The following is a 72,089-nucleotide window of genomic DNA, read 5'->3' on the forward strand; positions in this document are numbered from 1 at the left end:
CCACCAGAGCTCGAGTACTTAGTGAAGTGGAGGAACCTGCCAGATGCCGAAGCCAGTTGGGAACGCGCCAGCTCCTTGTTAGACCATGCCGACAAGATCGTGGAGTACTTGGCAGCGAAGTCGTCGAGGACGGCGACATAACAAGTGGGGGAGTCTGTCACGGCCATCTTGTCAAGCCATGTTGGTATTGCCGATGGCCCGTGTCTTTTTGCTATTTTGATGCATTGTAATATGTCTAGCATATGCCTTAGGCTATCTTGGCATATGTCTCATGCATTTAGGAAGGTGCCTCTTGTATATAGTAGCTTCCTTAGAGAATACCCTTGGCACGGGGACATAGATGTCATTTAGGCCAAACAAAGGAGTATGCCTGGTGAAAATATTGATGTTTCCTTGTAAAATTAGGCTAAACGGTTATTTGACACTATGTAGGGGAGTGGATGGTAAGCTTTGAGTGGAAGACCCCTACCTTCCAAATAGTGGGCAACCAAAGAGCCGGAAGCTTCCCTAGCCTTTAGGAAGCTTACATAGTCATATGCTTGTTGTAATTTGTAGCTTTCAACTTACCATCAATAAAATCTTGTTGCTTTCAATTGTAGCTACCCAATATACTTGTACCCATCTCTTGTAATATTACTTTTGTTAGGCTGACTTGTACCTAGAGTGCGCACAAGTGCCGCACGACACCTTCCGAAGAAGTAGGGTCGTGACACTAGGCCGTCCCGTGCTATACCCGAGCCGGTAGCTGCTGTTCCGAGCTTGTCCGAGCTGCAGCCGCGTCCGTGAGTGAAGTCCGAGTTGCAGCCCGAGCTCGCGATTTGCAGCTGCTTCCTTGCTGTCCGCGCGTGCTGCTGCTGCTGGAAGCTTCCTCCCGAGCTCGGGAAGCTTCCCGAGCAGCAGCTCTGTCCCGTGTAGCAGCTCCCGTGCTACTCTTGTTCCGGCCAAGCTTAGGCCGGCCTAGGTGATGGCCGGCCAAGCTTGGCCGGCTCCCTCTTCTTCTCTCTTTAACCAAACTCTTGCACTTGAAGAACACCAAACCCTAGCCTCTTGCCTCTTCCTCTCTCTCTCTTACTTGGTATGTGAATGATGAAGAAGATGAATAGTGGCCTCCCCTTTTTCTAACTTGAGTCAAACCCTAGACTTAGTCAACCTTGACTTTGACTCAAACTTGAGTCCATTGGGTGCCTCCAAAATCTCTTCCTTCTTTCATCTTCTTTGGGCTTGGGTTTTAGACTTCACTTGGAAATCAAGAGGGTGCCTTCTAGAATTATAACCAAAGGAGGGTGCCTTCATAGAATCCTTGTTTTAAGACCGAACCTCGACTTCTTTCTTTCACAACTTCCCCGTCCGAACTCGGAATTGACTTCCGTTTTCACCGTTGGGCTCGTCTTTGACTCCTCTTCTCATATGATTTGCTTGAAGTCTTTTTCTCTCATTTTGGGCACATGAAATGATAGTGATAATTCGCCTCCTTTATTCCGAATTCCATGTTTAGCTCCACATATGGTACCTAAACAAGAAAAACACATAAAATATTATTGATAACACTCGAAAATGACTAATTAGTCTAAGTTAGGCTCTCCAAATGTGACATTTTCGTGTCACATCAACATCCCCAAACTTAAACTTTGCTAGTCCTCGAGCAAACAAAACAAAATAAAATAAAAGCCTAACTCACTTTCGGAGGAATCCCGGTTGCATTTAGCATATGCAACAAGCCGTTAAACCCCTAGGTTACCCTAGTGGACGAGTGTGGTCTCGTGAGGGTTTCCATAGATGATACCCACAAACATCATGGTTTCAAATACACAAGGGTCCAAAATCCAAATCATAGATAAGCATGGTTCAAATAGTAAAGGGTTTAAGCATGTCAAAACATAATGAATCAAGTAAACATGTTCATGTGAAAGCTAAAGACCTCTTCACTAATGAACTTACCCTAAAGTGCAAGTGCTAAACCATAATAAGCAACATCTATGTTCCGAAGTCACAAAGCCTTGATCCCTAGTTTAGTACATTTCGCCTCGACTTTGGCCTCACGGACATACACTCCAAATATGAAATCACTCAAGAATGGTTCGCTCGTATGTGTGAGTGTGATCACTAAACATGGACTCAACACACAAAAAGGGGTGAGGACAACATTTTGGAACGAATGATCTCCTAGAAGGAATTAGCCACTAAATGGAGTGGGGAAGCTCACTCGCCCTTCTCACCTATTCTACCCTCTAAGGATGCCTTCCAAAGGTTGACGGATACAAAAGATGGATGAGATGGTGGATTCCCGAGAATATCGACCTCTTCATGATGAACCTCTCAAGCATCTTCACATTTGTTTCTTGCTTCGAATACTTATTCATGAAAACAAACACCAACACATATATACACTCACATCACAACACATAAGAGCTAACACATGCTCAAACATATACATGAACAACTTTATTTCCTTCATTCTTTCTTTCTCTTTTCCTTCTTTTTTTTTTTTCAATTTTTTTTTTTCACTTCTTTTTTTTTCTTTATTCTTTTTCTTCATTCCCTTTTTTTTTTTTTTTTCTTTTTCTCATAACACAAAATCACACAAAACAAAATAATTACAACTCACACAATACTCTATTCTTGCAATCAACTTCCTTTTCATACTTGCTTTTGACATTCTTCTTTGTTTCTTCTCATGTCTTCATTCTCGGGATATAAGATGATGGATGATGATGGAGTATCTGCTTTCCTCTAGTTGACACTCTTATTGGGTTTCATGGACTACAAGGGCAAGGTTAATTCGCTATCCTAATGTCACTCTTAGTGGCTAAGGAAGTTGAGCACACGAGATCAAATGAGCTCTTTTAATAGTTACGAGGTTGAGTAGCTCTTCATTCTACTCGGAGTTAGCGTGGAAGAGTACACTCGAAGGGCAATTTAGGCTTTGAGCTCTCACATGGGTTAAGTCTCCACTAATGACTACTCGAGGTCTCTTAGAGATGTTTCTTCTTCACTAAGATGTTACTCCCATAGCATAACACAAACACTCAAGGACTCGACTTTCATGCAAAGGTCACTAGCAATCACAAAACTCATCAACTCAACACATATGCATCAACATTCTTAAAACCATCACTACAATCACATGCAAATCTACTCAAAGTGTTCAAAATTTTCAAATTTTGGCTAATTTGAACCCTTTTGTCTTTGAAACCCATGGTCATGCATAGGTTATGGTCATATCCCGCATCCCCAAACTTAAAACTAACATTGTCCTCAATGTTCTAAGCATACACTCACCAAATGATAAAGAGGCACATCAATTTAAAGAGAAGAGTGGAGAGATATTACCATAACCGAAGGAGATAAAAGACGATACTACCAAGACTCATGTATAACGAGGTTCCAAGTTGATGTTAAGCTCGCGCCATCCCCAAACTTGGAACAAACCACGCCTTAGAAGTAAAACATATAAGAGATGCTCCTAAAATATCCAAAACATAATGAGAATAAAACACATAAAGACATGACCATATAAAGTCTACCACTAACGCGGGTATACACGATTGCATTGAGCTATGCAATTAGCCTTTGATTCTCTTGTTTTCACACCAGAGCACGAGTTATGTCTCGCGGAGGGTTTCCAGAGATGCTACCCACAAACATCAAAGGCCACCTTAATCGGCTAACGATCATATAGCAAAATACGGAAGATTTGGGGGCCAACCCAAAGAAAGCTATATACACATGGTAATCGTCTCACAAAAATATCGAACCATATAAATGCATGTGAGACTAAAAGCGAAAAGAGACCATCCCCAAACTTAGTGGATGCACGGTCCACTAAGTACGCATAAATGCTAGGGGCGACGACTAAAAAGTCGTCAAAAGGGTCGACATATAAGTGAAGTGGGAGGAGGTCAGTCCGAGGCAAATAATCAAACTCAAGCTTAGTGGATAAAACATCCACTAAGTCCCTAAACATGCTAGGAAAGACATCCGAAGTGTCCCATAAGGGGTCAACAACCGAGTCTGAGATCACGTGGAAGGTCGAACTAGACTCTAAGGGTAAGGCAATAGGCTCGGGGACCAAGTCAAGGTCCATAAGTTCCTTAGGTAAGTAATCCAACAAGCTATCCGCTATCTCTTCAACTACTATGTTATCGACATCCTTAAAGGCATCGGGAGCCTCAAAGTTAGGCATAACACCTTCCATTCTACATAATCCATCCAGATAATCACAAGTGGTAAAAGTTGGAAAGTTCAACATCGTGTGATCCCCAAACTTGCTCATAGAGCTATCATCCTGAACATTCAAATCTAATGTAGTCGGATCATGGTGAGATGACAATGGTCGAGGGATTGAGCAATAAGGTTCATCGGTCAGTTCATGCTCTAAGGGTCTATCAAGAGCTTCTTCGATATTTAACTTAAGACTAGAGTTAGGTGTATTACCCTCACCATCATTCATAGTCTCCTCTTGAGTTTGGGGTGCGCGAACCCCTTCCTCGTCGATGATAGGCTCTGACTTAAGTCTATCAACAATTTTGAAAAGCCGTTCCGTGATCTCCATTATATCTCGATTAAATCTAGTTTGGTACTCTAAAACTAATTGGAGAGTCTCTTCAGACATCTCCTCGTAATAAGGCACATGAGTATAACTAGACGAACACTCTCGCGGAACACGGATCATGGGACAATAGTCGGTCAAATGGTCTAAGCTCGCACAAATAGCACAAACCGGGCTAATGGTCTCCATAGTCCTTTCTTCACTACCTTCATGTAGATACCTAGACTCGACTCTTTGAGTGGAATCATCGAGTCGGGAATTGTCATCATTAAATGAACCGTTCATATATGCTTGTCGATAGTCACGAAGACTTCGACGTGGTCGATCAATACTAATAGAACTACGGTCCTCATGAAGTGACAAATTCATACATGAAGGTGTGGTCATCCCAAATTCTTGTCGATAGTCTCGAAGACTCTTACGGGCCGGGGTTGATTACCCTCATGCTCATAATCCCTAAAACCATGTTCATGACGAGTCTGACCGACTCCATACATCCGTCGATATTCACCCATGGTCATCCTAGGTCGGTCAGACTCAACTCGCCTATTCCTATCACTAGTCGTAACATTCCTATATAAATTTGAGTAGTCCTGATGACTTGTAGATGGTCGACTAGTGTTGGAAAGGGTTCGCATAAGGTCATTCTCATCAAATGACCAACTTGCCATGATCTCACAATGTTCAAGGATACTAACACACAATTACAAAATGGGAGCTAACACTTAAAGAACTAAACAATCACACACAAGTAAAAAAAAAAAAAGAAGAGATAGAATGTGATACTATCGAGTGCTCCTCTCGTTTCGTTCGCCTTTCTTCTTAACTTCTCGATTCCTTCCTTTTCCCTCGCCTTTATGTCGCTTTTGGCTCTTTTCTCGAAAACGGTACCTAAAAAGAAGATAAAAACTACAAAAATAAATAAAGAAAAAAACGTCTAAGAAAGCAACTAACACAAGACTAATGGACAAAACAATAAACGCTATCCTAACTACTAAACCTATCCCCGGCAGCGGCGCCAAAAACTTGATGCACCCGAAAAGGTTGCACACCCAAGCGGAGGTATCAAGTAGTAACCGGTAAAACCGGAGTCGATCCAAGGATAAGTTGGTAGTTTGGATAACGAAGGGTCTTATCCCCCGGTCTATGTATCAAATGCTAACTTAGACTAAATAGGAAAGGAAACAAAGATAAATGGGGTTTTTAGATTGAATAAGTAATAAGAGAAGAAATAAACTAATTAAACGATAAAGTAAACGGGCGAGAGAGATTCGAGAGAAGAGTCGGAGGAACAAGAGTCGGGAGACGGTAAGACTCGATTCGGGCAACAAATAAGTGAGAGAGGTGTCGAAGTCCGGGAATCCATAATGATAAACCTACGACTATGTGTAGTCCGATTTAATGTGTCGAAGTACAATCGATGTTCGACTCCTAAAGTAGATGTCTCTAAGTACTACGTATATCCGGAGATCATACTTAGTCAAACAAACGTCTAAATCGGTTAATCCCGAGTCATCGAAGGTGTTGTCTAGTCGCCTAACTATGTGAAGTGCATGACAAGACACATGAAATTATGACTTAGACTATGATCGATATCGAATACTTCGTTTCGTCTATTAACTATGCGAAGTGCTTGACAAGACACATGAAAATACGATCAAAACGATAATCGAAATAAATGAACATCAATTTATACTCAAAACATCAAATCATATGAAACATAATCACGAATTCATCACATTTCATCTCATATAATCGACACACTAAAGTTAGCTAAACATGGTGATTAAATAAGAAATGGAAAGAAGATGATGAGAAATCCCCCTTTTTCGATGTGGTTCGAGGCTAGGTTCGTCGAGAAAAAATGAGTCTCTAAGTGTAGTCGATCTCCCCGTAGCAATTTTCTGGATTTCCCTTTAATAGTGAACTTTGGGTGTCCCCGAGTAAAAATCAGATTTCCCCATAGCACCCATCATCATCTTCTCCATCTCAAGAACATCCACCATTAAAGCTTCACCAAGCTTTCTCTCTCTAGAGATTTTTCACCCAAAATCAAATCAAACTACATGGGAAGATAGATCAAGACATGGGGAGTAAAAGCCCTATGGTTTTGAGTCAAGAAAGTTGCCGGAACACCATGAAAATCCGGCCAAAGAAAGACATGAAATTCGGCCAAAAAACCATGAAATCCGGCCAACACACTTAGATCCGGGCCAATAGCTACTGTCCCTAGGCCGTCCCGTGCTATACCCGAGCCGGTAGCTGCTGTTCCGAGCTTGTCCGAGCTGCAGCCGCGTCCGTGAGTGAAGTCCGAGTTGCAGCCCGAGCTCGCGATTTGCAGCTGCTTCCTTGTTGTCCGCGCGTGCTGCTGCTGCTGGAAGCTTCCTCCCGAGCTCGGGAAGCTTCCCGAGCAGCAGCTCTGTCCCGTGTAGCAGCTCCCGTGCTACTCTTGTTCCGGCCAAGCTTAGGCCGGCCTAGGTGATGGCCGGCCAAGCTTGGCCGGCTCCCTCTTCTTCTCTCTTGCTCTCTTTAACCAAACTCTTGCACTTGAAGAACACCAAACCCTAGCCTCTTGCCTCTTCCTCTCTCTCTCTTACTTGGTATGTGAATGATGAAGAAGATGAATAGTGGCCTCCCCTTTTTCAAACTTGAGTCAAACCCTAGACTTAGTCAACCTTGACTTTGACTCAAACTTGAGTCCATTGGGTGCCTCCAAAATCTCTTCCTTCTTTCATCTTCTTTGGGCTTGGGTTTTAGACTTCACTTGGAAATCAAGAGGGTGCCTTCTAGAATTATAACCAAAGGAGCCTTCATAGAATCCTTGTTTTAAGACCGAACCTCGACTTCTTTCTTTCACAACTTCCCCGTCCGAACTCGGAATTGACTTCCGTTTTCACCGTTGGGCTCGTCTTTGACTCCTCTTCTCATATGATTTGCTTGAAGTCTTTTTCTCTCATTTTGGGCACATGAAATGATAGTGATAATTCGCCTCGTTTATTCCGAATTCTATGTTTAGCTCCACATATGGTACCTAAACAAGAAAAACACATAAAATATTATTGATAACACTCGAAAATGACTAATTAGTCTAAGTTAGGCTCTCCAAATGTGACATTTTCGTGTCACATCAGAGAGAAGATAGAAAACTGAACCAGTCTTTTTTCTGAGATATTTCATTACTTCATCCGAATCTGTTTCTCAATAATCTCTTCATATAATTGATTCACTCCAGAGAAGATATTGAATTCAAATAATTCCCTCCCCTCTTGAAATTACTCCTCTTTATTGAAGAAGAAGAAGAAGAAAAAAATCCAATCAAATCCCCCTCATTCCATTCTCTGAAAAATCTGATCCCAAAAAACACCTTTCTCTGTCAATTTCTGATATCTTGTTTCTTTTTTTCTTTGTTCTTTAAAAATCTTTCTTTCTCCATATGTAATCTTTCTCAGCCGAATCCTTCTTGGTTGAATATATTTCAAATCGAATTTCTTTTCTTATCTCTTTCTATTTCTCTGGTTAGAAAATCTTTTCTGTTTTCTCTTAATCTCTGTCAAATCTTCACAACTAATGTCCAGCCATATCATTCTTAAAATATCTCACTCAATCCCTCTATCAATCTTTCCTTCCCTGTTGTATATTGAAAAAATACCTTAATGGACAAAGATAAATAAGAGAAAGAGATTGCTAAGGTGGTTGTCAAGAGGTGATTCCACGCATTGCGGAAAATACAAAAAAGTTTGGCTTCATCATCCCCTACCGTCGGATTTATATAACACGGACTAGGAAGCTATGTGGGATGCGGGAGTACTGAAGCTGGTCTGTGAAATACACTGGATAATGACTCGTCCAAAATCCCAAAGCCTGTTGATGCACCCAAAAAGGTAACAAACCCAAGCGGAGGTATCAAGTAGTAACCCGGTAAAGCCGGGGTCGATCCAAGGATAGGAAGGTGATTCGGATAACGAATGATCTTATCTACCGGTTTAGATATCAAAGGCTAACTTAGACAAAAACGGAAAGAAACAAAGATAACATGGGGTTTTGATATGAATAAGCAATAAGAACTAAAGCAAGTAAAATTATAATAAATAATCTAATGTAAACGGGCGAGAGAGATTCGAGAGAAGAGTCGGAGGAACAAGAGTCCGGAGACGGCCGTTAAACCTATAGGTTACCCAAGATGACGAGTTTTGTCTCGGGAGGCCCGGGAGGGTTTGCAGTGAATATACCCACAAAATTCAAAAATCTCAAACATCCATAAGGGTACATATCTAACATGGACTGAAAAATGTTTATCCGGTAGATTTTCGAAAGCTAACAAAAATGATCCGTTCACTAGTAAACTAGACTCGAAGTGCACGTAGCCAACCAATATGAGTTTCATTTCGTTTCTGAAAAGACAAGACCTCGATTACTGTCTCGATACATTTCGCCTCGACAGTTGCCTCACGGTCATACACTCGAATTCAAGTCACTCGGAAATGGTTCACTCTATGTGCTAGCATGAGTATGAAGGAAAACTCAACCCATTACAAAAGACGGACTAAATTTTTCGTAAACGACTGATCTCATAGAAAGGAAACAACCACTAATACTGGACGGGAAAACTTACCAACTCTCCTCACCTGATCAACTATCTAAAATGCTTCCTAGAGGTCGATAGACACTAATGATGATGTGACTAGAACTCTTGAGAACTCGACGTCTTCAAATCTTCAAGAACTACTTCAATGGATAAACAAAAACAACTAAACAAACATTTTTCTTTTTTTTTTAATTCTTGTTTTTTTTTTTCATAGGATTCTTGATACAAAAATCACTTTGGTACTACTCTTTCCTTGGGTAAAAATCTCTATACCTTCATGCCTTATTCTCAGGGTTCTAAATGACGGATGAGGTACCTATCTTCCTCTAGTTGAGACTGCCAGACTATAAGAGAAAGGTTCGCTTCCTGATGACATCTCTAGTGGTTGCGAAATTTGAACTCAAGAGATCAAATGAGTTTTTCTTTCAATATTGCGAGGTGGAGTAGCTCTTCATTCTACTCATAATTAGCTCAGAAGAGATCACTCAAAACAAAAGAAATGCTCAGAATCTCACATAGGTTAAGTTTCCACTAATGATCAATTAAGTTCTCTCAGAAAAGTCAACTCTTCACCTATCTAACACTCACAAGGCTAGTGCACAGACAACTTCAAGACTCAAAATTCGTGGATAAACTTTTCGCAAAAGCATAGCACAACCAACTAGACTCTATGACCATTAACAGGCAAAACACAACAAGACTCACTTTTTCAATCCAAAAATTAAAAATTGGAAAAACAACAAGACTCTCTTTCTGGAATTTTTGTAATATTTGAAATTATTTGAATTCAATATCTTCTCTGGAGTGAATCAATTATATGAAGAGATTATTGAGCAACAGATTCGGCTGAAGTTATGAAATATCTCAGAGAGAGAAAAAAACTGGTTCAGTTTTCTATCTTCTCTCTATATAACCAGAGGACAATAAGAGTTCAAAATATCTCATCTTTGGGGGGCTCAAATCCTCTCTGAAGCTCAACTAAAATATAAAGATCAAACAGAGAGAGAAAGAAAGTATCTCGGCTAAGAAATCGAGAGTCACCATCAACACCATTCTCGGCTAAGAAACAGAGAGCATTTCTTATTCATCTTTTATTCTTCATCTTCTGTGTTTCTTTTTGTGAGAGAGAGAAAACAGAATAGAGAAAGGGAAAGAGAGATTTATAGAGGAACAAAGTAGATAATTGAGAGAGATTTGTGAAGAGAGAAAGGATTTTCTATTTTAACATCTAATATAATCTTTTTGTTTCAAGTTGATGGTGTTAGTTGTTTTGATTGAAATAAAACAGTGAGAGAAACAGTAAAGAGAGAAAGAAATTTTGGCGAGGAAGACCACGTTTGGCTCTGAATATTACTTGAAAATAATTTCCCCACACTGCTGGAAAAATATTTTCCCTAGGGGAACATTTGGCTGCCAGAGGAAAACCATTGAGAAAGTCTTATTCTTCCTCCATTTTTCTCTCTTATTCGTCTTACTCGCTTAATCTTGTTTCATGAATAGCTAATCTTCTATCTAGGGTTGATGATGAAACCAACTCTTGATCTTTTAGGCATATTCTTAAATGACTAATTCTTTTGATTATGCGATAAAGTTTAATTTGTTAGATCGGTTATCTTTTCACTATCTATGCTTTTAGATTTGATGCATCGTGTTTATGTTAAATCCTTTGAAGGTTCATACTTATTAATTGATAGATATTAGTTTAGAAATATGTTTTTCAAAAGAAGACAATTACAATTTTATGATCTAAGAACCGATTTTATCGAAAACATCTTCCGAAATTCGGATAGTTTATTATCCAGAATTTTGAGTTATAGAAAAAAAAACGAATTAGTTAGTTAACTATTTGTAATAAAGGTGATTTTATGTGGTGGATTCTAAAATCCTAGGTCCTCTCCCCATTTGAGTTCATTTCCGTTAATCGTTTTAATATTTTATTATTTCTATCACTAAAACCAATTTTCGAAAAACAAAACCGTACTAATTCTATGTTTTAGAATAGGTTGACTTAGTCTTTGCGGATTGACCCCGGTCTTACCGCGTTATTACTACTTGACGCCCGTATACTTGCGGGTATAGACCTTTTAGGGTAACCTCTTAGGCCCAAAAAGTTTTTGGCGTCGCTGCCGGGGACTATGTTTTAAATTTGTTCTAATCTTGGAAAGTTTTTATTTTTGGTAAGTTTTGAATTCTTGAATACTTTGACTTGCTTCTCTGTTTTTGGTGTGTAGAACACTAAGGACCTGAGGAGGAGGCGCAACAAGAAGGAGGACCTCAAAAAGAAGAAATTTACAGTTTTTATTTTTTGGTGAGAGGGAGACTTATACTTTCTAGTACTTCTTTTGTTTTAAGTTTTGACCCTAATTTAAAGGGCTTTATTGTAACTGAAACCAAAGAAACCTCGGGTTCGAACACTTGTAGGAAGAGTGGCCCGGGTCGTCTGCAAAGCTCGTCGCCCTTCTAGAAGGTAACTTTTCTCTGATCACCCACGAATCCCTTGTCAGTGGGTCCTTGTGTGTGTTTTGTGTGTCAAATTGATTTGACGAACTGTTTAGTTTAATCGTCTTTTAGTAAGGGCACAAAGCCCATTACAAGATAGGAGTCAGATTTCATCACGATCTCTTGCCATTCTAGGAAACAACGCTGCGAATCCCAACCCCCACTTAAATTAAAATCTGGTTTAGACATCGGCCTTAGGGTATCGAGCTCAGAGGATCTTTGAAACAATTCAGGAACTCGATTTTTATTTGGGCATTCCTAAAAGGAAAGTGTCATTCAATTCTTTTAAAAAGACCGCCTCGAGAAGAGGAAACGTTGCCTCAGGTAGGACGGTTGCAATTTTCATAGTTGGCGGTCTTCTGGAGAATTGTTTGACCATAGTACTTTGACGGAGTAACCCTCATAACAATCATAGTTCAAGCTTTGTTACGAAGTAGGAGCTGTCTAGATTTTTAGGTGAATCTGACTAACCCATTCACTAAATTTAAGTCTAAATGAACCTTTGCTAGATTTTGTTTAGGTTGCTTGGTGGAGTCAGCTTGATTGTGCTTGTTTTCCTCTAGGGTCTTCGTAGTGATTCCTTCGCTTCGAAAAAAAGGATGGATTTTGGTCCCAACATAATGAAAAGAGGGGAATGTTCTTCAAATCTACCATGGTGGTACTTAGCAAATGGTCAGAATAATGTTAGTCATCCTAGATACAATGGGCATAATGATGGTCGTAGGGATTATTATCAACCTCAAGAAGGTTATGAACCATATTATAGATATCCTGACAGATCTTACATGCATTATAGTGGAGAGTCTTATGCTCCAAATGTGTCCCAACCTCAATGGGATAACATTGAAACTAATGACTCTTACATGCCTTTTAATGAAGAGTTTTATGCTCCACAAGTGTCTCAACCTCAATGGATAACGGTGAAACTATTGATTCTTCATCTTTATTGCACCAAACTATCAGTATGCTAGCTAGGAGTAATGGAGAGTCTTATACGCCACGCGTGTCTCAATCTCGACGGGATAACGGTGAAACTGTTCACTCTCCATCTTTAGCATCATCTTCGTTGGCCGAAACTATTAGCATTATAAGGAGGATTAATGAAAATTATTATGCTTCAAACGGGTCTCAACATCAATGGGATAACGTTGAAACTTTTGACTCTCCATCTTTAACATCACCTTCATTAATCCAAATTGTTAGTGATATTCAAAAGAGTAATTTAGAGCTTGATCTGGTAAGTAAACGTATTGAAGAAAATGGAAGAACTCTAAATAAAATACCTAGAAGAGGATTACCAGGACAATATAGAGTACAATACACAGTAACCTGTGTATGATGACGAGGATACAATTTTAGGAGAGTATAATTCTCCCGAAAATATCGTTATTGAGCCTAAAATCTTTGAAACGGTGGAGCTCAATATCGAGATATCCTCTCATAGTACCAAAGTTGAAATCCCTTCAGACCAAAATGAAGAGTTTGCTAGAGTTGAAGATGATGAGAAACCTAAACTCCCACATGAGGATGATGAATCATGGTTGGCCGATTTGTTAAATGAGTGTAATGACCCGTTTGACTTAGGCAAAGATCTAGAATTTTTAGAGGACCCCGATTACATCGTGATAAAAGAGATTACATAATGTCTATCCGACCCGAGTTTTAGGGATTGTGAGTCTGATAGTAGGGTTTCTCCATTGAAGGAAGCACCTGTTTTAGAGAAACCGAGTTTAAGTTCGGGTGTCATTGATAGTCCTCTAGATACTTTTGCATTTTGTCCTTCAGATACAGGTGTATATTGTGAAACACTCTCTCCCGTTGTCTATCATCGATATAATGACCCCTTCTATCCGGTCTGTGATCTCTCTGGTGCAGTACCAAACTTAACGACCTTATTGTCGTCTAAGTTTGGGGATTGCCCTTCTTTCTTGATAGTCTCACCTACACTATCACCAAATTATTTAAGTGTGAGACTATCGTTCACTGAAAACTTTGTGTTTTGTGTGGACCCACAGATGTATCGATTATTGGTTTACAGTTAGTTACACTTCAGTAATCCAGTAGGTATAATTCTTTTTATTTTTTTCGAGTCATCTGTTTCGTCTGGCTGAAGACGTTAAACATAGCGCTTTCTGAGAGGCAACCCATGCATAGGACTTCTTCGAATGGTAATATCTTTCCCTCATCCAGTTATTTTTGCATAGTCTTCTAAACATTGAGGACAATGTTCGGTGTAAGTTTGGAGATAGGGGATTGGAATTTTTGTCATTATTTCAAAAATTCAAAAGGGTTTAAAATTTTTCAAATCGATTTTCTTTCCTTATCTCTTTCTATTTCTCTTGCTAGAAAATATTTTCTGTTTTCTCTTAATCTCTTCCAAATCTTCACAACTAATCTCCAGCCATATCATTATTAAAATATCTCAGTCAATCCCTCTATCAATCTTTCCTTCCCTGTTGTATATTGAAAAAAATGCCTTAATGGATAAAGATAAATAAGAGAAAGAAGAGAATCTGGTGCTTGATAGGGTCAATCGTGTATTGCTATGGTGGTTGTCAAGAGGTGATTCCACGCATTCGCGGCAAAACAAAACAGTTTGGCTTCATCATCCCCTACCGTCGGATTTATATAACACGGACTAGGAAGCTATGTGGCACGCGGGAGTACTGAAGCTGGCCTGTGAAATACACTGGATAATGACTCGTCCACAATACCAAAGCATATCCTGCGGTGCCCACCTGTGTACCAAAATTTCGAATTAACGTCCGGATTCGTGCCACATGTCATTGAAAGATCTAAAGTTCACTTGATCTTAACCAAACTTTGACTTGCTCTAATTTGCTCATTCGCACTCCGATTTGACTTCCGTTTTCGTCGTTGGGCTCGTCTTCAACTCTACTTTTCATCTGCGTATCAAATTGTCCAAAGTACCAGAGCACCAAGACCACCAAATGGTTGAGCCTTTCATCGAAACAAAGAGAGAGGCCTAATGTGTCCTTTTCCTCTCGTTTTTAGTCGTTTTTCGCACCAAACTCCTTAGAAGACACCTGTGTAAGAGAAACAACTAATTCATGAGAGTAACAGCAGACTAACTAGGTCCAATTAAGAATTCAGATGGGACATTTTCATGTCTCATCACCACCCATTCCCTTGCCGGGCTTGGTTAGTACACCCTATAAGTGGGTTTTACCACTTTTCGGGCTTCTCTTTCGAGCCCGATTCTTTCTATCTTTTTTGCACTATCAGTCTGGATCATATCCATCTATAGGCAAGTTCCCATGAGTCAACTCTCTCCAATTAAGCTACCACTCTTTGGTGTAATCCCTTGTACGATCTGGTCTATGTTAGCCGCGGATTATCGAAGTAACCGATGATCGTAAGCGGCTTCTAGCTAAGCATTACGATCCCTAATTGGACCGGACTAGATGATCTTCCGGATAAAGTCATTGTTATCCAAACTGACAAATTATACATATTTCCATCTTGATCGAAGGACATCTCCTTCAGACCGAAGGACTATATCCTTCAGAAACTACATGTTTAGCTCTTCTAATCCAATTTTTTGTTTCTTTTATTTGCAGGTTGCTTTAAGTTTAACATTTGGCTCAATTTAAATTGTGACGTCAATGTTTCTTCGTTCAGATACTATATGGTAAAATCATGTTTCTTTTCTATTTCCTTCTTTCCATTAAGAAGTATACGACTAATTTATGCCTATTTTTGCTCTCAGTTTGCAATGTCAATCAGAGAGAGAATGATACACATCCCCTTCATCTCCCAATGTTTTTCCCTTCTTCCCGCTCATATCTACTCATGCTCTCTTATCGCAGGTAACACTCTCTACCTCTCTGCGTGTGTCTCTCTCTCTCCCTTGTTGCCCGTCTCTCTCAATAGATGTTATTTGGGCTTGCTACTTCATATAGTTTTGCAAATTGGTGGACTCAAGATAGTTGGTTAAGCACAGATGTTTGACTCCCTCTCTCTTTGTTACTTTAGGGTTTTGAATAAATGAGGGGTGTGATGATAAAGGATTAGATTTTGAGTTGATGCCCAATCTGAAAATTCAATGTTCACCGATGGTAGTTTTGAAGTGTTTAAAAGAACTTGGTGTCAAATGAGAGGCAACTTCATCGTAAGTATCATCTTCATGTTTACTTTTTTCTGTTTAGGTTTGAATGAAAGCCAAGTTAGGCTTCATCATTTTACGTTCAATTTCTTTTTCTATATACACTTTCGACATAGCAACTCTTGTGTTTGTGTTCTTACGGGATCCAGTTTGATTTATGAATTATAAAGAAGTTTCTATATACAAGATAAGTTTCGAGCAAAACAATAACAAACTTATTAGTTTTTAGGATGATTCTTGATGCACCCGAAAAGGTTGCAAACCCAAACGGAGGTATCAAGTAGTAATCCGGCAAAGCCGGGATCGATCCAATGATAGGAAGGTAGTTTGGATATCGAAGGGTCTTATCCCTCGGTTTAGATGTCAAATACTAACTTAGACTAAAAAGGAAAGGAACAAAGGTAAACGGGTGTTTAATTAAACAAGCAATAAGAGAATGAAAACAAGTAAAACTAACTAGATGATCAAAGTTAGTGGGCGAAAGAGGAGTTGAGAATAGGGTCGAGTAAGAGAGTTGGGCGAGAGAGGTGTCGAGTGCCCGGGAATCTATAATGACGATCCTACGTCTATGTATGGTGCGATCAAACGAATCAATACTAAATCTAGCTCGACTCCTAAGATAGATGTCTATAAGCACTACGTATATAAATTGATCATACTTAGTCAAACAAACGTCTTTGTCGGTTAATGCCGAGTCATCGAGAGTGTCCTCTAGTTGCCTAACTATGGGAGATGCATGACATATCCCATGAAAGTGGATCTAAACAACGATCGATATCGATCACTTCGCTTCATCTATTAACTATGTGAGGTGCATGACAAAACACATGAAAATACGATTAAAACAAATAATCAAATAAAAGGAGCATCAATTTAGTATCAAATATTCGAACACATATATATATAGTCGTTTAACCGAAATACATCATCCCTTAACCTCGACTCAAAATAATTAGCTAACCATGGAGTTATTATACATTAAAGCAAGTGAAAGAAGAAAATTAAATAGCTAGAGTTAGAGAATCCCCCTTTCGATTTGATCGCAAGCTATGATTCATCGAAAGATAATCCATATTGTTGCAGCAGATCTCCCAATAGCAGAATTGTGGGTCCCCTTAGCAGTGAAATGTTCACTCTCCTAGTAGAAATCTTGTTTCCCCATATCCACTTCATCTTCTTCCCCAAAATAATTCAAACTCCATGGAAACTTAAATGAAGCTTTCTCTCTCTAACAATTGAATCAAACCAAGTAAAACCAACCCAAAACTATTGAAATTAACCCCTTCTCACTCTAGAAACCTAGATCTAAAAGAAAACAAGAAGATTCAAGAAGATATAGTGGTAGAAAGATGAAGAAAAGTTGAAGAAAAAAAGGAAAAGAAGGCTAGAAGAAAGGGTTTGAAGGGGGGTGGTTTGGCCGGACCAAGCTAGCTTGTTTCCAGCCAAGATACTCGCCGGAAAGCTGCTATCCGGCCAGTAGTAGCTCTGCCCGAACAGCAGCTCGGCCAAGCTCCCCTCTTGTCTCCTTTCTTCTTCTCCTTTCTTCCTTCATTCTCTTCTTCCCTTCCTGTTCTTGCCTCTCTCTCTAACTCCTACCAAGAACACTCCCCCCAAACCCTAGTAAGTTGATGGAGAAGATGATAGAATGGCTGGCCTCTTTTGTTTCTCTAGCCAAAAGTAACTTTACCATAATGCCCTTGGGCTTAACTAAAGAGGGTGCCTTCAAGATCATCTTCATTTCTCTTCTCTTCTTTCTTATTTCTTCTTTGTCATAGGTTTGGGCTTTGGTTGTCATTTAGAAACTAAGAGGTGCCTCCATATTATCTCTCCATTTAGAACCAAGGGGAGTGCCTTCAAGAAAAGACCTTGGCTTCTTTCTTCCATATCTTCCCCGTCTGAACTCCAAATTGAATTCCGTTTTAACCGTCGTACTCGTCATTAACTCCACTTGTCATTTGATTTGCTTGAAATCTTTTTCTCTCGTTTTTGGCACATGAAATGATAGTTATAATTCGTTCTCTTTATTCCAAATTACATGTTTAACTCCAAAAATGATACCTAACAAGAAAAACACATAAAATATTATTGATAACACTCGAAAAGGACTAATTATTCTAAGTTAGGCTCTCCAAATGTGATATTTTCGTGTCACATCAATTCTGTCGCTACTCGCATGTTAATCTGAACTCTGCCATCTAAAGCACATGTTAATATGACCTATGTTTGTTTATATAAATGTTTGTGATAGTTTCAGTTGTTTTCTTTTACTCTTTAGTGGGTTTCTATTACAGTTCATCCCAAAACTCTCAATCCGAACTTATTAAGCTTATTTTGATGGTTAAGTTTATTTGCTAAAGACCTATTGGTATTAGTTGAATAAGCTTATTTTGATGGTTAAGTTTATTTGCTAAAGGACTATTGGTATTATTTGAATTATTTTTATATTTACGACTATTTTAGGTGTAGAAGGATCTATGCGGTCTACATTTTCACTTTTTTTTTTCTTCTTTTCATTGTTTGATGTTGTCGATTCCCTCTCTATATGGTTTGCTAAACATGAATGCTTATTCTGAAAGTTTTATCTTATTTGGCTAAAACATTAGTGCTCTCACTATAGGTGCTCTTATTATTATTTGGGTTTACCGTATAGGTTAAACATGAATTTTTATTTGGGTTTACAGGATAGGTTCAAATAGAGTTAAAATTGTTTATGTTATTTAGGTTAAATATGAAAGTTTGATCAGTACAAACTGTGTTGTTTGATGGTCGTTATAGTAATTGAGATGTACACCAATTATGAATTGTTTAGCTTCGTTTCGAATACTATAACCCTTGGATGAATTTGTTATTGATCTTCGACTATTATTTATGCTATTTTATTTTCAATACTAATTACTGCAATTAGCTTTAGCTATTGATCTTCAACTATTATCATCACGATGCATATTATTAGGTTTCAATACTATAAGTTTCAATTATGTTACTCGCTTGCATTGATCAATCTGAACCAGCAAGTTCATTGTTCTTCCCAACAACGCTACTATAGCTACAGATAGTATGATACCAACTATCGTACCAAACATAACCCAGGCATTGGTTTAGAAGCAATAAGGTGAACCAAATTGTATTGAACCCTAAATAGATTTCGTAAAAGTGATTTGATTATGATCCAAAAGTGATTTGGTTATGGTTTCCTAACTCAAGCATTCTGATGTAGAACCAACAAGAGCTTACAAAATCATCTAAATCACATGTTAACCTGACTCTAAAGCCAACCATTACGTTGGCTTCATTATTTTAGCAAAATAGGGTAATATTCATTCAACTTTGGCTTCGTCACTTCAGGACTAAACTAATGTGGTTTTTTTCTCATTAGTTAGGTCTCATTTACGGCTTTGTAATGTTGTTGGTTGTGCTTATGATAGTATTAGTTTCAAATTCATGGTTGTTATTACTTATAGATTCAAGCCTCTATTTTTTGCTCAAAGCACCATTAGAAACCAACTCATAACCAATTATATAGAGTAAAGTTTTATATATAATTTCTTATCATCTATCTCTGTTAATCTCTTACTCTAATTCACTCTTCGTTTGCAGGAGTTTTTGTCAATGTTACCTTGCTATGGTGTAATGCACAGGTTAATGGAGAAGATAATATGTTAAAAATCAAGTTGCCCCGCAAAGGCTTGCAACCAATCGAATTTTGATTGTTTTCTAGATATTTAGAAAATGGGGGCTGATCTACGCTAACGGTTAGTTTGAAATCATATTAGTTTAAGATTGCCCTTTGATCTCTCTTTCTTGGAAATATATATTATGTCTCTATTTTGTTTACCAATACCGACATCTTCTGTGGTTCTTTTGTTTGGTAACACGACTTTGAATTTTCATTAGTATTGCAATGTTTGTATGTGTAAAATGTCCTTGCAATTACCGGTGGTAGCTTAGATGTCAATCTATTATAGCTTAAAAATCAGAATAGAAAGAAAACCCAACTCAAGATGAGTCGGCTATCTCGACAAGTTCACTGCTTACATGGACAGTAGGTGGTTAAGAAGCACCAAAGAACACATGTTTGATGTGCTTGATATATGTACTTGATTTTTTAGTTATTCGATGCAATCGTTTTGGGAGTTTTTATTCAAACTGCCAGATAGTTAATAACTATTTTGAAATTAGGTTCGAGTCTACTCAAGTCTGCAACTGAATTTCAAATATGAAATGTGGGTTCTAGCAATGGTTTGAATTTCTTTTTGTTTGTTTGCAGAATGAGATGATGACTGGAGATAGATGAGGAACCAAGCTCGATAATATGCATGGTGATACCTAGAAGGTTCAGTGTCCCCTGCAATGAGAAGGGAATTAATGAATCGATTTTGACTTTTTTTTTACTTAAATTAATTTTAAACTTATTCCTGAAGTCGCATTTTAAACTTTAAGTCCCAAAGTCCGGAGAAAATATTAAGAGATGGGTTGTTACTTATTGCTGCATTGAGTGTAACCATTTAATAGAAAACACTTTTTTTTTGTCTATTTTTGTTGTCAATTTGGTATGTCAATTCAAAAGAGAAGAATACATATCTTGCATATTGTTTGAAAATACAGTTTGTGTCCTATGGGCACGTGTTACACCTCGTATCATATAAGACACGGACTCATGCAAACTACCACATGGTAGCCCCCACTTCTCCTCAACATGACGTAAGCAGTCAAAATTAAGTACCAAAACTCGCTACACACCGCAGCCAACTAGAAGGCTTGCCGCCAGCTGGCGGCAAGCACACTGCCATTGGCAGTGAATTAAGGTTTGCCTTCACTTGGCATCAAGCAAGCTGCCACGTGGCGTCCCGACATTTTCTTGGACTTTGATTTTCCAATAATTTTTCAATCTAGAGTATAATTTGTTTTTTTTTTTTTTTTTTTTTTTGTTGAAAGCGAAATCAAAGCACAGAAAACCAATTACAACTTCAGATCCCACATCATTTGCTCCCTCGACTTCCATTCACGACTGACCTTGTGTTTCCTTCCCCACTTCGCCAAAGCGTCCGCCAGAGTATTTGTTTTCCTCGGGCTGTAGTGAAATTGTATATGCTCGAATTTGGTGCGGCGTGCTTGGATCTGTTTCATATGGTGAAGCGATTGCCAGTTGATGACCTTGTTATCGTCTAGAATATGGTTAATCAAGTTGTTATTGTCGCTTTCAATAATGATATGAGTGAGATTAAGGTCCTCCGCCCATAGAACTGCTTTCAGGATAGCTATGCATTCGCATTCCTCCGCTGTCTGTCCCCTAACGGGTTCTGCCCGAGCGGTAACCAAGTTTCCATCCGCGTCACGAATGATACAACCTATACCTGCCAGATCAGTGTACTTGCTGAAAGAAGCATCAACATTAATTTTGAGGAAGGATTGTGGGGGTGGAATCCATTTTGGCGGGATTACGTTGCTATTGGGTTTCTGCACCTCTGGTAAACTTGTGTCATAACATTGAATCTTCCGAATAGCTTGCATCGGCGAAATGTCCTTCTTGCCGAAACTCTTCTCGCATCTTACTTTCCAGATATACCACATTATCTTGGCGAGGATCGCCACAATTGAATCATCCAGCGACGGCCACTGCATAATCCACTCTAGCACCGAGACCATCAGTTCTGATGTTGTAATGAAACCAAACGGCCCTCGCAAAGTTGCAGTGTAGTAGTACATGGGTTATTGATTCCCGTTGCTCACAGAACACACAGCTATAATTGTTGCCTATATATTTACCTATTTTGTCTTTGACAGGAAGGCTGTTAGTGCAGCACTTCCATAGAAAAAGTTTAATTCTAGGTATCGATCTTATGTTCCAAATGAACGACCATTCAATTGTTGCGGGATCCCGAGTACCCAAGCTCAAATACTTATACATCGATTTAATGGTGAAATTGCCCGAATTTGTCAGAGTCCATACCATTTCATCTTCTGCTGACGGATGGAGATTTATACTGAGGATAGCCCTGCAAATCTCGTCGTTAAAGTATCTCGGCAACAGCTCCGCCTTCCAAGTATGGTTCGAGATCAGTTGGTCCACCGAGTTGAATAGACAATTGTTTTGGTTGGGTATGGGTGGTTTGTGATTTGGGATCCAGAAGTCCTCCCATATACTTATTTTTGTGCCTTTGTTGACATCCCAAAAGATAAGATAAGCCAGTTTGCCGATAGGTTCTGCCATCGATTTCCAAACCCAAGAATGATTTTGTCGCGGAGGAGGGGGTTTGGCCGTTTTAGGGAAATATTTGGCTTTTAGCAGTTGAGCCCAGGGCACGTTAGGAAATTTGAGGAGACGCCACCCCAGTTTGCAAAGAAAAGCTTCGTTGTCGAGAAGAGGGTTCCGCAGACCTAGACCTCCGAATTTACGCGGTCTGCAGATGGCTGCCCAGTTGATGGTATGAATGGATTTTGTTTTTCCCCACCAGAATGACCGTTGAATTGTCTCTATGCGGTTGCTAATGCCTTTGGGAATGGCAAAGCATTGCATCTGATATCGGGGAACCGCCGCGGTGATAGTCGAGATGACTACAGTGCGGCCAGCTTGGGAGAGGAGATTAGTCTGCCACTTCGAAAGTTTATTCTGGATTTGATCTATCAGAGGCTCAAATGCTTGTTTTTTCTTGGCCCCAATGAATAATTTGGTACCCAGATATTTGTCGAGGGACGAGGCTTGGTGCACTTTGAGAGATTTGGTTATCAGACGTTTGAATTTGGGGTGGGTATTTTTGGAAAAGAAGATAGTGGATTTGTTATAGTTGATAATTTGACCCGATTCTGAACCAAATATGGTGAGGATGTTGATGAGGTTGGTGATGTTATCCAGGGTGTTCGGCCCAAAAATTATGCAGTCATCAGCAAACAGAAGATGATTAATGGAGAATGAGGACCGGGGTAAAGAGAAACCGATGAATTTGTGAGGACTATCAGGGGAATCCAATAAACGGCTCAGACCTTCCATGGCTAAAGCGAACAGGAAAGGGGATAGAGGGTCTCCTTGTCTTAAACCTCTAGACACATTGAAAGACGGCCCAGGTCTGCCATTGATAAGTACCGCCATCGAGGAAGTAGAAATGCATGCATGAATCATTTTAATCCAATGATTATTATAACCCAGATTAACCATGATGTCCTCCAGATAATTCCACTCGACACGATCGAAGGCTTTAGACATATCCAGCTTCAGGCCAAAGAAGCCTTTAGCTCCACGTTTGTTCTTGAAGGAATGTGATATTTCTTGGCTCATGATAATATTGTCAGTTACCTGTCGCCCCGGAACATACGCAGCTTGAAAGGGTGAAATAATCTCCGGGAGGGTAGATTTCAAACGATTAGCCCGGATTTTGGTGATGATTTTATACGTTGTGTTAAGTAGGCTGATGGGTCTGAAGTCGGCAGTGGATTGAGGGGCCTTGGTTTTGGGGATTAGACAGAGTATAATTTGTTATTCTGTCACAATTACTCTTTTCCGATGTAATTTTTCTCAAACAAAAGCACTCTGCTGGAATAATTTTTTTTATTTTTACCTCTCTAAGAGTGCGTGAATACTGCTATATATCTAGTACGATCCCAAAACCGATTGAGCTCGTCAGCTCGAACATCGACTAACAAATCGTTAACCGGTAATTCACAGGATCAAGGACACTTGAATTTTTTACCGGATCACTCCGATATCTCTTTTTCAGATCAATCTGAATTGACTCGATGCACTAGACACTACACGCGGACAAGTCCCTACGAGACACGAACTCGGCTACAAATGCAGCAAAATCGAACTACGTATCGTCATACGACTTCAAACTACTCTATAAGTTTCCGCACTCCGTCAACTTAGAGAGTGGGGGACAAATTGATTGGACCAAAATACGTCACCAGGAGCGCCCCCAGAAATCCACGATTGATGGGCTCACGGTGACCAAGCCCATGAATTAATGGCTAATGAGCCAGACCTCCCACCATATATCTGTTGGGGGACATTACTCTCATTTCAGACGGAAATATCCCGGATATACCCGTTAAGGGGAGTTACTATACGCACATTTACGACGACAATTCTATGCGTTACCGCATTAAAGAGACGGCTCACTATCGGGTAACAATGAACCCAAGACACTATAAAATGAGCAAACAGATGAAGATACGGAGCATCTGATTCTGGAAAAACACATCGAGTACTAGCTTAACACTATCATCCGATTATCACCAATCAACAATTACCACTTACTTTCTCTCTCATAGAGTCTTGCTCTCTGATAGAGTCCCGCTTCATCGAATAGTCCTTGCTTCCCTCCTCTCACCTAAGTACTATTACGGTCTTACATCTATATACATGATCATATCAAATATTGTGCGTAGAGGATACGAGACGCTATACCATTTGCAATGGTACGGGACTTCACTAGGTGCCAGACCTTATCAAGTACAGGACCTTATGGAAGCAAGCACCTATTTTCTCTCTTAAAAACCACTTTACCAAGGGTTTGCCTACTTCAAGGGTTGACTACTTTAAGAGGTCGGGATCTCCCTATATCACCCACGTGATTATCTATAAGGGTTGGCTCACTTTATCTCTCTTGGAGGTCAGACCCTTGAAGCTCTCCATATCTCCCACGTGATTGTCCACATACAGGTCAGGACCTTAAAGATTTTCACTTATTTACGGTAAGTACCCCTGACTTGACCGTCAGAGCCCTCTTAGGCTGGCATAATCTCTCTCCAAATAAGCCAGCCTCTCCATAGAGATCGAGCCCCGACCATTCTACGAACCATGCCTAAGCTGCGACCATTATCTGACCGGCGATAATATTCCAGGGATATCACTCGCTTACCAATTACTTCTCTTGCAAGCTTATTGACTTGACCTTCAGAGCCCCCTTAGGCTGGCACCATCCCGGTGTCCCAGGGATTTACGGTCACGTGTATTTTTATCTCTTTTGTCAGAGGTTAAGCACAAAGACTTCATCGGTGCTCATCGAAATATTAACAGGTAGAGGCCCGACTTTCGGTCAACGGCCCGGTCCACTTGACTTCTTGACCCGCAATTTCATACCCTCACACTTCCCCTAGAAATCCACGATTAATGGGCTCACACGTTGACCAAGCCCACGAATTAATGGCTAATGGGTCCACCCAATTTATCTTCGGACACCCCAAAAGAATGTTAGCGCGCGAGCATGTCCATCCAAGGATGAAGAGGCCCGCCCTCACCTCCTCAACAGACCTCCCTCCGTATATTCGTTGGGAAGACGTTACTGATGATGCATAAATTGTCCAGACGTTGACTAACGTTAGAGAGTCAAGAACAGACCTGAAGTCCAATGGGTCAACCCGACTTAAGGCAACAGAATAACTAAACCCTCAACACTCCGCTACCTACACACCTAACTGGGAGGTCATTTAGACGCGCACAAGTGACCCAACCCACGTTGAAATACTGGTGCGACAGATGGCTGAGCTGATTCAAAGCTCGATGGAGTATCGACAACTCTTATAGAAGAACTCGCACGGGAAGATGAAACCAACAAACATTATAAGAAAGGGCATCAGGACGAGAAGAAAGAGCAATCTCCATGTCGCGTAGACAAAGGACCCTCGAATCAGGAAGGACCCAAACGAAATCCAGGAACAATGGGTAACACTAGCATCATAGTTGGGGGTCCGACCTTTGGTGAGGACGTGAAAAATAAACAGTATGCGTATACTGACGAAACAAATGCCTGACCAACCCCACTCACTAAGCCAGCCACAGAGGCACCGCCCATAGTCTTCACAAGCGACGATCTGGCAGGAGTAATTACCCCACATACCGATCCATTAGTGATAACGGTCGTGGTATCCAACTGGAATGTCGGACGCATTTTAGTAGACACTGGCAGCTCTGCCAGAGTCATAAGCAGCACATGCTTCTGGAAACTCAAGGTTAGACCTCATCAGCCGTAAACCTTATCAATCTTGCTTAACAGGATTCGGCGATAATCAAGTCGAAATCGACGGGATCATATCACTCCCTATGCCGATTGGAGACGAAGTAGTGAGAAAAGCAATGATGCTGAACTTCGCTCGACAAGCTGCACGCTTATAACATCATCTTAGGGGGGAACTTTGATGCACCCGAAAAGGTTGCACACCCAAGCGGAGGTATCAAGTAGTAACCGGTAAAACCGGAGTCGATCCAAGGATAGGTTGGTAGTCCGGTTATCGGGAGAGTCTAGCCCACCGGTCTACGAGTCACTCACTAACTTAGACTAAAAAGGAAAGAAAAAGATAAAAGTGGGAGGTTTATGATTGAGTAAGCAACAAGAAGGGAATAAAACAAGTAAAACTAAACTAAACAACAAAGTAAATGGGCGAGAGAGATTCGAGAGAAGAGTCGGAGAAACAAGAGTCGGGAGACTGTAAGAGTTGATTCGGGTAAAAGTTAATTGAGACGAATACTTCGATCCACAAGATCGACAATGACAAATACTATGTATCTATTCACATGAAAGTGTAATTAACTTCACCCACATTGACAATCCTAACCATCATGTATCTAACTGAGCATAACCGATCAAACGTCACTAAGCATCGACTATCAAACTTACACACACCATCTAATGAATTGAGAATGAACAAGTATGACACTAATAAGCATAATACGTCAAACTAAGTATAATCGATCAAACATCACTAAGCATCGATTATCCAACTAAGTACGCATTATCAAAGTTCGTGTCAATAGACGATTACGATCAAGGCTTCTAGTTTATAAAACTAGACGAAGACAATTAAACTCACATGTAAACAAATAATAAGCCAATCATCACATTCAAATCATGCTTCAAGGGTATCCGAATACGAGAGTTCATGTATCGAAATCCGGAAATCTATAATGATAAATCTACGACTATGTATTGTCCGATTTAATGTATCAAAATACAACCGATGTTCGACTCCTAAGGTGATGTCTATAAGCACTACGTATATCCGGAGATCATACTTAGTCAAACAAACGTCCTAAATACGTTAATCCCGAGTCGTCGAAAGTGTCGTCTAGTCGCCTAACTATGTGAAGTGCATGACAAGACACATGAAATTATGATCAAAACGATAATCGAATCAAATGAACATCAACTCATAATCAAAACATCAAATCATATTAAACATAATCACGAATTCATCACATTTCATCTCATATATTCGACACACTTGATTTAGCTAACATGGTGATTGAATAATAAATGAAAAGAAGATGATGAGAAATCCCCCTTTTTCGATGTGGCTCGAGGCTAGGTTCGTCGAGAAAAATGAGTCTCTAAGTGTAGTCGATCTCCCCGTAGCAATTTTCTGGATTTCCCTTTAATAGTGAACTTTGGGTGTCCCCGAGTAAAAATCAGATTCCCCATAGCACCCACCATCATCTTCTCCATTTAGAACACAAACTCCATTAAAGCTTCATCAAGCTTTCTCTCTCTAAAGATTTCTTACCCAAAATCAAATCAAACTACATGGGAAGATAGATCAAGACATGGGGAGTAAAAGCCCTATGGTTTCGAATCAAGAAAGTTGTCGGAAACCCTCAAAAAATCCGGTCAAAGAAACCCTAGTTCCGGCCAACCCTAGATCCGGCCATGTGCACACTGTCGACCCCTTCCATGCGATGTCCGAGCAACCCGAGTACGTTCCCAAGCCAACCGAGCTATGCCTTGAAGGCCCGAGTGTGCAACAGCTGCGTCCTTGGAGCAGCTCGGGCTGCTGTTCCGAGCAGCAAGTCGCGTCCTTGCTCGTCCGGAGCTTCTGTGCGTGTCCCGTGAAGGCTACTGTCCCGTGCTCCCGTGCAGCTCTCCCGAGCAGCAGCTCGTGTGCAGCCCGAGCTGCTGCTCGGCCGGCCAAAGCTAGGCCGGCCTAGTGAGCTGGCCGGCCTATGCTTTGGCCGGATCCTCCTTCTCCTTCTTCTCTTTTTCTCTCTCTCAAACTCTACTAAGTGATGAAGAACCAAGAAAACCCTAACTTTCTCTCTCTTCCTCCATTCCCAAGCTAGAAGATTGTTAGAATGAAGAAGAAGATGAATAGTGTCTTGGCCCTCTCTTTTGACTCAAACCCTAGCTTAGTTAAGACTTGACTTTGACTCAAGCTTGAGTCCATAAAGAGGGTGCCTCCAAAATCTCTTCCTTCTTTCATCTTCTTTGGGCTTGGGTTTTGTTCCTTCATATCTAGGCTCTTGGGTTTTAGACTTGGGCTTTAATCTTCACTTGGATATCAAGGGGGGTGCCTTCATAGAATCTTTGTTTTAAGACCGAACCTCGACTTCTTTCTTTCACAACTTTCCCGTCCGAACTCGGAATGGACTTCCGTTTTCACCGTTGGACTCGTCTTTGACTCCTCTTCTCATTTGATTTGCTTGAAGTCTTTTTCTCTCGTTTTGGGCACATGAAATGATAGTGATAATTCGCTCCCTTTATTCCGAATTAAGTTCTTTATTCCAAATATGGTACCTAAACAAGAAAAACACATAAAATGTTATTGATACCACTCGAAAAGGACTAATTAGTCTAAGTTAGGCTCTCCAAATGTGACATTTTCATGTCACATCAACATCCCCAAACTTAAACTTTGCTAGTCCTCGAGCAAACAAAATAAAATAAAATAAACGCCTAACTCACTTTCGGAGGAATCCCGGTTGCATTTAGCATATGCAACAAGCCGTTAAACCCCTAGGTTACCCCTAGTGGACGAGTGTTGTCTCGTGAGGGTTTCCATAGATGAAACCCACAAACATCGAGTTTCAAATACATAAGGGTCCAACATCCAAATCCCATATAAGCATGGTTCAAATAGTAAAAGGTTTAAGCATGTCAATGCATAATGAATCAAGTAAATGAGCTCTTGTAAAAGCTAAAGGCCTCTTCACTAATGATCTTACCCTAAAGTGCTAGTGTCATACCATAACGAGCAACATCTATGTTCTGAAGTCACAAAACCTTGATTCCTAAGTTAGTACATTTCGCCTCGACTTCGGCCTCACGGACATACACTCCAAATATGAAATCACTCAAGAATGGTTCGCTCGTATGTGTGAGTGTGATCACTAACATGGACTCTACACATAAAAAGGGGTGAGGACAACATTTTGGAACGAATGATCTTCGAAAAGGAAGTAGACACTAAATAGAGTGGGGAAGCTCACTCGCCCTTCTCACCCATTCTACCCTCTAAGAATGCCTTCTAAAGGTTAACGGATACTAGAAATGGATGATGGTGGTGGATTCCCGAGAATGTCGAACTCTTCATGATAGAACCTCTTAAGCAATTCCACATTCGTTTCTTGCTTCGAATACTTATTCATGAACATACACACAAACACACATATATACAATCACATCACTCACACAAAAGAGCTAACATGCTCAAACATACACATAAACCACTTTATTTCATTTCTCTTTCTTCTTCTTTTTTTTGTTCATCACTTTTTTTTTGTTTTTCTTTTTTTTTCATATCACTTTTTTTTTTCATAACACAAAATCAATCACATAAAACAAACATAACTCACAATACTATATCCTTGCAATCAACTTTTTTCATTTCGTACTTGCTTTTGACATTCTTCATTCTTTTCTTCTCATGTCTTCATTCTCGGGATGTAAGATGATGGATGATGATGGAGTATCTGCCTTCCTCTAGTTGACACTCTTATTGGGTTTCATGGACTATAAGGGCAAGGTTAATTCGCTATCCTAATGTCACTCCTAGTGGCTAAGAAAGTTGAGCACACGAGATCAAATGAGCTCTTTTAATAGTTACGAGGTTGAGTAGCTCTTCATTCCACTCGGAGTTAGCGCGAAAGAGTACACTCGAAAGGCAATTTAGGCTTTGAGCTCTCACATGGGTTAAGTCTCCACTAATGACTACTCTAGGTCTCTTAGAGATGTTTCTTCTTCACTAAGATGTTACTCCCATAGTATAACACAAACACTCAAAGACTCGACTTTCATGCAAAGACCATTAGCAATCACAAAACTCATCAACTCGACACATATGCATCAACATTCTTAAAACCATCACTACAATCACATGCAAATCTACTCAAAATGTTCAAAGTTTTCAAATTTTGACTAATTTGAACCCTTTTGTCTTTGAAACCATGGTCAAACATTGGTTATGGTCATATCCTGCATCCCCAAACTTAAAACTAACATTGTCCTCAATGTTCTAAGCATACACTCACCAAAAGATAAAGAGGCACATCAATTTAAAGAGAAGAGTGGAGGGATATTACCATAACCGAAGGAGATAAAAAATGATACTACCAAGGCTCATGTATAAAGAGGTTCCAAGTTGATGCCAAGCTCGCGCTATCCCCAAACTTGGAACAAACCACGCCTTAGAAGTAAAACATATAAGAGATGCTCCTAAAATATCCAAAAATATAATGAGAATGAATCACATAAAAAGCAAGACCATATAAAATGACCACTCACGCGGGATCACTCGATTGCATTTAGCTATGCAATTAGCCTTTGATTCTCTTGTTTTCACACAAGAGCACGAGTTATGTCTCGTGGAGGGTTTCCAGAGATGCTACCTACAAACATCAAGACCCATCTTAATCGGCTAACGATCATATAGCAAAAGACGGAAGATTTGGGGATCAACCCAAAGAAAGCTATATACAAATGCTAAAAGTCTCACAATAATATCGAAGCATATAAGTGCACGTGAGATTAAAAGCGAAAAGAGACCATCCCCAAACTTAGTGGATGCACGGTCCACTAAGTACGCATAAATGCTAGGGGCGACGACTAAAAAGTCGTCAAAAGGATCGACATACAAATGAAGGGTCAGGAAGTCAGTCGAAGGTAAAAAGTCAAACTCAAGCTTAGTGGATAAAACATCCACTAAGTCCCTAGATGTGCTAGGAAAGACGTCCGAAGTGTCCCATAAGGGGTCAACAACCGAGTCTGAGATCATGTGGAAGGTCGAACTAGACTCTAAGGGTAAGACAATATGCTCGGGGACCAAGTCAAGGTCCATAATTTCCTTAGGTAAATAATCCAACAAGCTATCCGCTATCTCTTCAACTACTATGTTATCGACATCCTTAAAGGCATCGGGAGCCTCAAAGTTGGTTGCAACACCTTCACTTCTACATAATTCATCCAAGTAATCACAAGTGCTAAAAATTGGAAAGTTCAACATTGTGTGATTCCCAAGTTTGCTCGTAGAGCTATCATCCCGAACATCAAAATCTAGTTTAGGTTGATCAAGGTCAGATGACAATGGTTGAGGGAGTGAGCAACAAGGGTCATCGGTCAATTCATGCTCTATGGGTCTATCAGGAGCTTCTTCGACATTTAACTTAAGACTAGAGTTAGGTGTATTACCCTCACCATCATCCATAGTCTCTTCTTGAGTTTGGGGTGCGCAAACCCCTTCCTCGTCGACGATAGGCTCTGACTCAAGTCTATCAACAATTTTGAGAATCCGTTCCGTGATCTCCGTTATCTCTCGATTAAATCTAGTTTGATACTCTAAAATTGCTTGGAGAGTATCTTCAGACATCTCCTCGTAATAAGGCATATGAGTATAACTAGACGAAGACTCTCGCGGAACACGGATCGTGGGACAATACTCGGTCAAATGGTCTAAGCTTGCACAAATAGCACAAACCGGGCTAATGGTCTCCATGGTCCTTTCTTCACTACCTTCATGTAGATACCTAGACTCGACTCTTTGAGTGGAATCATCGAGTCGGGAATTATCATCACTAAATGAACCGTTCATATATGCTTGTCGATAGTCACGAAGACTTCGACGTGGTCGATCAATACTACTAGAACTACGGTCCTCATCAAATGACAAATTCATACATGAAGGTGTGGTCATCCCAAATTCTTGTCGATAGTCTCGAAGACTCTTATGGGGTTGATTACCCTTATGCTCATAATCCCTAAAACCATGTTCATGACGAGTCTGACCGACTCCATACATCCGTCGATATTCACCCATGGTCATCCTAGGTCGGTCAGACTCAACTCGCCTATTCCTATCACTAGTCGGACCATTCCTATGTAAGTTTGAGTAGTCCTGATGACTTGTAGATGGTCGACTAGTGTTGGAAAGAGTTCGCATAAGGTCATTCTCATCAAATGACCAACTTGCCATGATCTCACAATATTCAAGGATACTAACACACAATCGCAAAAAAAGGGAACAAACACTTATAGACTAAACAATCACAAACAAGTAAAAAGGATGAGATAGAATGCGATACTATCGAGTGCTCCTCTCGTTTCGTTCGCCTTTCTTCTTAAGCTTCTCGATTCCTTCCTTTCCTTCGCCTTTATGTCACTTTTGGCTCTTTTCTCGAAAACGGTACCTAAAAAGAAGATAAAAAAATACAAAAATAAATAAAGAGATAACGTCTAAGAAAGCAACTAACACAAGACTAATGAAGAAAACAACAAACGCAGCGGCGCCAAAAACTTGATGCACCCGAAAAGGTTGCACACCCAAGCGGAGGTATCAAGTAGTAACCGGTAAAACCGGAGTCGATCCAAGGATAGGTTGGTAGTCCGGTTATCGGGAGAGTCTAGCCCACCGGTCTACGAGTCACTCACTAACTTAGACTAAAAAGGAAAGAACAAGATAAAAGTGGGAGGTTTATGATTGAGTAAGCAACAAGAAGGGAATAAAACAAGTAAAACTAAACTAAACAACAAAGTAAATGGGCGAGAGAGATTCGAGAGAAGAGTCGGAGAAACAAGAGTCGGGAGACGGTAAGAGTTGATTCGGGTAAAAGTTAATTGAGATGAATACTTCGATCCACAAGATCGACAATGACAAATACTATGTATCTATTCACATGAAAGTGTAATTAACTTCACCCACATTGACAATCCTAAGCATCATGTATCTAACTGACCATAACCGATCAAACGTCACTAAGCATCGACTATCAAACTTACACACACCATCTAATGAATTGAGAATGAACAAGTATGACACTAATAAGCATAATACTTCAAACTAAGTATAATCGATCAAACGTCACTAAGCATCGATTATCCAACTAAGTACGCATTATCAAAGTTCGTGTCAATAGACGATTACGATCAAGGCTTCTAGTTTATAAAACTAGACGAAGACAATTAAACTCACATGTAAACAAATAATAAGCCAATCATCACATTCAAATCATGCTTCAAGGGTATCCGAATACGAGAGTTCATGTATCGAAATCCGGAAATCTATAATGATAAATCTACGACTATGTATTGTCCGATTTAATGTATCAAAATACAACCGATGTTCGACTCCTAAGGTGATGTCTATAAGCACTACGTATATCCGGAGATCATACTTAGTCAAACAAACGTCCTAAATACGTTAATCCCGAGTCGTCGAAAGTGTCGTCTAGTCGCCTAACTATGTGAAGTGCATGACAAGACACATGAAATTATGATCAAAACGATAATCGAATCAAATGAACATCAACTCATAATCAAAACATCAAATCATATTAAACATAATCACGAATTCATCACATTTCATCTCATATATTCGACACACTTGATTTAGCTAACATGGTGATTGAATAATAAATGAAAAGAAGATGATGAGAAATCCCCCTTTTTCGATGTGGCTCGAGGCTAGGTTCGTCGAGAAAAATGAGTCTCTAAGTGTAGTCGATCTCCCCGTAGCAATTTTCTGGATTTCCCTTTAATAGTGAACTTTGGGTGTCCCCGAGTAAAAATCAGATTCCCCATAGCACCCACCATCATCTTCTCCATTTAGAACACAAACTCCATTAAAGCGTCATCAAGCTTTCTCTCTCTAAAGATTTCTTACCCAAAATCAAATCAAACTACATGGGAAGATAGATCAAGACATGGGGAGTAAAAGCCCTATGGTTTCGAATCAAGAAAGTTGTCGGAAACCCTCGAAAAATCCGGTCAAAGAAACCCTAGTTCCGGCCAACCCTAGATCCGGCCATGTGCACACTGTCGACCCCTTCCATGCGATGTCCGAGCAACCCGAGTACGTTCCCAAGCCAACCGAGCTATGCCTTGAAGGCCCGAGTGTGCAACAGCTGCGTCCTCGGAGCAGCTCGGGCTGCTGTTCCGAGCAGCAAGTCTCGCCCTTGCTCGTCCGGAGCTTCTGTGCGCGTCCCGTGAAGGCTACTGTCCCGTGCTCCCGTGCAGCTCTCCCGAGCAGCAGCTCGTGTGCAGCCTGAGCTGCTGCTCGGCCGGCCAAAGCTAGGCCGGCCTAGTGAGCTGGCCGGCCTGTGCTTTGGCCGGATCCTTCTTCTCCTTCTTCTCTTTTTCTCTCTCTCAAACTCTACTAAGTGATGAAGAACCAAGAAAACCCTAACTTTCTCTCTCTTCCTCCATTCCCAAGCTAGAAGATTGTTAGAATGAAGAAGAAGATGAATAGTGTCTTGGCCCTCTCTTTTGACTCAAACCCTAGCTTAGTCAAGACTTGACTTTGACTCAAACTTGAGTCCATAAAGAGGGTGCCTCCAAAATCTCTTCCTTCTTTCATCTTCTTTGGGCTTGGGTTTTGTTCCTTCATATCTAGGCTCTTGGGTTTTAGACTTGGGCTTTAATCTTCACTTGGATATCAAGGGGGGTGCCTTCATAGAATCTTTGTTTTAAGACCGAACCTCGACTTCTTTCTTTCACAACTTTCCCGTCCGAACTCGGAATGGACTTCCGTTTTCACCGTTGGACTCGTCTTTGACTCCTCTTCTCATTTGATTTGCTTGAAGTCTTTTTCTCTCGTTTTGGGCACATGAAATGATAGTGATAATTCGCTCCCTTTATTCCGAATTAAGTTCTTTATTCCAAATATGGTACCTAAACAAGAAAAACACATAAAATGTTATTGATAACACTCGAAAAGGACTAATTAGTCTAAGTTAGGCTCTCCAAATGTGACATTTTCGTGTCACATCAAACTTCCTAAGAGAATTTGGGGCTATCATCTTTATCAATCACTTGATTATGAAATTCTCAATCCCGGGAATGAACCTCGTAAGAACGGTTCGGGGAAACCAAGAGACGGCCCGAGAATGTTATCTAATCTCGACCCGAAACTGCAAGAAAAAGGCGACTTCTCCAATCACTGCTGGAGAGGATGGAGTCTTTTACGATGATCCCAATAGACATGCAAGAGTAAGACAAGGATCATTCAGGTATGACGAACAACTTTTACAATTCTTTCTTTTCGATATCTTTTATAATAAAGTCGCTAGGCTGGAGTGTAGCGCTACAAACTACAACATATAGCAATAAATAATGATTTTGCAAAACAAGTATTATACAAGGCGAAGTCCTAGTTAAACTAGTCGTGCTAAAGCCGACGAAACTACGCTGGTAGCGAAAGTCGCGACAAGTGGCCTAAAGAGAAGTCCTAGTTAACCTAGTCGTGCTCAAGCCGACAAAAACAACCTTGGTAGCGAAAAGCACAATAAGGGGCCTAAGGAGAACTCCTAGTTAACCTAGTCGTACTCAAACCGACGAAAACAACCATGGTAGCGAAAGCCACGACCAGGGGCCCAAAGAGAAATCTTAGTCTAAACTAGTCGTGCTCAAGCCGACTAATAAGGATAAGTCGTAGTTAACAAAGTTGTGCTCAAGCCGACAAAACAACCCCGGTAGCCCAAGCCACGAGCAGGGGCATAAGAAGAAGTCCTAGTTAAACTAGCCGTGCTCAAGCCGACGAAATAACCCTGGTAGCCCAAGCCACGACCAGGGGCCCAAGGAGAAGTCCTAGTTAACCTAGTCGTGCTCAAGCCGACGAAACAACCCTGGTAGCGAAAGCCACGACTAGGGGCCCAAAGAGAAGTCCTAGTTTAGCTAGTCATGCTCAAGCCGACGAAACAACCCTGGTAGCGAAAGCAACGACCAGGGGCTAAGGGGAAGCCCTAGTTAAACTACGAAGCTGTTTAGAAATCAATTATACGGACATAATTTGGGTTCTATTTCTCAAAGGGAGTTAGTAAGACTAGGGCATGATAGAATAGGTCTAACTTCCTTTGTTATGTTGCAGAGGCGATCATACGAAGCATGCATAATGAGTTAGGGAAATTTCATTAGTAAGTTAGAATTGTATTAACACGTGATCGATTATCTTGGTCAAAATTATTTTGTGTTTTCAGAAACAACGAAGGAACTTTTGGCAACTCAAAACGAAACAAAAACATCTATATCTATATAATTACAGTAAGCAAAGAAGTATTCATTTAAAAGACAGAGCCGATTCAGGTAAAGTACATATCGAAACAGGAGAGGACAACTCAAACAAAAAGGAAGTTCATCAAGCCCAGAGAAGTAGAATGAAGCCAAACAAACAAAAAATTAGGTACTCAAACGAATCAGAGTCTTCTTCGAGGGGAGAAGGTTCATGACGACCACCAGAGTTGGGCTAAGGTATGGAGAAAGTAGTCTCATCTTCCCACTCGTCGTCGCTAAAGGGAGGGTCTTCCTTTACACCTTGCTCAGCAGCAAAAGAGTTGACAAGCTCAACAACTTTATCCTTGCTAATACGATGTAAGGAGAAGACTTGTCAGGAGCATAGAAATGATGAGCAGATTCCCAAACAGCTTTGAAGGTCAACTTACGCTGCTTCCAGAATCTTTGAAAATTCGTCCCCACACTTGAAGCTGGCGATCACCTTTTATCGGTTCAGATTAGCCAGCTCAAGAATGTTGGGTAAAAGTCATGAAGGGCAAGATTGTCCTCCTCCCTATGAAGAACTAGACTGGCCTCCCTCTCCTTGTAGGCTTCAAGCTGCTTTTCGAGAGCTGAAATACGAGCATCTACTTGGGAAGACTGTAACTCAGAATTAGATCAGGATTGTTCGACCGTTAACTTCCAAGAGTCTCGATCAGCAGCGGTGACCTTCAAGTCAGTGGTCAGAAGCTCAACTTCGGTGTTAAAAGACCGGACCTCTTGCTCGAGCTGTGATAGCTGAGCCTCTAGGCGCTCGATTTGGCTCAGATTTGAGGCAACATCTTGACTTGCCTAGAACCCTGCAACGAAGTATTATCAGCCAAAAAATAAGGAGTAGCATGAACATCAAACAGGTCCAAAAGAAGGTAATACCTCTCCCTAAAGATGTTGGTCAAAGCCACCAACCAAAGAAGTCACCAAGCGGCAAAGGCCCTTGGGCTAGCGGGTCAACTTAGAAAGAAGATTGGCAACAACATGATCTTTTCCCTTATCGGCACTAGAGAGGCTACTAGCTCTGGTCCGAGAAGCGACAACCCCACTCCTGACCGAAGGAGTCACCTTGGGAGTGGAACCTAGAGGAGCCGAAGGAGTGGCGGGACTGCCCGACTCACGGATGGTGATACCGGCACAGCTCCGTGAAGGATATTCCTAGTGGGAATGGGATATATAATTATGGGAGAGTCCCATAAATATGTCTCATAGACCTAAAAGAAGTTTAGGCAAAGCTAGCACAAAAGGAGGAAAAGAGGGAATTTGGGTCATGGCACCAAAAGGGTTATTTGGGCCCATTAGGGTGGCCGACCATGATCATTGGGGTGCCCTATAGGGGTCGGAAAGATCTGAAGTGTTTCCCCTATAGAGGACGACCACATCTAAGGGAATAAAGAAAATAACAACTAGTTTCTATTTTCAACTATTTCCTTAATCTTATTCAAAAAAGACTTTTTAGGAATCTAATTAGGGTTGAACCCTACCTTAGAACTCTACATAAGGTTCTTAGGGACTTGAATAAGGTGTCAAATTTCTCTAAGAGCTTTCTTACTCTACCACATCAAGTAGAGAAGAAAAAGTGAGCTAATTCCCAAAAGCTATCAACTAGTCAATAAAGAAGAATGAGTTCTTCTTATCAAACCACCATTGGAGTTCCAGCTAGCTTACAAGGTGGGAGATTCAGTAGACCATTCGATGTCCCAAGTAGAGGAGCTACAATTGCAGCTCTTGGTCTATGTATGCGATTGGACAGGTTCGAGAGAAAATAACGATTAAGGTAATCTCTAACTCTTAGTTGATTATTAGCTCATGCATGATGATCCTGAGAATACTAGTGTTTGACATTAGATGTCAAGTTATCCGCACACAACACTAGTAGGTGACTCCACAACCTAAGACTCCGATCAACCATTGATTTGGTACAAGGCCTCTTGACACAAGAAGAAGATGACTGATCGTCGGTTCTAACCCGTTTCTTCAGGACAAATGAAAATCAAGAAAGAAGAAATCACAAAATATAACCGGGTGAATAAAAAAATATAAACCCGGGTGAGAAGAAATCACACTAGCTGCAAGAAAAACATTAAAATCAGCAAGGTCCTCAAGAAACCAACCCGTATTTTCATTTGTCCAAGGTAGACAAATCCTCCAAATAATTAATATCTTCAGAATCAGATGAAAACTTAGGAAGTTCGTGTTGGGTATTGGTGGGGTCTACTAATGTTGCTAGCGGACTCTTAGACATTTCATGTCTAACATTAGTATGGTCCCAAGATCATCATGCATAAACTAATAATCAACTAAGAGTTAGAGATTACCTTAATCGCTAGTTTTCCCTCGAACCTTTCCAATCGCTTTGAGAAAACCATGAGCTCCAAATGTAGCACCTCTACTTGGGACACCGAATGGTGTACTTAATCTCCCACCTTGTAAGCTAGCTAGAACTCCAATGGTGGTTTGATAATAAGAAGAACTACTTCTTATTTATTTGACTAGTTGATAGCTTTTGGGAATGAGCTCACTTTCTCCTCTCTACTTGATGTTGTAGAGTAAGAAAGCTCCTAAAGAAATTCCACACCTTATTCACTGTCCTAAGGGCCATTATATAGAACCGTGATAAGAGTCCCACTCAAATTTGGTTTCCTAAAAGACCCTTTTGAATAAGATTAAGGAAATAGTCGAAAATAGAAACTAGTATCTATTTTCTTAATTCATTGATGAAGGAACGTCCCACTTAACTTCATGTCTATCATGTCCTTCCCTGTATCCGCCTTTATAACCTCCTTTTACGGCGCGGCGTTTAACGGAACCAAAGTCTGACATTCTTTACATAAGATGGGTGGAGCACTCATGTTTTGAGGAATCTCTCCAATTTTGTCAATGAGAAGTGTTTGACGTTCATCACGAGTGATGTACATCTCATTTGAGGTTATCCAGTGTATAATCTCCATTACACACCCACGTAGTTGATTCGAATACTCCTATTCCTATAGCCCATGAAACTACGCTATCTCATCGACCTCACGTGCTAGTCTTCCTTAGTCGTTGTTGTCCATACGACGACCTGGACTAGGGAGATGATAATAAATATTCCAAGTTCACTTAATAGGATTTCATTCATCAGATCACGTATCTGACAAACCTATTCGGAATGTTTTATTATCCGTGGACTGTCGTTTAAATACTAAACCAAATTTAGACGACTGCGAAATAACTAATTTATTTCCGATAACGAGAGTTTGTAAATTTGATCCTCTTCCGTAAAACTCCTTTTACCCACTCAATTTACTTGTCAAGGTTTATTCAAAATATACCTTATGCCTTAGACTTGTGTATGATTATCATACTTTGTTTTAGGTGACGGTTTAGTTGACTACGGATGTAGTCCTATAAACTTTGCTAATTATCAATTAATTTGAAGATCGTTTTGTTCAACCTTCATAATTTTTTAGTAACCCTTTACTAGTATTAAGGCTTTGATTCTTTTGTATAATTTGGAACAGTTCCCCGGCTTGAAACAGTTTCAGCCTACTTTCCTTCCATGTCTGGAAGTTTGCTAAGCTTACTTGTTCAACTTTGTACTACTTCATCCTACAGCCTTCTAGGATGCTCTGAGTATTGTCTCGGATTCTCCAATCCGATTTTGGATGTCGACATTGGTATTCTAGATGTCTAAATGCTAATCATGTCCTACATGACCGACTTTATGTTTTGTACATAAATGTCTCTCTCATGCGTGCTTGCTCATCGGTGTCCGAGTCTTGCAACGCTCTCTGTCATGAGTTTTTTAGTCGAAATTCTTATAGATTTTTCTGAGTCTCAGATTTTTCGAATTTGAATTCTAAGAACGTCAGCGTACTAAGTTCTTTAATCCTATCATCTTTCGATCTATGCTTATAGACCTTTGATGCCCAAAATGGCATTTTATTCTTTTGTTTGTGGTCCTTTATTGAGTCAGTTCCCAACGATTTTACCAACATTTCTATGTTGTACTCAATCTCTTTTATGTATTCTGCATACAGACCTAAAAAGTTTGTCACTCCCACTTACCTTCTTGAACTTCGTGATTCAAGATTTTCTTCATTCCTCAAGAATCAAACTACTCTGATTACCTCTATGAATCGAAGATTCCAACTCTTGCGTGCTTCAATCCGTCGATGGATTCTCGAAGCATGTGTATGGACATAACTGGACTTGAAGAATCTTATTCTTCTTGTCTAGTTTTGGGAAACTCTAATGCTTCCATCCTTCTCAGTTTTCTTATATTGAAAACTAATTTACGTCTTCCGTTGACTAAATTATCAAGCTTCATGGCTTGATGAGATATGGATTCCATTGTGTTTCGGCTTGATGCCAAAATCTGGAGTCGGTTTCCGTTTCTGCGCAGGTCTTTTATCTCTTCAGGAAAAAACTTAATCTTCTGAGTTTTTGAGATGAACTCTTAACCTTAAGGGCTTTTGAGCAACAATTTGGAATACTCTCAACTATTTGAGATATTCTCGTTTTGAGCACCTTTCAACTACTTGAGAGTTCTCCTGTGAATCACATTAGCTATATGCGGGTAGGTATTTAGATTCCATCTTTACCTTTTGTTTCCTATCGCGAGGAACTGCGGTTTATTGTCTTTTAACAGTTTTGTTGTTCTTGGTCGAACTTATTCGGCCTGTACAATTTGCATGATTGTTCCTCATGACTCCTCATGACTTTTCTCATGGTCGAATTAAATTGACTTGTACTTTTCTCCCACTTATTCTTGTAATTATTAGTACCTTGTTACGCTAACTACTACAAGAACACCATCATGAGCAACAAACACTTTGTTTTCTGATCGGTTGTGGAAAAAGCCCAAATTTCTTCTGAAGAAATTGCGTCAGATTTTTAGCTAATTATTGTATCCTTGTAAAACGTTTTTACATAGGCTTAACCTTTTAGACGGATTTTTGGTAATATGTGGGAAGCTGTGTTTAGACTTAGTGGATTTTGGAGGTCAGGGTTTGATTTTTATTCTTCATTTTTATCCGTTTGGACACTCCAAATTGGATAGATTAAAAGTACGTGGACGATCAACCTCTATTTCTGACTCAAGACCTTCTTTCTTGTCAGTCGATTCAATGCTTCCTTAAGCATTCTTGGTTATATTGGACATCCTTCCCTCATCCCTTTGTCATTGGAATGAACCTGTTATGAGAGTCTCATGTCTCTTAGTAGGTTTAACCAAGTTTAGAATCTTTCGGCATAGTTTGTTAATTTAACACTTTTGTAACTTCTCAATATAGAAATAAACTTCTTTATTGATTCTCCATAATACTTAGTACAGAGATGATGTAAAACTAGAAAAACACTTAATCTAGATTAGTGCCTAAAGAAGACTCCGATCCCTTTCAGCATCCTTAGCAGTCTAGGCTTTTGCTCCCTCTTGGATCTTATCTCCTTTAGCCAAATACTTAGTTCCCAGCTGCACCTGTACACTCACATTAATAGGGCATTTTAGGTATCTCATACCAAATTTGGGAATTCTACAGTATTTGATAAATTAACTGCCAAAACCTGAAGTACAAACTACTGTTCCATTGTTCGTGTCCTCCAAGAACTTAGGGCAGTTTCTTTTCCAATCGCCTCTGCCATCACAGTAGAAACATCTAGCGTTAGAAGGACAAATTTTGTCTTTAGGTTTAGCAATCCTTTTGCCTTTTTCTTTTGACGCAGGTTTCTTCTTCTGCCTCTTGTTCCCTTGAGCTACAAGAATCTCATCCTTTGGCTCCAGATTCACTATAAATTGCTCTGCTACCTGAAGCATTGCATCAAGCTCCTCCACGGGCTTGTTCCATTCATACCATAGTTCATCCGAAATAGATTGAACGCTTTATGAAGTGAACAGAGGATTATATCGTTAGCCGCCACTTGGCTAATAGGAGAACCCAGCTCTTCTAGTTTAGCAAAGAGTTCTATCATTTTCCGAACATGAGGACTATTGGTTTTCCTTCCTCGAGGCGCAAACCGAACAATTTCTCGAAAGTATCAAACCTCTCCAATCTCGACTTTCTTCGAATCGGCTCCTCAGTTTGTTGAGTCATAGTTGGGACTTCCATGTTAAGAGGTTTCTCATCAAGAGTGGCCTCCATAGATGATAATATCCAAGACGTTATTGATTCTGGTTCTGCCCTCTTTCGGTTATCCTTTTGATGCTCTACTTCTTCAGTAGTCGAAATAGCATCCAATTCCGCAATTGGATAGTCTGAGACATCTAAATCGTTTTCAAACTCTCCATCCAATCTTCGAAGTATCTCTTGATTCTTTCCTTCATTGATAGGATTGTTCAGTACCTCCCTTAGGTGTGATTCAAGGTTGAACCCGTTACCCTGCGTCATCTTATAACTACATAAAAGAATTGCAAAGTTTTAAACCCGATATCGTTTTTGAAATACTTCAGTTTTCCCACATTATTCAATATAAAACCGTCCCCGATTGAATAACGTGATTCCAAGATCTCAGTTCTTCGGAGTAAACCGGACTAGGGCCCTGCCCTCGACTCTGTCGTTCCAGGTGAGCGAACTACTTCACTAATCATACCCTTATGACTCTCGTTTGATAGATTTCATTAATGAATCACTAATCTATCCTTTTGCCTCGAGTATCCAAAACTCTTTTGTTGATTTCGTTGAGTGGAACCATTTAGACGTGTAGGCCTCCGCCATAGGCCTACCCGCATTGTCCCGAGGTAGAGATGGCACTCTGCGGAGGCAGACCCACCATCACGAACAAGGGCGCAGCGAGTGTCTTAATCTGGATAGGCACTTCACTCAAAATTACTTTAAGGGACTTTTACGCTAGTCTGGCATGTGTTATAGTGAACTCCTTAGCCTAACTAACATGCACGACATAAAGCGTAAATAAGTAAGCAAATGCGCGCGAGAAAGTAAATCAAGCAGACATGAATCCAGTATGGCCCCTAACCTAGACGATCTAATCTCCTTTGGTTTCTTCTTGTTTCATCTTTGGTTCGCCTTAGATCGCCATCTTTGAACCTCCATTGATTTCTCCCACTGGCCTTTGGATCTCATCCTCAAGCTTCTTCAATGGACTCATAGACTCTAAACTCTAATTACAAGACTTTAACGATTCGCAGATCGTATAAACTTGAAATTAAAATTAATTACAAATTTGCACCTATTCGTGCTTAAAACAAGAATAAAAGAAACAATTTCTATGGCCATACTAGTTTCCCGCATTAACATCACATGCATTCATATAATATTTAAAAGCTAAGAATTATATATGCATGATAATTCGGGAGATACTTTTGTTGGCATCCCATGTCACATTATGGACCTTAAGTCTAAATTCGAGGAACTCGACTAATGGTGCGTTCCGATTTATTTTAAGTTAGCTAGTGACACCGAGACCGGTGGAGTAGATCATTCGATATCCGAGTTACCCTCCTATCCTTGGATCGACTCCAGTTTTACCGGTTACTACTTGATACCTCCGCTTGGGTGTGCAACCTTTTCGGGTGCATCAATCGTCTAATCACAGTCGGTCTACTTCAGCTTATAAAAGGGCCCCCATCGTCTTCCACAAGACATGAACACACATCCAAGAAATACAGAGTTCCCATAACTCGCCCCCAAAAGGTTAAATCAATATTCAATCTTTTACTGCAAAGAGCAACCTAACTGTCTTGAGCGTCAGAGCGATTTTCAAATCTTTTGTAAGTTTCCCCCCAGGAATCAAGGAGTTGGAGCAATGAGTAGGAGTAGGAGCAAGGAACCAGAGCTGAAGCAAGGAATAGACGAAAAGAATCTCAATCCACTTACCAGAATATTCGATATAACGGACGTTGTCATGCATCAAGTCCATGTTTCATGTTGATATAACGGAAGACCATTTTTGGACATCAGCAACTTGGTCAGCAAAAAAGCAATCTATTGTTGCTCGATCATCCACATATAGAATGTAGGAGCTTAGCTCAATGTGCAGTAGAATCTATTTGGGTGTGTACTTCTTTAGGATCTTCATGTGTTTTTTCCAACTCCTCCATCTTTATGGCGTGATAACATTGCAGCTCTCTCATTGGCCTCTAATCTAGGGTTCCACTAAAAAACCATTTGGCTATTGATTTTCATTTTATAAGAGAGTTGGTCTCTTCTGGTCGAATCAAGGTAGCCTATATCAAATCTTTTGCCAAACCTGCTGATGCTCTTGCATCTCCCAAGCTTCGAGAGTTGAAGACCAAGCTCAAAGTTCTTTTCAGTCCCTTTCATCTTGAGGGGGGGGGGGGGGGGGGGGGGTAGTAGTCATAGTGTTAATGGAGTGTTAGATTAATCAAAGTGTAACAAGAGTGTTAGATTAATATGTTTAGAAAGGTTGTGTTGTATCATATTTAGTGTGGCATGTCACACTAAATTCTAAGCTCATAATAACCTAACTACTATCTAACAAACTTCTAACCGTCTCCTCTATATATTTGTAACTGTAACTATCATCAATACAAGTTCTAAGTTTTTCTAATAGCGTTAACATGGAGGGGTAAAATTGGAATGAAAAGTCCGACTTTAAAGATGTGGGTAACGGCGAAAAAGAGTCATCTCAGTATTTTTGATGAACTAGAGAGCTAGGCGGGAAGCTAGTCATAAATTAGAGAGCCATTTGAGTATTCTAAAATGAAAAAGAAAAGAAAAAAAAGAAAAAGACATGAGAAGGTGAATCATCATGAAGACCAGTGATTCACTGTTTGGCATTTCAAGAACTAGCCGTCTAGTTTGAACAAGATAAAGAAAAGAACAAAAGTTGCTTTCACCAACTATCTCAGCAGTACCACATCATGACCAGTAATTCCCCAATTCCGCATTATAAAAACGAAGCCAACACAGACAGAATTATAAGAGAGTGGAAGTAAAGAAGTAGCAAGAATAAGTATATTTCCAAGTAAGTCATAGATGGAAGTAGATAGGAGTGAAGAAGTGGTGATAGTAGGAGGTGGAGTGGCAGGTCTTGCTACAGCCTTAGCTCTAAAGAAGGTAGGAGTAAAGTCTTTGGTGTTGGAAAGATCGGATGTGCTCAGAGTCACTGGTTCTGCTCTTACCCTCTTCCCCAACGCTTGGATAGCTCTTGATTCACTTGGCGTTTCTCACAAGCTCTCCTCCATTTACTCTCCTCTCCAAAAGTAATTCTTCTCTCTCTCTCTCTTTTTTTGATTTGTTTGTTTGAATTTTGTTTGGATGATTAATAGCCATATTTCATTCTAGATTTAATTTGCCAACAGAGATTGATTGGGAAAACAAATTGTCTAGGTAAAAATTGGTCTGAATATTAACAGTGAAATTTATGATAAAAGGGATTGATAGGAAGGGGATCAATTGGAACGGGGAGTTCTTATTCAAATATTCCCAGATTTAACTGTTCTTTCTTAATTGACTTCTTAGTTATACAGTGCTATGGCGAATCTACTGCTCATAAACATTTAATCTTCGATAATCCAAGAGAACTCCTTTGTAAGAGTAGTTTTCTCATCTTAACCTTTTTAAAATGTTTGATGTAGAATCGATGACTGAATGCAACTAGATTAGAGAACTTTAGAATAGTTTATACAGGTCAGATAATATTAAAAAGAAATATGTGATTGTGATAGGTGTTGGAATTGGAGCTGATTTTGGTTCAGTCTGACACATCAACTTTAAAAAACATAGGAAGCCATTGCGTTCGTCCCGTCGAGCTGTTAAAGATAGAGCTAAGAATCTAATAAATCCGATTCCGGATGAATGAGATATCCAAGTTTACGGTTTGGACGAAATTTCGTCACTTTAGGGACTAAAACGACAAAAAGGAATTGGTTGGGGGGTTATTTCGGCAAAGCTAGGAAATCCACATTGGACGGCTGGCGGTTCCACCCTCCCTAAAGAAGAAGATCCAACCGTCGCACTATGCACGTGTTGTGATCTTGTGGGAACGCTTACCAGGAGCACCAAAGCTATGAAATCGAAGAGTTCGCATTCTGCTTAAGTCAGGCATGTGGTGTGGGATAAGTCTAGATCTCATCCAACAACCTCTTTTTTTTCTTTTCTCGGGCGGATTCGGGACAAATCCATGGGATTGTGTCCCCTCTGCGTTTTAAGCCAGACTGAATGCTCCAGATCGCAGCCGACTTGGAATAAAAGAAAAGTCACACTTTTCCAATAGCTCCCCCTAAAAAGAAACAGATGTGTCCCTAGATTATGTGTCTATTCGATACATATAAATAAGACCCAAAACAACTCCAAAATCATCTGTTTTCTCTAGTGTATTCAGCCTTGAGAATTTCACTATCTAGTGTGTCTAGGATATCAACTCTATGGAGAAAGTCAGGGGCATTCTACAAAATCTAAAAGAACACCTATATTGGGAACGTGAGGAGGATTCTAGTTCGTGTAATATATCAAGTTAAGAGAAACCTAGTTATCTAGAACCCAAGTCCGAAGTCAGGAGCATCCTATTTTTCTTGAACAAAATTCAGAAGTCAGGAGCGTTCTAGTGTTTCTAGAACCCAAGTCAGGAAAGAGAATTCAGAAGAAGTCAAGGAGGTCATATTGCTTAGCAAGGTTCACCCTTTCAGAACTGTGAAGTACCATCATAACCCCGAAAGAAAAACGTGGTTGGATTGTGGATATACACTCAACTGTTACAGGGGCGTAAAATGTCTTAAAAAAAAGAAAATTAATTCTCGTCCTGACTAAACTATTTTTCCGTCTATCTCGGTTAATTCCAAATGAAGGGTCTACTGTTAGTCAGTACTAACCAATCATTTATCTCTCTGTTAAGTTAGACAAGGGTATTCTACTGCAAAAACAAACAAAGAGTCTCTTTTAAGAGAGTAAAACAGAGGGAATGTAAACTCGAACCCAACCTAGAAAACAACAATACTAGTGAAGCATTTACTCTCATCCAAGAACAATCCATGAAATATTTTCGTTAAGACTCGTGAACAAACATAGATGCAAGTAGGTCACCTCATTACTTATCTCATATAATTAATCGAGAACAAATTATTTTTGGTGGTTCAAATTGTCGGAGTGTCATGTTATGACGAAGAATAAGAAAACCAAGAAAAGCAATAATAAAAGTAAATAATCACATAAACACAAAGAGATGTACATGATTGGGTTGATGAGACCTACTCCTGGTGAACAATAGTACGATGATTTTAACTATGAACAAATAACAAGAATATAGAGATTTCACCAAGGTTCTTAGTATTTGTAGCTAACGAAAAACCCTAGCATTCAGCGGCCTCTAAGTCTCTTCCCAAAACAGAAAATACAATACACTTTTTACATTGATAACAAAACCATATAAGATTAAGACAAACAGAAGTAAACAGGTCAGGTCAACATTTTTGGACCTTAGAACGGTTTTTGGGTCGCAAAATCGGGTTAGGGATCGACCTCTATACATGGCACTTTGAATAATTCTCCACCTTGATTTGAGTGTATCACAATGTTTCATCCAAAATCAACACCTCTCACCGGCGCCCTATAAGGGCTTTCTCTCAACGACCGTCAACATTTGTAGATTCCTATCAAGTCTAAACAAAAGTTAAGCTTGAAAGTACTAACTACCGCGGTTAACATATGAATTATATTTTCTTTTCTGGCTATCTTCTTCACTATGATCTTATTTTCTTTCATCACATCCTTGACAGAATGATACATAACATCAATGTCTTTAGTCCTCTCGTGATACATTTGATTTTTGGTCTAGTAAATTGCATTCTGGTTATTGTAATAGACATTAGTCACCTCCTCCTTCAAACAGAAATCAGCCTTAACCATATTACTTCCTTCACTGCCTTTGTTGCTCTCGTGTATTCTACTTCAATTGTAGGCAATGCAACTAGTGAAAGTAGCATTGCTCTCCATCTTATAGCGCTTCCAGAAAGACTGAATGTATTATAGCCTATCTCCTGAGAAATCTGAATCCACATATCCAAGTAGTAATTTGTTATCATGATGAACAAACAAACAAGGAAAAGCAGCAGTGGAAGTAAACAACCACATAAAAGTAAAAGATCTACGTGGTTCGGTTGATATCATGAGACCTACTCCACGTAAACAATAGCACAATGATTTTCACCACGAATGAAGAATAAGATTATAGATATTTCTGAAGGGTTTTTTGTGTTTGTAGCGCTAAAACCCAACACTCACCGGCCTTTAACGCTCTCCCCAAAACTGCAAATAAGATACACCCTTTACATTGATAACAACCCCTTAAATTTGTTTTTCGGGGCGCAAACCGGGATAGACATCGACCCGCGTAAGAGACACTTTCTCTAATAGTTTGTTTTAATGAGATTAAAAGCTTGTTGATGGGATAAAGATTTTCTTCCAAAATTTAATTTTAATTGAGTGTAAGTCATAACCTCCCTCAAAATAGATTTTTCTTCTCTGAGAAGTTTTGGTTATAAATTTTGTGGTCTGAATGTTTTTCTTCCCTCTAAGTTGGAACCTCGTACTGCCACAAAGTCAGTGCATCATAGAGCGCATAAAAAACTCCTTTACTGACAACTTAGTTTAGGTTTTGGCGAAGTGTGCTGTAAAGTGCACTCTTGACATGCGTATCTTTGGCTTTCGGTATTATTTAAATCGATGGATTATGAGCCTAAAATTGATCATAGTTTCTCTATAATCTGGTTACAAAAAAACTATTATACAACACAATTACAACAATTTTTCAACAAGATTCTGTTTTGCCTTTCCACCTCATCTGTAGCATCCAATTAATATGATTACTATTCTAAGTCTTACAACTGGTTCATGACTCAGTTAATCATTAACGATTTTCAAACTTTTGACCTTTTTTTCCCTTATTGATACATGGTAATCATTACATTAGTGGTGGTTGTTTTTCTTTAAATCGAATATATGGCTCGAGTAAGATTTAGGAATGTTACAGTTTAGGAAAAAGATTGAAGAATGTTTTTGTTTAACTCGTCTGAATGGTCAAATTGGGTGATATTTTGTCTATTTGATAGGTTTTAATTAAGAAGTCATTGTCTAAAATAACCTTAAACGACTATAGTTCCCCTGACTAAGACGATCCAGATTCAATCTAGTCGGACTTAGACACTGACAAAAAACAAATGGGGCCTTAGTATAATCAACAGTCTAGCTATTACTGACTACTGAGCTTTATCTCATGCTCACAGTGGAGTTACTCTTTCTAAAACTCTAAATCACTAATTAAGCTAATGTTTGCTTTTAAATTACCATCCATATTCTAAATCTATTTTGTTGTTAATACTATTTCCAAGAGGATATGTCACTAATGTTGCAAATGGAGTCACTCGAGAGGCTTCCTTCATTCCAAGTTCTCAACCTGCAGAAGTGTAAGTTTGAATTCTTAATGATGGCCATGGTATATATATATATATATATATATATATATATATATAAGTGTGTGTGTGTGTGCAATCACATATATATGTTACTGTTGTTCTCTAGATAAACTTAGGTACATCTATGTCAACAATCCAGAAATAAATGGCTCGCATACGGGCCAAGGACTGTGCATAGGAGAGCATTGCTTGAAGCTTTAGCAGAAGAATTACCTGCAGGTACAATCCGTTTCTCTTCAAAGCTGAAATCCATTGAGGCCCATACACAAACTACACCCTCGGGTTCGTCCAATGTTATCCTACATTTGGAAGATGGAACAACCATCCTTGCTAAGGTGCAAAAACGAATCTCTTATATATATCTCTACATTGATCTTCTTTTCTTTTTGCTGGTGACCCAAGCATAGATATGAATAAACCGTGCACATGGTTACCTGACCTATACCATAGATGCTCCTCTCTTATAAAGCCCATCTCTGAACGAATTGGTTACAGTAGATTGAGTGTATTATCTTACTGCTTGGGATAACCTTAGTCCCTGCAGGACTACTTTCAGTGTAGGTAAATTAATTACTCAAATAAGCATATTCCGCGAAGATAAACATCAATAAGACAAGTATAGCGAAGACATACGAAAGCCGGTTTCCGCGAAGATAAACATCGGTGAAGCGGTCATGTCGTAGATCCAGAGTCTTATGACATGGCAAGCTCCTTCCTAATAAGGTGACAACACCAGTACCAGCAGCTGACTGGTGATGGCGATTTGTGTACCACCTATCATCGATAAGTAGATAAATGATGAAATACGAGAAATTTAACTGTATGGTATCTCAGTTGCTTCCAACATGGGTAGCGATGGACGGTAGTTTTAGCTCCCTTGTCCACAACATGGTTCTTTAATCCAATATATTGATTGAAATAATGACCACAAAATTGAAGGGATTGAAAGATGATCTTCAGTCTATTCCATTTTCTTTGAAATCTAAAAGTCATCAATAACTACATAACTGAAATCATTTTTAACCAAAGAAACCAAATTCGAGCTTACTATTTTATGACCTTAAGCAATAGAAATGGGATTTTCTCGATTCTCATCAGGGTAAGTGTTTTCACCCACGTGGATTTAAACTTAATGCCATTATTTGACAAGTTGGATTCGGGTTTTTGATTGCAACCTTTGGATTGTTTAGTTTTTTTTTTATCTATAAAGTAGACTTGAGCCAAATTTTCATTCATATTTTATGGTTGCGATGCTTGTAGGTTTTGATAGGGTGTGATGGAGTACACTCTGTGGTAGGGAAGTGGTTGGGACTGAAAAATCCAGTTCACTCAGGTCGCTCTGCAGTGCGTGGGTTAGCAGTATTTCCAAAAGGACATGGAATGAAACAACTCCAGCAGTTTATAGATCAGGGACGTCGCTCTGGTATCGTTCCTCTCAACGATAAAGAAATATATTGGTTCTTTACTTACCAATCTATCCTTAACACAAGTAAGACATCTCTCTTCCCCCTCCACTTCGCAACCTACCCCCTCTTCCTACTACTGTTACCCATCGTGATCTTCATCTTGACATTGATTAAACCGATATTTTATGTGTACTTAGAAATATGTTACTTAGATTTTCATTTACATAGTTCATTTTTACCATGTGAAATTATCAATCTCAAAATCAAGAACAAACTAGAGAAAAACAATATTGGGACAAGGGCAATTTTATTGATCTGTGGTTATGAATATACATAAAGTTACATTAGGGTTTACACGGAAGGAAAATTCTAGACTTAACAAATTTAAAGTACAACAATTTATAAGTTGGAAAACTCTTCTTCTCCTTCTACTGTGTAGCTGGCTACGGGGTGCCCATATAATTTGGGGACCCTCAAGGTTACACCAATACATGTACTTCCTCAGGCCAGATGACAGTAATTTGAATCTACAACCCAAAACTTCTAAATTAGATATATACGTTTTTAAACATAAATAGCATGTCTTTTGATTTAAAGCTAGAATATCAGATACTTGCATTTGAATTTATGAAACATACTGAATTTCCGTGCTGAGGCATGATCAACTTTAAATTTCAGATGAAGAGATGGCATCAGGTGACCCTAAATTGATACAAAAGAACGTGTTAGAGGACTTGGCTCGCTTTCCTGCAATCCTCCATGAAGTAATAAAGCACTCTGAGTTGTCCACATTAACATGGGCTCCATTAATGTTCAGATACCCATGGGATGTTATATTTGGACAAGTTTCAAAAGGAACGATAGTAGTCGCAGGTGATGCAATGCATCCAATGACACCAGATTTAGGTCAAGGTGGTTGTTCTTCGTTAGAGGATGCAGTCATCTTGGGTCGTCATATTGGCAATTCATTCATAAAAAATGAAGGGAAGATACTATGTGATGATGTAGAAAGAGAACTGAAGTTGTATGTCCAGGAAAGGAAATGGAGGACTGCAAGTCTAATTGGTGCATCATATCTTTCAGGATGGGTCCAAGAAGGTGGGGGATCGGGAGGAGGATGGTTTATGAAGTTCATTAGAGATTCATTATTCTATAAGTTTTTACCTAGGATTGCCAGATTTGTTTATTATGATTGTGGAAAGTTACCTACGATGTAGAAATTCTCTTCAGGAGATGAAGATGGTTACGGTTAGAATAACTGAATTTGTTTTTTTTTTCGACATTTATATGGGAGAAAGATTTAAAGCTTATACAATAAGTACTTCAATATGTAAAATGTTTATCAAATATGGCTTATCTTGACTATTTTACTGAGGTGATGTTTGTTTTTTATTTGTGTCTGAATCTGAATGGGCTGAATTAATTTACAAGTAGGATGTTTGTTTTCCAAATCGGAATCATTAGATCTTAAGTAAAGAAAATTACATTTATACCCCTATTCATATTTTAAGGAAAAAAACAAACATCTGAAATTTGAATTGAGATCCAATTTAGATTTCAGATCTGAAATATTTGAAAAACAAATAGCACCAAAGGTTTTTTATTCATTTTTATCCGAGTACACGGGAGGTGCCCCAAGACATGGGCACACACACCTTTAGCTGAGTAAATGAAGAGGAGGAGCACCCATGAGGCGATACGTCGTTGATCAGTTCCTATTGATTAACAGCCTGCGGCTACTGTGCATTACAATATAAGTTTAGGGTTTAGTCAAGGTAATCATATACACTGTTGATGTCGAAAATTGGCTCCCGGTTAAATCAGCATGAAAAAGGGAGTTGATGCATGACAGCCTCCGTTATGATGGTATATTCTGTTTGAAGAGGAGAGATTCCTCTGTTCAGCTCCGCTTCTCTGCTCTGCTTCTCTGCTCTGCTTTGCTCCTTTGCTCCAGCTCCAGCTCCAGCTCCTAGCTCCTTTGCTCCAGCTCCTTGCTCCTTGTTCCTTGTTACCGTTCGTCTGTTCCCGAGGGGGGAAAACCTGCAAAGGGTTCGAAAACCGCTCCGACGCTCAAGACAGTCAGGGTGCTCTTTGCAGTAAAAGAATGAATATTGATCGGTCCTTTTGGGGGCCGAGTTCTGAGAACTCTGAGTATAGGGTGATCTTTTCTATAATGAAGAGATCGTGTTCTGTGAATGACGAAGTGGGGGGCCTTTTATAGGCGAAGTTAGACCGACTGTGATTAGTGGCGGTGGTGAGGCGGTGGCCGTCGAACCTTAAGAGAAGTTACCTTTTTTGCGTATCTAGGGTTTCTCTTCGAGTCTATCTCGGATCTTTGATAAGTGAAAGTTCCTAAGTTCAAGGATACTTTGTATATATCTTGCCGGAGTGATAGACTTTAAAGGAGAAGTTTCCTCTTCTAGATACGTGGAGTCCAATCGGGCTTAAACACTTCAAGATGTGTGGCTGATTGAGATCTTTCTGGAAAGTCCGGGATTAAGTCATTTAGGTCGCGCAACGCTGATATCTCCCCAGTTCTGGGCGTAAGATATGGGCTGAATCTGTGAAGACCCCCCTTATTCCTTTTAAAATCCCAGGGCTGATCTATCCATGCCACGGGAGTTTAGTGCAGAGCTGATTTCTTCCGGCCGACCTCCCAGTTAGGGGAACGTATGGTGGACCATAAGGTGTTTAGCTGTCCTGCTGCCTTAAGCCGAGTCGTTCCAAGAGACTTCAGGTTTGATCTTGACTCTTTTGACGTTAGTCAACGTCTGGACATTTTATGCATCATCATGAGTCCCGCCACTCCTTAGTTGAAAGTAAGGAGACTAAGGAGTAGAAGTAACTCGTGTGTTTTTTACTTTATTTGAAGGCCTAATGTTGAGAGTAATACCTGTCCCAGAGCTGTCTCGTAAAACTCTTTGGGTCTTACCTGGACCTAGGCCGTTTCGCAGCGCTCGGTCTCTTTGTCGATATTCCAGAGCTGATTGGTTTCTGCTAAATGGAGATCCTCTCTCCTGGAGCTCTATTTTTTCCAGAGCCATCCCAGCTATGTTTTGTCTTGACATGTGGTTTGTTCTCCCGAGCCACGTCTCGTCTTCTGCGGAAGTAACCAATCTTTTCCATGGGTAATTTTGTGACGTCATAGATTTGATCCTCTGATCATGCCCTTCCAGCGTTGATCTTCTGGGTTATTGCATACGGTAGTTCGTTCCCTCACGCAAAGATGCGTGGAGCCTTGCTATTGGGGGATAAAATGCGTTACCTTGAAATCTGCTGTCATTCTATCAGACCTGATCGATCTTGGGCTGTGTGTATCCGCCATCATTCCTTTGCGTGTTCCCGGGATATGTTTGGTCTTTGTCTTTAATGACCCTTGTTTGTTTTCAAGAAGTCCATTGGTCATCTTCTTCCACTATAAATAACTTGCTTTGGTTCTTTAATTCCTTATCACCGCAAGTTCGAGAGATAATTTAAGAGAGCCCCTCTTTTGAGGTTGTCTTCTGATTTTTCCATCTCTGCCAAAAATCCGAGATGCGACCTCTATTTGAGTTTATACAAGATCACCTACTTGAGGAGTGTTTCTTCATTAATGACCGTGGTAAAAGATGGGTTCCTTCATAATGGTCGTGGTAATCCCATGAGCTATTTTGAAGGATCCCTCAAGGTTGCTGATATGCCTTAAGGGATGCTCAGGACATGGTGATGATGACGAAGGGGGTTATTTTTTCCTTGGTTGTCTTCCTGCCTTGACAATTCTTTTGAAGGTGGCTCTCGTTAATTTCTCCATTTTTCTCCAACAGAATTGTGAGACTGCTTTCCTAGTCTTCAACGCTCTTTGGTTTTTTCCTTGCCCTGTTTCTTTTTTTTGTGAATTTTTATCTCTTTTGCAATTTCTTCTGTAATAGACCCGAATGGTCGTATTCTTCTTGATATATTCGTGTTGCTATCTTTTCTGTAATAAGCTTGGGTGAGTAACTGAATAAAATCACATATTAGAGCTCTCCCCTTACTGTTTATTCTTTTCCTGATATTGGCCACCCTCTTATGAAAGAGCGATGATTTAAATTTTGACTGTTCGATTCATTTCTCCCTGGCCGATCCATCTGTTCGTTCTGCCTTCCCATTACTTAGGCCTATAAATACGACTCGACTGGGTGGATAATTCCCTCCATTTCCTTCATGGCCAGTTTGTTCATCGAGGGGCTTCTTCCCCGAGGTAACCTTGGGATTAGTTTTCGCCTGACGCTTCTTGCTAAAACTTTTTACGTTCGCCGTTATCACATAAATGTTGAAGGTGAAGGTCCGATCAGGGTTTTTCAGTTCATCGGCCTGTCTGTCTTTGAGAATTTAGAAGCGATTCTGTTTGGCGAACCCTTCTGTCCCTTGTAACTCTCCCAGAGAGGGGTATTGGATGACGACCGACGAGTGATAGGTAACATCAACACCAAAGCTGGGGGCCCGATCCTTAATGGAGATACAAAAGGTGCTCGACGCAGATATGTCAATGAGGCAAAAGCGCCGCCTCCCTGTTCATGAAGCCCGCAACGGAAACTCCACCTATAATCTTCCCAAATGAAGACCTAATAGGAGTAATCACACCGCACACTAACCCTTTGGTGATAACGGTTGTGATACCCAACTGGAACGTCGGTTAGATCCTTGTCGATACAGGCAGCTAATTCGAGATCCTGAGTAAAGCATGCTTCCAAAAACTTGGGGTAAGCTCTCAATACTTAAAACCTTACAAATCTTATCTAACATAACCAAGTCCCGACCGATGGGATCATATTGCTAGCCATGGCGATCAGATACGGGACAACGAATAGGGTGATAATGCTGAATTTCACCATAGTTGAAAAGCTTAAGGCTTACAACTTCATCCTAGGAAGAACCTTTCTAAGGGAATCAAGGGTCGTCGTCTACGTAAACCATTTGATGATGAAATTCCCAGTCCTCGGAACAAACCTGTTAGGAACGGCCAGCGGAAACTAGGAAGTAGCCGTTGACTGACGTCAAGAAGTCAAGAATAAACAAGAAGCCCAACGGGTCAACCCGTCTCTAGGCAACAAGACCGCTAGGCGCGAAGAGATCCGCCACCTAAGCCCAGAACTAGGAGGTAAACCCATATTTCCAGACCTGTTTTGTCTAAAACACAAAAACGATCGGACCAGACAGGTGCAGGTAGCTCGACTCTGCCGTGGAATTCTAAAGAAGTAAAGGGAGTTTACGTAAGCAAGGCCAATGCCTTACGCCCTGAATATGGGAAGGCAGAAGCGCATCGTACGCTTACCGACTTAATTCTGATCATCTTCCAAAAGATCTCAGTCGGCTACGACCCTAAGTGTTTAACTAACTTGGGCTTCAAGAGTCTCAAAGGAGGAAACATCTCTTAGAAGATCTATCGACTCGGCAGGATATCTACGAAGTATCCTTAACATAAGAACTTCTAATTATCCTAGATACTGATGATGCATAAATTGTCTAGACATTGACTGTCGTCAAAGAGTCAAGAACGGACCTGGAGTGCAACGGGTCCACCTAGCTTAAGGTGAACAGAACGGCTAAAACCCCAACAGTCCGCTACCTACACACCTAACTGGGAGGTCAACTGGAAGTATCAGCCTTGTTTCCCCCCCGGCACAGACAGATCTGCTCTGGGATCTCCAAAGGAATGAGGGGGGTCACCGTAAGCTAGGTCGCTGTCTCATACCCTAAACTGAGGAGGCAGGAACACGCTGCAGGCTTACCGACTCAATCTCGGAATCTCATTAAAGATCTCAGTCGGCTACGAATCTTGAGTGTTTAAGCAAGTTTGGACTTCAAGAGTCCCACGGGAGGAAACATCTCCATGAAGATCTATCACCTCGACAAGATATCTACAAAGGAACCATGAACTTAGAAACTTCTATTTATCCTAGATACGAGATAACTACATGGGAAACCCTAACCATGAACAGTGGAAAACTTCCCTAAACAAAGGATCATAAATCTCGACCGTCTAAACACAGTTAGTCTACATAAGCCTATAAAAGGGCCCCCTATCGTCTTCTACAGGACAAGAGTTCTAGGGCTAGTAGACAAGCTTCTTACTAGAAACATAAGCTTTTCACTTACTCACACACGATCTCTCAAACCAGAAAGATCCCCCCACTTCTACAGGGTTCCCATAACTCACCCCCAAAAGGATCAATCAATATTCATTCTTCTACTGCAAAGAGCAACCTGACTGTCTTGAGCGTCGGAGCGGTTTTCGAACTCTTTGTAGGTTTTCCCCCATGAAATCAAGGAGCAAGGAACCAGCGCTGGAGCAAGGAGCACGAACCCAGAACCACAGTCAATTTAACAGAATCTTTAATCTTAACGGACATTGTCATACATCACGTCCTTTCTTCATGCTGATATAACGGAAGACCATTTTGCGACATCAGCATTTGGCGCTAGAAGGAGGGTATCTCTCCAGCAATATCATCAATTCGGTAACCCGAATTCTCTTTCTAACTCTCAAAACTAACCATTTTTTCAGTCCTTCAGGCAACCCTGTCTTCCGACGTTCACACTCCCCAAGGGTCTCAGGTCAGGCTTCCTAATCCAGTCGTAATTATGGTGGAAATCGAGCAACTCAAGGATGATCAGTTGGAAAAGGAGGAAGAGATGAAATGATTGCAAGAAAGCCTCCGCCACACAGAGACGGTATTCAAACGCAACCAAAATAATGCCAGCCTCGTTCATGAAGCCCAGCGTGGAAGCACCACCAATAACCTTCACAGACGATGATCTGATAGGGGTAATCACCCCGCATACCGACCCGTTGGTAATAACGACAATGGTGACTAACTAGAACGTTGGACACATCTTAGTCGACACAGGGAGCTCAACCTAAGCCATGAGCAGAACATGCTTCCAAAAACTCAGTGTAAGTCCTCAATACCTAAAACCTTATAAGTCTCGTTTGACAGGATTCGCTGACAACCAAGTCGAGACTGATGGGATCGCGTCGTTACCTATGTTGATTGGAGACGGAGTGACGAAGAAAACTATGATGCTGAATTTTGCCATAGTCAACAAGCTACACGCTAACAATATCATCTTAGGAAGAAACTTTCTAAGAGAATCTGGGGCCATTGTCTCAATGAACCACCTGATGATGAAATTCCCATACCCGGGAATGAGTCTGGTGGGAACAGTCCACGGAAACCAAGAGACGCCCCGACAATGCTATCGAATCTAGACCAAGAACTAGAGAAAAGAGATGGCCGCCCCAATCACTGCTGGAGAGGAGGGAGTCTTTTGCGAAGACTCCACGACAGACATGCAAGAATAGGAAAGAGATCGCCCAGGTACAATGAACAACTTTTGACGTTACTTTTTTTCTATTTCCTTTTACAATAAAGTCGGTAGGTTGTAGCCCTACGAGCGACAGTATTTCTTAACAAATAATCCTTTCTCAAAACAAGTATTATACAAAGAAAAGTCATGGTGAAGTGTTCTAGCCGACGAAACAACCCTGGTAGCAAAAGCCATGACAAGAGGCCTAAGGAGAAGTCCTAGTTAAACTAGTCGTGCTCAAGCCGACGAAACATCTCTAGTTGCGAAAGCCACGACCAAGGGCCAAAGGAGAAGTCCTAGTTAAAGTAGTCACGCTCAAGCCGACGAAGCAGCCTTGGTAGCGAAAGAAACGACAATGGGCCAAGGGGAATTAGTAAGACTAGGGCATGACAGAATAGGTCTAACATTCTTTGTTATGTTGCAGGCGGCGATCATAAAGAGCATGCGTAGTAAGTTAGGATTACACTAACAACTAACCAGTTTCTTTTAGTTAAAATTCAGGCACATCTTCAGGAACAAAGAAAAGACGATGGACATTCACATCACTATAGTAAAAAGCGTTTTAAGAGCAGAACGTTAACTATGAAGAAGAAGAAGAGGAAGACGGAGAAGAACGAAAAATTACATGAAGGGAAATTAACTGCACAGAGGTGGTAATAACCACAACAACGAGCCTACCATTCATCAGACGGACCAGATACCCCATCACTTCGAATGTCACTGGTCGACTGTCATTTAGAACTCCCCTCTGAGTGAAACGCATAAGACAGAAAGGATCGGCAGCAAGAACCATCTCCAAATTCTCGAAGACGATTAGGCCTATAGTTCGATAAACTCTGATGAAACCTTCGCCCTCAACTTTAATACGATAACTACGAATACAAAGATTGTCAGTGATGAGTGATGATGCATAAATTGTCCAGACGTTGACTAACGTCAAAATGTCACGAACGGACCTGAAGTCCAACAGGCCAACCTGGCTTAAGGTAAACAAAATGGCTAAAGCCTCGCTACCTATGCCCCTAACTGGGAGGTCAGCTGAGAGTAACAACCCTGTTTCGCCCTCGGCACAGACAGATCTGCCCTGGGATCTCCAAAGGAATGGGGGGGGTCCGCGTAAGTAAGGCTGATGCCTCACGCCCTAAATAGGGAGGCAGAAGCGCGCTAAGCTTAACGACTTAATCCCGGAATCTCCTTAAAGATCTTAGTCAGTTACAAATCTTTCAGTGTTTAAGCAAGTTTGGGCTTCAAGAGTCCCTCAGGAGGAAACATCTCCCTAAAGATCTATCACCTCGGCAGGATATCTACGAAGGATCCTTAAACTTAAGAACTTTTATTTATCCTAGATACGTATGAAAAGCTTATGTTTCCTTAAACGTTAAGCTTGACGCGCTTCTGCCTCCCTAGTTTATGGCACGAGGCATTGGCCTTACTTACGCGGACCCCCCTCATTCCTTTGGAGATCCTAGGGTAGATCCCCAATCACTACGGAGTTCCCATAACTCACCCCCTGACTGTCTTGAGCGTCGGAGCGGTTTTCGAACCCTTTCCAAATTGTCCCCCCAGGAATCGACGAGCATGATCGAAGAGAAGGAGCAAGGAACCAGAGCAGGAGTGAGGAACTAGAGATGCAGCAAGGAGCCAAAGCAGGAATCTAGAACCATAATCGATCTAACAGAACTTTTAACCTGAACGGGCGCTGTCAGGCTTTCAAGTCCCTTATTTTTCATGCTGATAACGGAAGGCCATTTTTTGACATCAGCATTTGGCGCTAGAAGGAGGGTATCTCTCCAGTATGCTGGGAATTACGTGTATCTAATACATATCCTAATCATGTACTAGTGTTGTAAGCAGAATCTCAGTCATCATATGATTAACACTAAGTTGTCCAGGATCTATACATGAACTAATCCATGAACTAGAAAGAAGAAGAATACCTTTATTCGTTTTCCCACGAACTAAATTTCGACCAGTATTCGGAAGATAAAGAGCTTCAAGTGTCGCTCCTCTAGTTGAGACACCGAATGTATAACTTGAACTACCTCCTTTAAGCTAGGACCTTCTTGAAGGTAGAGATGAAGAAGTCCTTCTTTTAGACTTGATAGATAGAATGGGAAGCTTTTCGCTAAAATCCTATCTCTCCAGTAGTTGTGTGAAGAGAGTGATTTCCTTCTGAGAAAATTCCACATCTTTTCTGAACTCATAACTTGTCCTTATATAAGCATTACCTTAGTATAGTTCTACTAAAATAAGGAATCCTAAAAGTCCCTAAGAAAGATAAGCATAAGTTAGAGTTTAATATAACTGAAACTCATAATTAGGGATACAACCCTAATTAGGGTTTCCTTATGCTATGGCCGGCCAGACTAGCCCTTAATGGGCTTAGTCTGTCCGGCCCACCCCTTTTATTAGGCCGGCCAGGGATCTCCCCTTAAAGGAATCCCTTGTTGGCCCGAAAAATGGGTTTTTGCCCTTTTCGGGTTTCTCTTTCGAGCCCGATTCTTTTCTATCTTTTAATTATCAGACTACATCACATCCATCTATTTACTAGTTCCCATCAGTATTCTCACTGTTCAAGTTACCACTCCTATGTGTAACCCGTTGTAGGATCTGGTCTATGTTAGTCGCGGATAACCGAAGTGATCCGACAATAGTAATCGGCTTCTAGCTAAGCATTACGACTCCTAATTGAACCGGATTGATTGATCTTCGAAATAAGGTCATCATTGTCCTATAAGACAAATCGTACGCATTGCCATCTTGGTCGAAGGACACTCCTTCGGAAGGTTATACCTTCAGACCTTTGGGATATAATTCTATCAGGAAGGTCATACCTTTAGATTTAGAATATATCTGCTTCAGCCTCCCACTTGTACTTAGAACAAGTGCAATGCTCGATTTCCATGTCTTTTCATATCTCATCTGATACGTCACACTATATCACACTTTCTTGATCGGAAGGACAGACTGTCAAATCAAATGATTAACTATTTAATCCATTTGAGCACGGCCATGCATTTCCAGTTGTCGCTCCTCAAGTGGCCTAGAGATACTTTATCCTAACTCTCGTTAGGAAGACATATTCCATTCTTGTACTCCCACTCAGCTTAATGTCTATCCTGTCTTACCTGGCATGCGTCTTTATAACCTCCTTTTACAGTGCGACGTTTGACGGGACCAAAGCTTGACATTCCTTACATAAGATGAGCGAATACTCATGTTTTGAGGAATCTCTCCAATTCGCTAAATGAGAGTCATGACGTTCATATCTTCAACTTTTGAAGCACTCTCACTTGGTGGGTTTCCAGTGTATCTTTATTCACCCATGAAGTTGACTTAAATACCCTTATTCCTATAGCCCAAAAAATAACGCTATGTTGTAAATCACTCGTGCTAGTCTTCTTAAGTCATTGTTGACCAACCAATGGCTTGGACTAGGGATATAGTATAATGGGGCGCTTCCATGTTCACTTAGTAGGGTTTCTTTCATTAGATCACGTATCTAATAAACCTGCATGGAACTTTCCACTATTTTGGACTGTCGTCTAAATTCTGAACCACAATTTAGATGACGAAATAAACTAATTTATTTCGGATAACAAGAGTTTGTAAGGATTCACCTGCCCTGCTACCTTAAGTCGGGTTAACCTAATGGACTTCAGGTCTGATCTTGACTCTTCAGACGTCAATCAGCGTCTAGACATTTTATGCATCATCAATAATAGCCTCAGATTCTCTCAGGACCTTCCTTCCTAATATCACGCATGGAAGCGGAAATCCGTATCCTTAACCAGAAGTCGAACTGGCGGTGACAGACCAACACGTCTCAAGGGAAACTCCGAACCAATCAGTTCAGCACTAGCAGCCCTGAAAAACAAAAAACTCCATCGACTTCAGAAAAGCTCTTCAAGACAACTCAACCAGAAATAACCCCGAAACAAGGAGCTCAGGAAAAATCAAAAGAACGGACCGAGTTTCATGAAACAACTCTGTTTCAAGTAAACCTCTTGTCCTCAGGGTCATCTAAATTAACTTGACTTGAGAATTACTTCTACTCCTCAGTCTTAATACTTTCGACTAAGGAGTGGCGGGACTCATGGTGATGCATAAAATGTCCGGACCTTGACTGAAGTCAGAAAGTCAAGCCTTGACCTGAGGCCCAACGGGTCAACCCGGCTTAAGGCAGCAGAACAGCTAAGCCCTCGATGCTCCGCCACTTACACCCCTAACTGGGAGGTCGGCCAGGACAAGCTAAGAGGCATCAGCTCTGTTTCGCCCCCGACAAAGACAGATCAGCCCTGGAGTCATTAAAGGGATGAAGGGGGTCCATGTAAGCTATGCCTCTGTCTCACGCTCTAAACTGGAGAGACAGGAAAGTTCCTACAGCTTATCGACTCAATCTTGGAATCTCCCTAAAAGATTCCAGTCGATTACAGATCTTAAGTGTTTAAGCAAGCTTGGGCTTCAAGAGTCTGATAGGAGAAAGTATCTCCCCAAAGATCTATCACTTCGGTAAGATATTTACGAAGTATCCTTGAACTTAGGATCTTCTATTTGTCTAAGATCCGAGATAAACTCTAAGGGAAACCCTATATTCGAATAAGGGGAAACTTCTCTAACGGCTTGACAGCCACTGCCTCACTATAACCACTAATCAAAGTCGACTTAATATTGCCTATCAAAGGGCCCCCCATCGTTTCCCACAAGACAGGTTCACTCCCTCTGAGTAACACATACTCACCACCCAAAAGATTCAACCAATATTCAATCTTGAACTGCAAAGAACACCCTGACTGTCTTGAGCGTCAGAGCGGTTTTCGAACCCTTTGTAGGTTCCCCCTAGAATCAAGGAAGCATGAGCAAGAAGGAGGAGCTGGAGCTTGGAGCAAGGAGCAGGAGGAAGAACCATGGCTGGATCGAGGACCAGCCGAGAGAATCAGAATATTCATACATCTACTCCCTTTTTCATGCTGATATAACGGAAGGCCATTTTTTGACATCAGCAGATACATACTAGTGTTCTAAGCGAAATCTCAGACATCTCATGGCTAACACTAGCATTCCCAGGATCATCATGCATAAGTTAATAATTAACTAAGAGTTAGAGATTATCTTAATCGCTTCCCTCGAACCTTTCCAATCGAATGCGAAGAGTAAGAGCCCCACGTGGTTCTCCTTTACTCAAGAGAATCGAACGATCAACTTGATCTCCCACCTTGTAGCTAGCTAGAACTCCAATGGTGGTTTGATATGAAGAACACCTTCTTCTTTATTGACTAGTTAGATAGCTTGGGAATTAGCTCACTTTCTCTTCTCTACTTGATGTTGTAGAGTAAGAAAGCTTCTTGAGAAATTACACAACTTATTCGAGTCCCTAAGAGACCTTATATAGAGTTCAAAGTTAGAGCCCAAGCCTAATTAGATTCCTAAAAAGTCTCATTTGAATAAGATTAAGGAAATAGTCGAAAATAGAAACTAATTTCTATTTTTTCTATTCCCTTAGTTCTGGTCGTCTCATACAAGGGATATTTTCCACATCTGGCTGGCCCCTTATGGGCATCCCATTGATCAAGGTCGGCCATCCTTTTGGGCCCAAAACACCTTTTTGGTGTCGCGGCCCAAAAACCCTCTTTTGGGCTTTTTGTACTATCTTTACCTAAACTTGTTTTAGGCCTATGAGACATGTTTATGGGACTCTCCTGAAGGATATATCCGTTCGGTCTGAAGGAGATGTCCTTCCGAAGGAGTGTCCTTCGACCAAGATGGAAATGCGATTAATTTGTCAGTTAGGATAAAGATGAATTAAGTCTGAAGATCAGCCAGTCCGGTCTAATTAGGGGTCGTAGTGCTTTGCTAGAAGCCAACTACGATCGTCGAATCAATTCGGTGATTCGCAGCTAACATAGAACGGATCTTACAACGGGTTACACATAAGAGTGGTAACTTGATCGGAGAGGTTGACTAGATATAAAGTGGCAAATAAGTGGATTGGATCCATTATTTGAGGCCAAACAGTGTTCGGAGAAGTCCGGACATGAATACATAACCCCGGGCTAAAAAGGGGGGTCGGGGGTGCCCATAAAGGGGTCGGCCATGTGATGGAGAGAGCCCTCAAGGTTGGTCCCTCTAAGAAAATTACACATCTCTCTCTCTCTCAATATTTAGTTAATGAGAGAGAGGAAGTTAGAGATAACATGAGTTCTATCAATCTAGTCAAGAAGAAGAGTTCTTCTCAACCTTCTATTAAGTCCTAACAGACATTAAAGAAGGGAGATCAAATTAACCAACTCGGTGTCTCAAGTAGAGGAGCTACACATGAAGCTCTCGATCTTCACAAGCGATTGGAATGGTTCGAGGGAAAAACGCGATAAAGGTATTTATTTCCTCTTTCTAGTTCATTGTTTAGTTCATGCATAAAACGATCCTGGTAATCTAGTGTTAACATATATGTATGTTGAGATTCCGCTTAGAATACTAGATAGTGTATTAGATACACCCATGACCCTACATTACCTGTGATTATATGTGTCATTCTCACTATCCATATCATCCGTTCAAATAGACATTCTTATGTGTAACCCGATGTAGGATCCAGTTGAAGTTAGCCGCGAATTACTTCATAATTCGACGATCGTAGCTGGTTTCTAGCTAAACACTATGACCCCTAAATCAACCGGACTTGATGATCTTCTTTATGAATTGTCCCATCGGACAAATTCCTCGCATTTCATCTTTGGTCGACGGACATCTCCTTCAGACTCCCACTTGTACTTAGAACAAGTGCAATGTTTGATTCCCGTGTCAATTTGTATCCCATCTGATACGTCACGTAATTCAGACTTTCTGGATCACGAGAACAAATGTCAAAGACAGATGATTAAGTTGTAATCCATTTGAGCGCGGCCACGCATTTTCAGTTGCTACTCATCAAACGGCCTTGAGACACATTTTCCTAATGTAATTAGGATGACACAATCCGTTCTTGTGCTCCCACTCAGCTTCATGTCTATCATGTCTTTCCCAATATCCTCTTTTATAACCTCCTTTTACTGGCCGTGTTTGGCAGAACCAAAGTCGGACATTCCTTACATAAGATGAGTAAAACACTCATGTTTTGAGGAATCTCTCCAATCTTGTCAACGAGAAGCATTTTGACTTTGATCACGAATGATGTGCTTCTCATTTGAGAGTTATCCAGTGCATATTCCTAATAGTACACTCACGTAGTCGTTTCGAATACTCCTATTCCTATATCCCATGAAACATTGCTATCTCCTCAACTCACGTGCTAATCTTCCTAAGTCATTTTTGTCCATGCAATGATCTGGACTAGGGAGATGATAATTAAATATTTCAAGTTCACTTAATAGGGTTTCATTCATCAGATCACGTATCTAACAAACCTATTCGGAATGTTTTATTATCCGTGGACTGTTGTTTAAATACTAAACCAAATTTAGACGATTGTGAAATAACTAACTTATTTCCGATGACGAGAGTTTTTAAATTTGAGCCTCCTTCGTAAAACCCTATTACATACTCAATTTACTAGTCAAGGTTATTTCCGAAATTACCTTATGCCTTGGACATTCAGTATGATTCTCATACTTTTGTCTTAGGTGACAGTTTAGTTGTCTACAGATGTAGTCCGATTCAACTTTGCTTATTATCAACTAACCGAAGGTCGATTCCTTTGATTTTCGACTGATAGTTTCTAGTAATCCTTTACTAGTGTTAATGCTACCTGTTCTTTCTTTTGTAGACTCTACAACAGTTCCCGGCTCGAAACACTTTCTGCCTACTTTTCTTCCATGTCTGGAAGTTTGCATTAACATGTTCAACTTTCTCCACTCTAACTTATCCTAGCAATTTTAAAAGCCTTTTAGGATGTTAGTGTTGTTTCAGATTGTCTTATCTGGGTTTGGATGTTAACATATCTTTAATACTTATAGTATTCACTATGTCTTGGGCAAATGCTAAATCATGTCCCAAATGACCGATCTTATGCCTATAACATAATTATCTTTCTCATCCGTGGTTGCTCATCAGGGCTCCCCGACTCTGAGTCTTGTCGAGTTATACGCCATGAGTTTGGGTCAAATAACTCTTTAAGAGTCTTTCGTATTTGGACTTTTAAGAATACCAAGTTTTTTTTTATCTTAGTCCTATCATCACCTGATATATCCTTATAGACCATTGAGGTCCAAAGCATTTCATCCTTTGTGGTCCATCATTAATTGATTCCACCATCCCCATGTTGTTCTCAATTCTGGTTTGTACACTGCACACCAGACCTGAAAAGCGTTTCTCCCACTAACCTTCTTGAAATCCTTTGATTCAAGATTTTCTTCGTTCTTTAGGAATCAAACGTCTTTGATCTCCTCTTTGAATCAAAGATTCCAACTCTTGCTTGCTCCATCCCTTCATGGATCTTCAGAAGCATGCTTGTTTACTAACTTCTAAAGTCGGTGATCTTTGCGGTTTTGACTTCGTTGTGTTAGTCATGGACTTTAAACATAGACTGATACAAGATCTCGTTCATAATCTCTTGGTATGAATCCATGATCTTAATCTTCTTCGTCTATTTTGGGAAACACCAATATTTCCATCCTTCTCAGTTTTCCTTTTTGAAAACTAATTTTCGTCCAATGGTTTCGCTCCAGTGACCAATCATCAAGTTTCTTATCTTGATGAGATAGGATTCCATAATGTATTGACTCATAGCCAATGTTTAAAGTTGGTTTCCGTCTCTGCGCAGGTCTGTTTTTTTTATCTTTTATCAGTAATCAATCTTCTGATCTTTTAGATAAACTTAAAAGACTTTCAGGGCTTAAGAACAACAATTCGGAATACCCTCAAATCCTTGAGATATTCACGTTTTGAGCAAGTTTCAACTACTTGAGAGTTCTCCCGCGAATCTCATTCGCTCAGTGAGGTAGGTATTTAGTCCTTTTCCTCCCACTATTTTTTTTAACAGTTTGTTGCTCTGGGTCGAAGAAGCATTCAACTCTTTCTCCCACTTATCCTACTAATCATCCTTTCGGAACTCATTATTAGGAGGATACCATCATGAGCAACAAACACTTTGTTCTCTTGATCGGTTGTGTGAAGTGATGGGCCTAAAAGGTGACCCTAGATAGGTCTCCACCCGCAAGTATACGGGTGTCAAATAGTAAACCCGGTAAGACCCCGGGGTCGATCCGCGGAGACTAAGTCAACCTATTCTAGATCTTATAACTAATATGGTTTCCTTCGAAAAGTGGTTTTTATGATGAGGAAATTGATAAAATAACAAACTTAAATAAACAACGTAAAGATAATTTGATGGAGAAACTTATGAGGAGAAAACCTAGAGTTTCAGAATCCACCTTAGCATGCTTGTAAACTAACCTACCCAACCACAACTCAATCTTTTTATAACTCAAGGAATGGTAACTTTTCTACCAAACTTCGAAAAATCATATATTTTTAGAAGGAACGAACTGCTCAATTCTTCCCACGTAGTGATGGAATAAGGTTGTAAGGCATACAACCAAGATTTTGCTTTATCTTTCAAAGAGAAAGGGAATAACCTAAGTCTCAAAATTTCATCAGGCATATTGGGGAGATTCATAGTCCCACATATTTCATCAAAATCCCTAACATGGTGGTAGGGGTTCTCGTTCTCAACCCCATGGAAGGTCGGGAGCATTTGAATAATGCTCGGCTTCAACTCGAAGTGAGTCGTGGAGTGGGGTAACCGTATGCTTGTTGGTTGACAAGTTCTAGTAGGTTTCATATATTCCCTGAGTGTCATAGGCTGATTTCCACCCATGGCTTGGTTCAGATTTTCACCTATTGTGTCACTCAAAGAGAGATTCGCTAAAAGATTAGTTAAATGAGTTTCTCTACTAATGAAACGACCTCTCTTATCACGATATCTACCGGGCATAAACTAGAGCCCAATGATTCGAACCAAAGAATCACTATGAAGACCCTAGAGGAAAGCAAGCACAAACAAGTTGACTCCACCAAGCAACCTAAACAAATTCTAGCAACAAGTTAGACTTTAGTTTTAGTGAATGGGTTTGTCAGATTCACCTTAAAAATCTAGACAGCTCCTACTCCGTAACAAAGCTTGAACTATAATTGTTATGAGGGTTACTCCGTCAAAGTAATATGGTCAAACAATTCTTGGAGACAGCCAACGATAAACGTTGTGATAGCCGTCCAACCTTAGGTAACGTTTCCTCTTCTCGAGGCGACCCGTGAAAGAATTGAATGACACTTCCTTTTTAGGAATGCCCAAATAAAAATCAAGTCCCTGAGTTGTTTCAAAGATCCCATGAGCTCGAGACCCTAGAGGCTAAGGTCTAAATCAGATTTTAGTTTTAGGTGAGGTTTATGATCGTGAATGTTGTTACCTATTTGAGCAAGAGATGGTGATGAAATCCGTCTCCTATCTTTCAATAAGGCTATTGCCCTTACTAGAATGCTTATACTAAACAATTCGGTCAAAGCAATTAGGCACACAAAACACACAATTACCCACTGACAGGAGATTCGTGGGTGATTAAGAAATTACTCCCGTTCAAGACGGGCGATGACCCTTGCAGAGGACCCGGGCCGCTCTCCCCGTGAGTGTTCGAACCCGAGGCTTCGTTTGGTTTTCCGTTACAATTTAAAAGCCCTCTAATTAAGGGTCAAACCGTTTAAACCAAAAATAAAAACTGGAAAGTATAAAGTCTCTCTCTCACAAAAAATAAAAAATACTAAAAATAAAACTGTAAATTCTTCTTCTTGAGCTCCTCTCCTTGTTGCGCCTTTTCCTTTGCTCTTTAGTGTTCTACACACCAAAAATGAAAAAGCAATTCAAAGTGTCCAAAAATAAAAATTTACCAAAAAAAACTTTCCAAATATAGAAATAAGATAAAACAAATTCAAACTTAGTCCCCGGCAACGGCGCCAAAAACTTGAAGAGCCTAAAAGGTTACCCTTTATAGGTCTCCACCCGCAAGTATACGGGTGTCAAGTAGTAAACCCTGTAAGACCCGGGTCGATCCGCGGAGACTAAGTCAACCTATTCTAGATCTTATAACTAATATGGTTTCCTTCGAAAAGTGGTTTTTATGATGAGGAATTGATAAAATAACAAACTTAACTAAACAACGTAAAGATAATTTGATGGAGAAACTTATGAGGAGAAAACCTAGGGTTTCGGAATCCACCTTAGCATGCTTGTAAACTAACCTACTCAACCACATCTCATTCTTTTTATAACTCAAGGAATGGTAACTTATCTACCAAACTTCGGAAAATCATATATTTCCAGAACAAACCTATCTAAACTTTTAATTTCAAATCAATAGTTCAAACAATACTCAAACTATTAGCTATCAAATCTTAAGCATGAGACATTAAAGACACTTAGTCTAAATATGAAACATCAAAATATAAGTATAACTAATGAAAGAGATATCACGAAACTAGTGAAAAGAAATTAATTTTACAATGTCAAAGCAAATCAAAGAAGTTTATGGTGAGATGATGGTCATTTACTGAAGCAAAACTACGGCTTCATCCTAACCCTAGATTAAAAATTTACCTACTTATGTTTGAAACAAAATTGAGATTAAAAGTTAAATAGAAACAATCACACATGATTTGGATTGATGAAAATATCTCTGAAAATAATTTTCTCTTTCTCAGCCAAACACTCCCTTGGAGAAAATAATTTTCCAATGAGAAAATTATTTTCCAATAGTAGGTGCAAAGCAAACAGAGTCTTCTTCTTCCTCAGAAATTTCAGAAAAAATGAAGACCTCCTTCTCTGTTTCTGTAAGCTCTTGAAGAAGATGATTCAAAGGCGATCCAAGTCTCTGATTTCTCTTTTAATCTCTCTACAATCACTGTCTTTCAACTCTGTTTTATCTCTCTCACTAAAATAATAACAGAAGAAGATTCAAAAGATAAAATGGGTGATGATAAACTCAATAATGCTCTCTATTTTATTTGATTTCTCTGTTTATCTCTCTACAATCACTCTCTCTGTTCTTTAATTTCTTTTTCTCTCACAAAAAGGAAATACAAAGAAAAGATGGCAATAGATGATGAAGAAGTAATGATCTCTGCTCTGTTTAGCCGTGAGGAGATAATCCTTTGCTCTCTATTTTTCACTGTTATATAAAGAAGAAAATCGAATCAGTCGCAATCTTTCTTCAATCCTGAGAGAGATTTCCTTCTGTTATTGATTAATCCCCAGCTCTTTCTCTCTCTCTATCCAATCGGATCTTCTCAAATATATCCAGTACCTTTCTCTCACTAGAATATTATTTCCAACTAAGAAGGTAAAGAAGAAATATACTCCTCTCTCTAAATAATCTCCAACCGAGTCCCCCCATCTAATCAGAATCCAAATTCTCTCAAATACTCTATCCAACACAATCTCTTTCTTTCCATTTATTCAAATATTAACTTTATCTCACTAATGTATAGTAGGAAAGTATGGATGAGAAAAGATGACCGAGTTGGCAAGTCTGGACCCAATCCATGCTTAACGGTTGGAGCTGACGCGAGCTGTTAAGGCGAGACGATCGGGTGCATCTCGGGCTGACGAGAATATGATGCGAAGAGTTTCCGTCCGTCAGATGGAGTTGACGGACGCGTGTGCAGTAGAGATCGTCGGGTAGCGCGGGGGTATTGGAACTTCGTGCATGTGTAATGTACCAGATAATGACTCACTACCGAAATTCATCCCGCTCATCCTGAGATTATACCGCTTACATCCAGATTCAGCCGCCCTCTCACATTAGGTTTGCGCCATGTGTCCTCCAGTCGACTTTGTTAACGAGATTTGAACCAAACTTTGACCCGTCCTAGTTTTCGCATCATCCGATTTGACTTCCGCTTTCGCTGATGGGTTAGTCTTGGACTCTACATTTCAATCGAGCACTAAAACTTCCAGAATACCCTAACCTCCAAATGACCAAAATGCCCTCAAGTGTGTCTTTCTCCCGATTTTATCCGTCTTCCGCATTCAATTCTGTAAAAGACACCTGGACAAAAGAAACACACAATTCATCAGAGTAACTGCTCAAATTGGACTAACTAGCCTTAGTTAAGAGATTCGGATGGGGCATTTTCATGTCTCATCATGAAGCCCAAATTTCTTCTAAAGAAATTGCTTCAGATTTTGCTTATTTATGCCTTGTAATCTTGTTACATGGCTCTTTTAGCTTTTAGACAGATTTCGGTTATGCGTGAGAAGCTGTGTCAAGACATAGTGTTTATTGGAGGAGAAACTTTGATTCGTACTCTTCAATTTTATCCTCTTGGACGCTCCAATTTGGATAGGTTAGAAGCGACGATCATCTTTTGTTTTTGACTCAAGACCTTCTATCTTGTCAATTCGATTCTTCGCTTTTTAAGCTTTCTTGGTTATGTTGGAAACACTTTCCTCATCCCTTTGTCATTGGGATTATCCCGTTGTATGAATCACATCCTTATGTGTCTCTTTTATAGGTATAACCAATTATAGAATCAATTGGTATATGTTAGTTAATTTAACACTTTCAAGACATCTCATTTAAGAACTGAACTCTTTTATTGATTCTCTGCAATACTGAGTACAAAGATGATGTCTAACTAAAAAAACAAATTAATCTAGACTAGTGCCTGAAGAAGATTTTGATCCCTTTCAGCATCCTTAGCAGTCTTAGCTTCTGCACCCTCTTGGATCTCTTCTCCTTTAGCCAAATACTAAGTTCCCGGTTACTCTTGTACATTCATAATCATAGGGCATTAGGTATCTCATACCAAGTTGGGAAATTTTTTAGTATTTGATAAATTAATTACCAATACCTGAAGTGGAAGCTACTGTTCCATTCTCCTTATCCTGCAAGAACTTTAGGCAGTTTCTTTTCTAATGGCCCTTTGCCATTGTAGTAGAAACATCTACCATTAAAAATAGAAACTTTTTTCTTGGATTTAGCATTCTTTCCCTTTCCTTTGAATGCG

The 72,089-nt window shown here is 40.1% G+C and overlaps 3 protein-coding genes across 3 annotated transcripts; 1 reads left to right on the forward strand and 2 right to left on the reverse strand.

Annotated features, from left to right (window-relative positions):
- Nucleotides 1-1,088: 1,088 nt before the first annotated feature.
- Nucleotides 1,089-27,702, reverse strand: LOC147544010 (uncharacterized). The gene is made up of 2 exons (XM_086632292.1): nt 26,831-27,702; nt 1,089-6,169 (listed from the first exon to the last, which is right to left on the reverse strand). Exon 2 carries the CDS (start codon nt 4,934-4,936, stop codon nt 3,665-3,667), a length of 1,272 nt encoding a protein of 423 aa, XP_086488418.1. The 5' UTR covers nt 4,937-6,169; nt 26,831-27,702; the 3' UTR covers nt 1,089-3,664.
- LOC147544011 (uncharacterized) lies at nt 20,719-21,465 on the reverse strand. Its single transcript, XM_086635565.1, has one exon. It carries the CDS (start codon nt 21,463-21,465, stop codon nt 20,719-20,721), a length of 747 nt encoding a protein of 248 aa, XP_086491691.1.
- Nucleotides 27,703-44,647: 16,945 nt separating the features above from the next.
- LOC147544012 (monooxygenase 3-like) lies at nt 44,648-52,139 on the forward strand. Its single transcript, XM_086634705.1, has 5 exons — nt 44,648-45,153; nt 49,276-49,350; nt 49,499-49,694; nt 50,620-50,848; nt 51,444-52,139. Exons 1-5 carry the CDS (start codon nt 44,927-44,929, stop codon nt 51,980-51,982), a joined length of 1,266 nt encoding a protein of 421 aa, XP_086490831.1. The 5' UTR covers nt 44,648-44,926; the 3' UTR covers nt 51,983-52,139.
- Nucleotides 52,140-72,089: the final 19,950 nt, after the last annotated feature.

The sequence above is a fragment of the Eschscholzia californica genome, unplaced genomic scaffold (genome assembly GCF_041429995.1).
Source record: "Eschscholzia californica isolate CP2 unplaced genomic scaffold, dmEscCali1.0.p SCAF_4, whole genome shotgun sequence".
Classification (NCBI taxonomy): domain Eukaryota; kingdom Viridiplantae; phylum Streptophyta; class Magnoliopsida; order Ranunculales; family Papaveraceae; genus Eschscholzia; species Eschscholzia californica.

Coding starts and splice junctions, on each gene's coding strand:
- LOC147544010 (XM_086632292.1), bottom strand. CDS start 4,936: ATGACCACACCTTCATGTATGAATTTGTCACTTCATGAGGACCGTAGT.
- LOC147544011 (XM_086635565.1), bottom strand. CDS start 21,465: ATGTACTACTACACTGCAACTTTGCGAGGGCCGTTTGGTTTCATTACA.
- LOC147544012 (XM_086634705.1), top strand. CDS start 44,927: ATGGAAGTAGATAGGAGTGAAGAAGTGGTGATAGTAGGAGGTGGAGTG. Junction 45,154..49,275: donor ATTTACTCTCCTCTCCAAAA/GTAATTCTTCTC, acceptor ACTATTTCCAAG/AGGATATGTCACTAATGTTG. Junction 50,849..51,443: donor CCAATCTATCCTTAACACAA/GTAAGACATCTC, acceptor TTTAAATTTCAG/ATGAAGAGATGGCATCAGGT.